The sequence below is a fragment of the Schistocerca piceifrons genome, chromosome 5, assembly GCF_021461385.2.
Source record: "Schistocerca piceifrons isolate TAMUIC-IGC-003096 chromosome 5, iqSchPice1.1, whole genome shotgun sequence".
Lineage (NCBI taxonomy): Eukaryota > Metazoa > Arthropoda > Insecta > Orthoptera > Acrididae > Schistocerca > Schistocerca piceifrons.
The window spans coordinates 373,829,265-373,901,353 of record NC_060142.1 but is presented as its reverse complement, the minus strand read 5'-3'; the positions used below and the strand labels follow the sequence as shown (position 1 = coordinate 373,901,353).

General features: G+C 41.7%; 1 protein-coding gene and 1 non-coding gene across 2 annotated transcripts; one reads left to right on the top strand and one right to left on the bottom strand.

Moving 5' to 3' along the window:
• The first annotated feature begins 19,557 nt into the window (after positions 1 to 19,557).
• On the top strand, positions 19,558 to 19,632 carry Trnas-cga. Its single transcript has one exon. It is a non-coding gene; the product is annotated as a tRNA-Ser (tRNA).
• A 19,438-nt stretch (positions 19,633 to 39,070) lies between these two features.
• On the bottom strand, positions 39,071 to 64,196 carry LOC124798575 (putative beta-carotene-binding protein). The gene is made up of 6 exons (XM_047262037.1): positions 64,039 to 64,196; positions 60,164 to 60,259; positions 55,487 to 55,625; positions 46,991 to 47,127; positions 46,594 to 46,746; positions 39,071 to 39,621 (listed from the first exon to the last, which is right to left on the bottom strand). Exons 1-6 carry the CDS (start codon positions 64,169 to 64,171, stop codon positions 39,395 to 39,397), a joined length of 885 nt encoding a protein of 294 aa, XP_047117993.1. The 5' UTR covers positions 64,172 to 64,196; the 3' UTR covers positions 39,071 to 39,394.
• Between the last annotated feature and the right edge of the window lie 7,893 nt (positions 64,197 to 72,089).

The window sequence follows — 72,089 nt, the reverse complement described above, 5'->3', positions numbered from 1 at the left end:
TTCCCAGAAAACTTTTCTTCGTTAGCTTGTTGTCATTCATTCTGTACATATGACTGTAAATTTTTTTACTCCTCTTTCTTACTGTGTCTGTGATTGTTTCTATTTTTTATATACATCTTTTATAAGTTTTTCTGAGTATTTTCATTTCTACATTTCCCAGTTCTTTTGTTCACCTCTTTTATTCAGTGTTAGGCATTCGGATCCGTAAAGTGCTTCCGGTTTAATTAACATTGCGAAGTGTTTAATTTTTTCCTGTAATGATACTGATCTTTTAATAAATCGGTTTTGGGTGAGATTGTATGCTAATTCCATTTTCTTTGCTCTTTCCTTACTTGTGGTGTTATCTAACCCATTGGATTGTATCCATTCTCCCACATACGTTAACTTATCAATTTTTTTTATGCTTCCGTGTTGTGTTCGTATTTATTTTTCTCTGTCGTTTTTACGTTCAATGAATTCCGTTTTCTCATATGACATTAGTAATCCGGTTTTAGCTGCAGTTTTGTGAAGTATTTCTATCATTACCTTTGCATCTGTTTTGTCCTTAGAAATTACTGCAATGTCGTCAGAAAAAGCGAGACATTTCACCTCAGATCTTCCTCTTCCTTGTCCTACATCGTTCTTCTCTTGTAGTTCTTTATTCCACTCTCTCATCACCTTGTCTAAGACCAGATTGAAGAGAATCGGTGGGAGCTCATCGACCTACCGAACAATTATGTTGATTCTGGAGGGTTCAGAAACTTCCCCTAGAAATTTAATTTTTTAGGTTGTGTCCGCGAGTGTCTGTTCGACTAATTCTCTAGTGGTTTTGTCGATACCTGCTTCTTCCAGAGTTAGGAATACTGTCTGTCTACAAATAGTATGCTTTTTTGAAATCAATGAATGTAACGACTGTGTTAAGTTTCCGGATAGTTGTGATCCTATGGATAGTTTTCAGGTTAAAAATTTGATCTGGGCACGATCTATTTTTTCTGAACCCTGCTCGGTACTCGCCAGTTGCGCGTTCTGCTTGATCGTCTATCTTATTAAATAGAGCTTTGGACGTAATTCTGTAGGTGACTGGCAGTAGAGATATGCCTCGGTAATTGTTGGTGTCGTCCTGTCGCCCTTCTTAAGTAACGGATGGATTGTGGCTTGTTTCCAGTAATCTGGTATTCAATCTTTTCCTCACCCAGCATTCTTTAATAACCTCATTAATGGTTTTAGCTGCCTGCTCCCCTCCCAGTTTTCCACATTTCGGCTAATACGTCGTTTTCACCTGGCGCTCTGTTGTTTTTCAGCTGGCCAATGTATTGTTCAATTTGATGCGGTAATGGTGGTTCTGAAGGTGAATTTTCCTTTTGAGGATGTCTGAAAATTAGACGTTGTGTTGGTTCTTCGCGGTATAGAAAATTTTTGAAGTATTTTACTAATAACTCTCAGTTGTCTTTGACGCTGGTAATCAGTTTACCTATTGAACTTATATGACGTGTACGCTCATCAGCTTGTAACCTGTTATTTCTTCTTTGAAAACTTTGTAGCAGGCCCCAGTCTTGTTCTGTCTGAAATTAATACCTACTTCCTCTAATCGTTGTCTGTTATATTTCCGTTTCTCTGCTCGAATAATTTTTGAGGTCTGTTTTCTGATCTCAGTGAATGTGTTGAAGTTTCTTTCCTTTTTGCGGGAATTCCACATTTCCCATGCAGTTAGGGTATGCTTTGTCACTTCGTCACATGTCTTATTTCACCATCTACGTTTCCTTCTTATTCGCGGTTTTTCTAGTTCTTTCACCGTTTCTATCATTGCTTATCTGACTTCATCCCAGTTTCTCATTTTCTTTTCGTTAAGCTTTTTAACGAATCGGCTCCTGTTTTCTGACAGAAATTTTGTGTCAATTCTATGGACCCTTTTAATTATGGCGTTTGCTGTTTTAGGCTAAAATTTGGCTTTGACTTCTGTTAAAAAGTGGTCCGAATTTATGGCTAGTTCTGTTCTGACTCATACGTTCACGATTTCCCTATTGTTTTGTTTGGTTACTGCCACATGATCCAGCTGATACGAGCCTACAAGTGTATTAGGGGAGGACCAGGTCTTCTGTCTCCTTGGTAATTTCCTGAAAACGGTTGACATTAGATTTAAGTCAGATTGTCTGCAGAAGTTGACGAGCCTTTCTCCATTCTTATTGGTGCGTTTATGTGCAGGAAAATTTCCTACAATTGCCTTGTATTTCTCTTCTCTGCCGATCTGTGCGTTAAAGTCTCCTACGAGTATTACCATTATTATTACCGGCAGTTGTCAGGTGCTAAGCCATGCATTAAGCCTTTCATTTTCTGACAGTAAGGATTCCAGCAATCAACTGATTTACAACAGTAAGTTTAAGTATATTTTAATTTGGTTGATTTTAAATGAGATTGCAGGGTGTGGGTTAAGAAAGTGCTAACAGGGAGAGAACTGGTGCAGAGGAAGTATTTTTTGTAACGAGTGTCTACACTGAATGTAGATCTAAGCTTTCTTTTCTGAGAAGTTGTAGGTAGCACTCGGGGTGCACCTAAAAAATTTCTTCCTTTTTTATTGTAAAGAAATGTTAGGCGCTGATGATGGTGGTGGGAGAAGGTGGGGGGTTCCAGCTAATTTCTGGCTGCACTCAGTGACAATGATGTCAGAAAGGCTGGGAACCACTGTTCTACTAAAACTTCAAAATTGTTTCTTAAGGTGGCTGGATTGCCTCTTGCACCTTGAAGAAGTTGGGAGGCATTCTGTATATCAGCATTAGCTGAATCCAGTAGTTTGAAAACTAGATTAATGTTTTCGAAACTATTACTTTGAAGTACGAGACGAAGGACAAAATCAGGAGTTTCAATATTTTTTATTAAATTAGAAACATCTTCTCTCTCTCCCTCTTCTTACTTTTAAAATGATGCTATATGGGCAATGCAAAATTTGAATAAAATGGTGTTTGATAACAGTTAACAAAATCTGGAAGGCCGTCTAATTATAAACTTTCTCTTCAGAATTGATTTAATACGTCTGTCAGTTGGAAAAGTTTCATTTCTTTGTTGCGGTCGAAGAACAGAAGCCCTGAGGAAAACATAAATGCATTGTGTTTTCTCTCAAAACTATTGCAGTCGCACTATATTGATAACGGGACCATTTAGTAAAGAGCTAAATTACGTGTTGAACAATGTATAAACTGAGCATTTAGGACTTATGCTTTAATTCTTGACTACAAACGTAAGTATTTCCCACTCATAGATGCAGTACCATCGTATCTTTGATCTCTGCCGTTTTTACAACTGTGTTGACCTGCACTTTCAACTTTTAAATCGTCAGGCTTTCCTCAAATTTCGCTGTCGTTACCGATATTAGTTTATATCTGTTCTGGGTTATTAGGTGATCGCTGGAAGGTCGAATATATCTTCGTTGTCTTTTTAACTTCTAAATCTGGGCATGTTTTTATTTTGGTCTTTTGTGCACCACTTAAGTATGATCTGCTTCTATTAACTGAATGCAAACATTTAAGGGCAGTCAAGAGAAAAAAAAAAAACGAGCGATACGTGTTACGTTACTGAAAGCATAACTTAGAAGAAGAAGAAATAAACTGCATTACACAGGTAACTGATGTGCACAGTTGTAATATCCGAGTCGCCTTCTACTTACCATTTACTTGCACTGTAACATTGCGTACATCACAAACATACAAAAAGCTTGAGGGGACTACTAGTAAGAGAGCCTACTGTTGTCAACACAACTGAAGGAAACCCACAACTAAGAAGGTGGCGCATTTTAGAAGGCTAGCTGGCGTACCAGGTACTTGTTGTGTAGGGAAAGAGTACTTGCGTGATCTGTGCTAGGAATGGCGGTTATAGCTGAAACAACCGATTTACGGTTGTACCGATTTTTTCATATCCAATTTAACCCGACGGTTAAAACAGCTCAAAAGACCGGTTCTTTATTGCTATTGTTTCCAGTAATGAACATAAGCTTCAAACAAGGATTGAACGATATCAAACAATGTGAAGAATTAGATCTCAATGAATATGAGGTTGAGGCTGTGGCACAAATCGTTGTCAGTGTCTCAGTAAAGATGTCGAAGGTGAAGGAGATAGGCGCCGTGACGTCGAGAGTGAAAGGTCACGGTTGATTACTCTTCTGCATTATCGCTTTTGAATGGTATCAGTTTTTCATACTAAAGCAACCACAAAATTAGGGGTTTTGTTATTAACCCAAGTTTAAAGAACACTAATAAAACTATAGGTACATCACTCAATTTTGCCTCCTGTTCCAAGGGACTTGTGAATATTTTTTTCTTTTATGATGCCGTAAGTTTGTTCTGGCTCCTCCAGTTTTTAATCTATTAACTAGAGATGGTGTCATTCTGCAGTACTTTGTCTGAGGACGACAGCGAGTAACTACCATGTGGACCAGGTGGGGCAATTCTCACAGACTGCACGCACACAGCAGGTCACACCACATGGCAGCAGGTACGTAAATTATTGTCTCAGCAGTGCTGTACCGATTCTCATGTCATGTTTATTGCTAGTTTCTAACTGAGCAGTGTTACTAGAGCAGCATTTCTCGATTTTCCTTTTTCTTATAATAACGAAATATTTTAAAACAATGGAAACTTTAGGAGCAAACATCACATTTAAAAACCAAAAATTTTAGCACTGCTGCTACAGTGAATTGACACGTCGGTTTTCATCGGGTTTTTAGTAAGACATGAAAAAAAGCCTTTAGTAATCGAGACCAAAGAAATACAGTAAAATATTCAGGACTAAAATATCGGTATCGGTTTTGATTGGTCGTTTTCTTTTTCTATAACCATTTTCTGTGCACTGGACGCAGTTGAAGACAGTTTGTCCTACACCCTCCCCCCCCCCCCCCCCCCGCAACAAGACTTAGTACGCCCCTCTCTCCACCTCCCCCACACACCACCGCTCTGCATTGCGCTGTGTGCGGGATCGTTCTTTACGCCACTGCTTGAACTCACACCTCAAATAATTCACATTACACGCTCGTTGTAACAAACGTAAGCTCAGTTTTGACTTCTTTCTGAATCCGTTGCGTAAACAGGACGAAAAATTTAGTTTCGAGGCACACAAACAGTGTCGAATTTACTTCGCGTCTAATATCGAGCTGCAAGAAAAAAAAAAATATCGCACTACATTCGCAATGCACTTTCGGAAGGCTTTCAGAAAAAAAGGATATTATACTGCATTCTGCACTGTTTTATTGCCTTGAGTGCTGCAGTGAAACACAGGCTTTATTCCAGTTTTGATATTTTTGGAAACATATGTAAATGGTAAGAAATACGCATTTTATTTTGCGGAAAACGTACGTTTATGCATCTATCGACAGATCATAACGTTCATCAGGAAGTCTTCAGAGAAGAAGATAGACAATATCAAGAGCGACAGGCGAGCTGGAACATGACTCAAGAAACCGGTCAACCTTCATCAAAGTGGCTGCAGTGTAAAGCTGTGCGAGACATTCATTGTGGTACATTTACGTTATTCAAGGTGTGCGACGTTAGCACCTGGTAAGTCTTACGGAGCGGCTGGGTTTACCTGTTACTGGACACTGGTGCAGCTGCTGTGAAACCACGCCGCCGCGACGACCTTGCTGTGAGAGAAGTGAAAGAACTCGGCGTTGTACTGCTCTTACATTCGATAAACTCCGGACGAGGCTGGGGACGTTGGAACAAAGAGTATCTAAATATGGAAACTTAGGAGTGGGACACAGCAAGTCTGTGTCCCGACATTCTGTTTCTTAAGATTCTATGTTAAGCTTGTTAAACTCATTGGCGCCACCCACATTATATCTGTTTCTAACTAATTCAGCTGCAAATCAGTTCACAGTTATACTTCCGTCTGCTCCTTAGAGATATGACACTATATAATTTTACTTTTCTCGATAGGGTGTGCAGGGGACGTCCTATACTCAAATATCGAGTTGCTGTGTCACAAAGAGTTGTAGCTTTCCATTACAATTGGTCAGAAGAAGGGTTTCTTCCCATCCCTGTACTATCCGTACTTGTGAGTTATTTCACCTGCGCATTGACCTTTATGGAATGCTCTTCTGGCCGAGCGGTTCTAGGAGCTTCAGTCTGGAACCGCTCGACCTCTACGGCAGCAGATTCGAATCCTGCCTCGGGCATGGATGTGTGTGATGTTCTTAGGTTAGTTAGGTTTAAGTAGTTCTAAGTTCTAGGGGACTGTTGACCTCAGATGTTAAGTCCCATAGTGCTCACAACCATTTGAACCGTTTTTGAATTCTCTTCTCTATCGTTCCATTCTATTATAATCTTTGTTAAGTTATAATGGAAGATATTACACACCAGTTTTCTTAATAATACACATTTCCACTGCTATTTTCTTTCCAAACTGTGCTGGTTGGTAATTACAAAGTGCATGGACTAGAAAATGTTTTATGAAGCAGTTGGAAGGTTGCCTAGTTGCTGAAAATGTTGTCTGGATAGCTACCATGCATATGTGATCAACATCTACATCCACACGAATTCTCTGCTAACCATATTTAAGTGCCTGGTGGAGGGTTCATCGAACAACCTTCACAATTCTCTATTATTCCAATCTCATACAGTGCGCAGAAAGAACGAACACCTATGTCTTTCCGTACGAGCTCTGATTTCCCTTATTTGATAATGGTGATCGTTTCTCCCTACGTAGGTCGGCGTTAACAAAATATTTTCGCATTCGTGATATGATACCTTCGCAACGAAAAACGCCTTTGTTTTAACGATGTCCACCCCAAATTCTGTATCATTTCAGTGAGACGCTCTCCCCTATTTCGCGATTATACATAACGTGCTGCTTTCTTTGAATTTTTTCGATGTTCTCCGTCATTTCTATCTCGTAAGGATCCCACACCGCTCAGCAGCATTCTAAAGGAGGACGGACAAGCGTAGTGTAGGCAGTCTCCTTAGTAGATCTGTTGCATTTCCTAAGTGTCTTACCAATAAAACACAGTCTTCGGTTAGTCATCCCCATAACATTTACTATGTGTTCCTTGCAATTTAAGTTGTTCGTAATTGTAATTCCTAGGGATTTAGTTGAATTTACGGCCTTTAGATTTGACTGATCTATCGTGTATCCGAAGTTCAACGGATTCATTGTAGCACTCATGTGGACGACCTCATGCTTTTCGCTCTTCAATGTCAATTGTCAATTTTCTCACCATTCAGATATCTTTTCTAAATCGTTTTGCAATTTTTTTGATCCTCTGATGACTTTACTAGTTGATAAACGACAGCGTCATTTGCAAACCATCTAAGACGGCTACTCATATTGTCTCCCAAATCCTTCATATAGATAAGGAACAGCAAAGGGCCTACAACACTGCCTTGGCAAACGCCAGAAATCACTTCCGTTTTACTCGATGACTTTCCGTTAGTTACTACGAACTCTGACATCTCTGACAGGAAATCACGAATCCAGCCACATAACTAGGATGATATTCCATAGGCAAGCAGTTTCACTACAAGCCGCTTATGCGGTACAGTGTAAATAGCGTACCGGAAATCCAGAAATACGGAATCAATTTGAAATCCCTAGTCGATAGTACTCAACACTTCGTGCGAGTAAAGAGCTAGTTGTGTTTCACAGGAACCATGTTTTCTAAACCCATATTGACTGTGTGTCAATAGACCGTTTCCTTTGAGGTAATTCATAATGTTCGAACACAATATATGTTCCAAAATCCTGCTGCATATCGACGTTAATGATATGGGCCTGTAATTTAGTGGATTACTCCCACTAATTTTCTTGTATTTTGGTGTGACCTGGGCAACTTTCCAGTCTTTGGGTATGGTTCTTTCGTTGAGTGAACGGTTGTATATGATTAAGTATAGAGCTAATGCATCAGCATACTCTGAGAGGAACCTAATTGGTATACAGTCTGGACCAGAAGACTTGCTTTTATTAAGTGATTTAAGTTGCTTCACTAGTCAGGGGACATTTACTTCTACATTACTCGTGTTGGCAGCTGTTCTTGATTCGAATTCTTGGATATTTACTTTGGAAGGCTGTGTTTAGTAACTCTGCTTTGGAAACACTGTCTTCGATAGTATCTCCATTGCTGTCGTGCTCAGAGAAGGCATTGATTGTGTCTTACCGCTAGCGTACTTCACATACGACCAGAACCTCTTTGGATTTTCTGCCAGGTTTCGAGACAGTTTCGTTGTGGAAACTATTATATGCATCTCGCATTGAAGTTCGCGCTAAATTTCGAGCTTCTGTAAAAGTTTGCCAATCTTGGAGATTTTGGCGTCTGTTTAAATTTGGCATGTTTGTTTCGTTGTTTCTGCAGCAGAGTTCTGACCCGTTTTGTTTACCAAGGAGGATCAGCTTCGTCGTTTGTTAATTTATTTTGTATAAATCTCCCATGTACTGCCGCTTCTATTTCTTTGAATTCAAGCCACATACGGTCTATACTTACATTGTTAATTTGAAAGGAGTGGAGGTTGTCTCTCAGATAGGCATCAAGTGAATTTGTATCTGCTTTCTGCTTTTTTGAATAGGTATGTTTTTCTTTTATTTTTGGAGGATTTGGGGGATACAATATTTCGTCTTGCAACGACAACCTTGTGTTCAGTAATCCCTGTATCCGTTTTGCTGCTCGTTATTAACTCAGGATTATTTGTTGCTAAGAGGTCAAGTGTGTTTTCACAACCGTTTACTATTCGCGTGGACTCACGAACTAAATGCTCGAAATAATTTTCAGAGAATGCGTCTAGCGCAATTTCGGATGATGTTTTATGCGTGTCTCCGGAATTAAACACGTACTTTTGCCAACATATCTAGGGTAAATTAAAGCCCCCACCAACTATAACTGAATGAGTCGGGTATGTGTTTGTAATCAGACTGAAGTTTTCTTTGAACCTTTCCGCAATTGTATCATCTGAAATGGGAGGTCGGTAAAAGGATCTAATTATCATTTTATTCCGGTTGCCAACAATGACCTCTGCCCATACTAACTAACAGGAACTATCTACTTCAATTTCTCGACAGGATAAAGTTCTTCTAACTGCCACCGCCAACTATGTTTAGCCTATCCTTTTGGAATACCGTTAGGTTCTTCGCAAAAATTTGGTTAAACTTATTTCCGGTTTTAGCCAGCTTTCAATGCCTATAGCGATTTGAGCATCAACGCTATTAGCGCTTGGAGCTCTGATACTTCCCCAACACAGCTACGACAATTTACAACTGTTATACCGATGGTTTCTGTATCTACGTTTTTCCTGTTTTCGGCCTGCACCCTTTGTGACTGAAGCCATTTTTGTGTCATTCTGAGGCCCTGTAACCTAAAAAACTGCCCATTCCACGCCACACAGCCCCTGCTATCCTTTTAGCTGCCTTCTGTGTGTAGTGGACTGTGACCTATTCAGCAGAACCTGAAACCCAACCACCCTATGGTGCAAGTCGCGGAATCGGCTACCTACACGGTTGCAGAACTGTCTGAGCCCCTGATTCAGACCTTCCAGTCGGCTCTGTACCAGAGGTCTGCAGCCGGTCCTGTTGACTATGCTCCAAGTGGTCATTTCTGCTTTCATCTCGCAAGCAAGACTCGCAGCCTTTACCACTTCCGTTAGCCGCTCGAAACCAGAGAGAATCTCTTCTAGTCGAAAGTGACACACATCATTGGTATCAACGTGAGCCATCATCTGCAGATGGCTGCACCCTGTGCTCTTCATGGAATCCCGAAGGACCCATTCCACATCTTGAATGACTCCACCAGGTATGCACAGAGTGTACATTGGTTTTCTCCCCCTTCTTGGCGGCCATGTCCCTAAGGGGCTCCCAAGTATCAATAATGCCACCCCCTGTGACTGCCTGGATCTTGCAGCTGGGTGGTTTCCTCTGAAACAGGACAGGCAACGGCATCTTACTGAGTGACAGTGTCAGCCACAGACAGCACCTGGAAACTGTGTGTCAGACTAACTGGGGAGGCCTTACATGCGGCCCCCAGGGAAGTCTTTCATCACCTGCTACGACCTGGGAGACCTCCCATTCGGCCACTGATGAGGACTGATCGGAGGACTTGGACATGCTGGCCATCCGTTGGATCTCCATGGCCGGCCCACAACAGTGGTGCGCACCCACTGCAGCTTGAAGCTGTGTAACCAAAGCCATCACAGCCTGGAGCTGAGAGCGAAGTGTCACCAACTAGGCTTGCATCCATACACAAGTCACAGTCCCTATCCATACTAAAGACCGTGGAAAACTAAACTACCCAGATAACAAACTATCGGCATGTGCTGCAGAACACTACTGTAGACACTGATGAAAACGCAGGAACTGTATTTAAAAAATTAAATTAATAAGCAGAGATGCAAAAACCTAACTACCGAAGCATTCAATGAAACTAAATAATTTGCTCCTGATTAGGAACTTGTAATGTATCACAAAATCGGTTTACTTTCTGATGCAAACGAAAACACGAGAGCTGTGGGTATTAGATATTAAATTAACACGCAGATACTCAAGACACTAAACTAGCACAACACACAGATGAAATTATACAAGTCACAAAATCGGTTACTTCCCTATTTCTGCGTCTGTCTCGGCCATGTGCTGCTGCCTGACTGGCTGGCTGGCATTCCGAGCACCTTGTGAATGACTGGAACTAACTTCGTTCTTAAACATACACACACACACACACACACACACACACACACACACACACTGAGGTGACAAAGGTCATGGGATACTTCCTAAGTCGTGTTGGACATCCTTTTGCCCAGCGTCGTGCAACATCTCGATGAGGCATGGGTTTAACAAGTCTTTGGAAGTTCCCTGTAGAAATACGTGGCCATGTTGCTTCTATGTTGTTGTTGTTGTTGTGATCTTCAGTCCCGAGACCGGTTTGATGCAGCTCTCCATGCTACTCTATCCTGTGCAAGCTTCTGCATCTCCCAGTAGCTACTGCAGCCTACATCCTTCTGAATCTGCTTAGTGTATTCATCTCTTGGTCTCCCTCTACGACTTTTACCCTCCACGCTGCCCTCCAGTACTAATTTGGTGATCCCTTGATGCCCCAGAACATGTCCTACCAACCGATCCCGTCGTCTAGTCAAGTTGTGCCACAAACTTCTCTTCTCCCCAATTCTATTCAATACATCCTCATTAGTTATGTGATCTATCCATCCAATCTTCAGCATTCTTCTGTAGCACTACATTTCGAAAGCTTCTATTCTCTTCTTGTCTAAACTGTTTATCGTCCATGTTTCACTTCCATACATGGCCACACTCCATACAAATACTTTCAGAAACGACTTCCTGACACTTAAATCAATACTCGATGTTAACAAATCTCTCTTCTTCAGAAACGCTTTCCTTGCCATTGCCAGTCTACATTTTATGTCCTCTCTACTACGACCATAATCAGTTATTTTCTACCTAAATAGCAAAACTCCTTTACTACTTTAAGTGTCTCATTTCCTAATCTAATTCCCTCAGCATCACCCGACTTAATTCGACTACATTCCATTATCCTCGTTTTGCTTTTGTTGATGTTCATCTTATACCCTCCTTTCAAGACACTGTCCATCCCGTTCAACTGCTCTTTCAAGTCCTTTGCTGTCTCTGACAGAATTACAATATCATCGGCGAACCTCAAAGTTTTCATTTCTTCTCCATGGGTTTTAATACCTACTCCAAACTTTTCTCTTGTTTCCTTTACTGCTTGCTCATTATACAGATTGAATAGCATTGGGGAGAGGCTACAACCTTGTCTCACTCCCTTCCCAACCGCTGCTTTCCTTTCATGTCCCTCGACTCTTATAACTGGCATCTGGTTTCTGTACAAATTGCAGTAACTTATTAAACTGATAGTTCGGTAATATTCACATCTATCAACACCTGCTTTCTTTGTGACTGGAATTTTTATATTCTTCTTAAAGTCTGAGGGAATTTCGCCTGTCTCATACATCTTGCTCACCAGATGGACTGGCTCTCCTAAGGCCGTCAGTAGTTCTAATGGGATGTTGTCTACTGCCGGGGCCTTGTTTTGACTTAGGTCTTTCAGTGCTCTGTCAAACTCTTCACCCAGTATCATATCTCCCATTTCATCTTCATCTACATTCTCTTCCATTTCCATAATATTGTCCTCAAGAACATCGCCCCTGTATAGAGGCTCTATATACGCCTTCCACCTTTCTGCTTTCCCTTCTTTGCTTAGAACTGGGTTTCCATCTGAGCTCTTGATATTCATACAAGTGGTTCTTTTTTCTCCGTAGGTCTCTTTAATTTTCCTTTAAGCAGTATCTATCTTACCCCTCGTGAGATAAGCCTCTACATCCTTACATTTGTCCTCTAGCCATCCCTGCTTAGCCATTTTGCACTTCCTGTCGATCTCATTTTTAAGACGTTTGTATTCCTGTTTGTCTGCTTCACTTGCTGCATTTTTATATTTTCTCTTTTCATCAATTAAATTCAGTATCTCTTCTGTTAACCAAGGATTTCTACTAGCCCTCGTCTTTTTACCTACTTGATCCTCTGCTGCCTTCACTATTTCATTCCTCAAAGCTACCCATTCTTCTTCTACTGTATTTCTTTCCCCCATTCCTGTCAATTGTCCCCTTATGCTCTCCCTGAAACTCTCTACAACCTCTGGTTCTTTCAGTTTATCCAGGTCCCATCTCCTTAAATTCCCACCTTTTTGCAATTTCTTCAGTTTTAATCTACAGTTCAAAACAAATAGATTGTGGTCAGAATCCACATCTGCCCCTGGAAATGTCTTACAATTTAAACCTGGTTCCTAAATCTCTGTCTTACCATTATATAATCTACCTGAAACCTTCTAGTATCTCCAGGGGTTCTTCCATGTATACAACCTTCTTTTATGATTCCTGAGCCAAGTGTTAGTTATGATTAAGTTATGCTCTGTGCAAAATTCTACCAGGTGGCTTCCTCTTTCATTTCTTAGCCCCACTCCATATTCACCTACTATGTTTCCTTCTCTCCCTTTTCCTACTCTCGAATTCCAGTCACCCATGACTATTAAATTTTCGTCTCCCTTCACTACCTGAATAATTTCTTTTATCTCATCATACATTTCATCAATTTCTTCATCATCTGCAGAGTTAGTTGGCATATAAACTTGTACTACTGTAGTAGGCATGGGCTTCGTGTCTATCTTGGCTACAATAATGCATTCACTATGCTTTTGGTAGTAGCTAACTCCCACTCCTATTTTTTTTATTCATTATTAAACCTACTCCTGCATTACCCCTATTTGATTTTGTATTTATAACCCTGTATTCGCCTGACCAAAAGTCTTGTTCCTCCTGTCACCGAACTTCACTAATTCCCACTATATCTAACTTTAACCTATTAATTTCCCTTTTTAAATTTTCTAACCTACCTGCCCGATTAAGGGATCTGACATTCCATGCTCCGATCCGTAGAACGCCAGTTTTCCTTCTCCTGATAACGACGTCTTCATGCTTCTACAGCTGTCAATAATCACGAAAGTTTTTCCGGTGCAGGATTTTGTGCACGACCTCTCCATTATGTTAAACAAATTTTCGATTGATTCTATAGCGGGCGACCAAGATGACCAATCCATTCGCTCGAATTTCCCACAAAGTTCTGCAACCAGTAGCGAACAACTGGGACCTGGTGACATGGCACATTGTCATACATAAAAATTCCATCTTTGTTCGGGAACATGAAGTCCATGAATGGCTGCAGGTGCTCTCCAAGTAGTCAATGTACGGTTTAGTTGGAATAGAGGACACAATCTATTCCATGAACACAACCCACACCGTTACGGAGCCACCGTCAGCTTCCAAAGAGCCTTGTGGACAACTTGGGTCCATGGCTTCGTGGGGCCTGCGATCCACTCGAACCTTATCAACAATTCTTACCAGCTGAAATCGGGACTCATCCGACCAGACTACTGTTCCCCAGTAGCCTAGGGTCCAATAGATGTGATCACCGGGAGAGGCGCTGTTGACGATGTGCTGTTATCAAAGACACTTGTGTCGGTCGTATGTTCTCAGAGCCCGTTAACCCCAAATTTCGCTACACTGACCTCACGGATACCCTCATCGTACATCCCACATTGATTTGTGTGGTTATTTCATGCATGCTGCTTGTCTGTTAGTACTGACAACTCTACGCAAACTTCGCTGCTCTCAGTCGTTAAGCGAAGGCCGTCGGTCACTGCGCTGTGTATAGTGATAGGTAGTGGTTGAAATTTGATATTCTCAACCCACTGTTGACACTGTGGATGATGGGATATTGAATTCCCTAACGATTTCCGAGATGGAATGTCCCATGTGTCTAGCTCCAACTACCATTCTGCGTTCAAAATCTGTTCATTCCCGTCGTGCGTCAGCAATCACGTCGGAAACCCGTTCACTGGAATCACCTGTGTACAAATGACAGCTCCACCAATACACTATCCTTTTATTCTTTGGGTGCGCGATACTACTGTCATCCATATATGAGCATATCTCTGTGCAATGACTTCTGTCAGCTCAGAGCACAACCGTGGGGCCTATTATACTCTACTGCTGCAGTATAAAGACGTGATTTGCTCTTCTACGCACTCAGTCGATGGTATCCATGGAACTGACATCGGAATATGTTTTGTAATAATTCTTCTCTATGTCATACTGGTTCTGAGAGCAGGTCAGTGTCTTGTACAGTTGTATGTGGCGTTTAGGTATATTTCTCCGTCTGTGACCTTGATCTCGCACTGGCTAAATGAATACTGACACGAAGAAAGGCACTTGGTTTGCACGCCAAGCAACATTTACTAAACAAGATAACGTGTATCTTATTTGGAGACTGATTAAGAAGATGGTCCACTGCACACATTCATTGCACTAGTGCTATCGAAATAGCGGCCTATTGTGGTACCTTAGATGAGCATCTTCATGTTTCCAGGAGGTGAGTATCACGCCACCTTTCCTACGAATGGGTCGGCGACTGAGGTTCTGCCAACTATATTTAATTCCGCTAGATGCAAACTTAAATGTTTTAAAAAACGCTGCATATTTTCTCTTTCACCTTAATCCTCTTTCACAATACTCTTTTGACCACAGAGAATGGTTACGTAGCCCACCTGTGTAACGGAGGCAAAAATAAATTCCTATACTCACAAATGAAAGTCCGGTCCGACGTGTCGAAGCGTATCCTAAACGGGGGAATAAACCAAAAGAAATGAGCTGTTAGAATTTTACTTGCTAAAGCATACTGCAAGCAGTTTTTAAAAATGTTAAAGTTACTCATTTTTGTCGCGTGAAGAACCACTTACAACAGCGGTCTGTAAGCCCTTCCTGCCTAGCGCGAATCGGTGAACAAGCAGACGCTGGCGTGCCAAGAGGACGAAGCGCCGCGTAGCGCTAAGTCCGGAACACACAAAAGCGAATTTTAAGCACTTAAACCATACCAAAAATGTCTCAAATCATTAATTTTTTGAAAACTGACAGTTCATATCGACAGATAAGCTGCTGGAGATGTAATTGTCGCACAAATGACTAGGATAGGAAAGAAAATCATCAGTGCATGATTACAGACGATTTATATCAGTCGAGACTTTAATTTTTTGATATTAAATATTTTATAGCAATTCCTGCAGCACACCTCTTGCGATAATTTTTAAACAATGTACATTTTATTAAGAATGAAGGAGCTCCATGTTTATTCACTGTAGTCACCACAAGAATATGAAGTGTCTAGGATAATGAAAACAAACAGTTTCCTTACAGCAGGCACAACTGATAGAAGAAAAATAAATGCATTCAGGCACTTCACAGAAACTGGTAGTTTTATTTAGACAGAATTGGCATGGGGTAAGAAATGGTCATGGCCATTGTTCTGCACGTTGTACTCAATGCCAGGCACACTTGATCAAATTCATAAAACGTGGAGATGCAAACTGCCAATGCACAGATAACAAAAGTTTAACAATACTGTTCGATAATAAACTTCAGATGACGAAGAGGTAATGATAAACAGCTACGGAAATTATACAGTCTGACAATTTGCTGAAAACTGTTTTACACTGTCGAAATATTTTTATATCGAGAGGCTGAATCACAATATTAACTTCTAGATGAATACGAATTATATTAGCTCTTGTCATCGTCCTTCTATAAATAGGTGTCCAGACCAAGATTCCAAAAAAAAGCAATGAATTATTTTCTGCAACTGGTAAGATGTTTCAGATGAAATACTGACAATTATTCTCTCCCATTTTTCCTCAGTTTGCTATGTCGATTACAGCGTTTTTCCAACTAAACTGTCCTTTGCTAAATTTTTGGTTCTAATTCGCGATGAGGTTCGTGAAGACAGGTATAAAGCTGTGGAAACAGAAATCCACTGGTACTTTTCACTGACCTTGTTGCATATAATTGTGCCATAGGGCTCACTGATTGCTCAAGTGTCTCCTTCAACTTCTTCTATTCCATAGAAGAATTTCTGTTACTGTAACGTGTAAAAGGTAGTGGCAAGAATTAATAATTCACATCTGCAATTAAAAAGAAAGCCTTACATGAGCTCAGCAAATGAAAATATATCAATGTACTGATTTGTCTTTCGCAAGATTTGAAATAATTCTAAGTGCAAATGTGCCTGAACTATGTTTCAAAACGTGCTTTGTCCAATTTAAATTCTCATTTATATCAACACCTACGAATTTTGAAGTTTCCACCTTATTCATTATTTTCTCACCACGTGTTACACTTATCATTAGATGTGCAGATTCGATTATGATGTGTGTTTTCAAAATTGAGGATGAAACCATTCACAGGAAACCAGTGAATGATACTCTTAATAATTTTGTTTAGCATTTCTTCAGTTTCTGTATGTACACTTGGATTTATTACAATACTAGTACCATCTACAAAAATAACTAATTCTGTTTGTTGCATATTAGGCACAAGATCGTTTACATATAAGAGGATCAATGGTGTACCTAAGACTGAGTACAGTTTTCTGCTTGCTTTTGGTTGTGTAAGACATTATCCATTGGTTTACTCTACCATCAATCCATAAAACTTCAGTTTATGTAGGAGAATACTGTGATTCAAACAGTCAAATGCTTTAGGTAGATCGTAGAAATCGCCGAGCGTTGCTGTTTTATTATCTAATGCTTGTAAAATCTGGTGAGTGAACATGTAAATGTCATTTTCAATAGACCAACCCTTCTGAAACCCGACAAATTTAATGTCACATTTGGTGATCGTGACGTAAACGAAGTCGAGGAATTCTTCTATCTTTGAAGCAAAGTATGAGGGATGAATTGAAGAGGAGATAAAAAGTAGACTAGTATAGGCAAGAGGGTATTACTTGCCAAGAGAAATCTACTGGGACCAGGCATAGACCTTAATTTGTGGAAGAAATTTCTGAGAATGCCAACAACCTTGTAGATAGGGCAATCAGATCTATGAGTAATCACATTGGGTGTTAATAAACCACTTTCGCTGTAATTAATCCTTTATTTTTAGATGACTATCGGTTTCACGGCACTAGGATCCTCATCTTCAGGTGAGCATCTGCATAACAATAAATCAAGAAGGAACAATTCCAAAACATTCACTGACATGATAATTTTCTAAAAATATTTTAACATTCGTTGACCATCAAAATAAAACACCACTAGAGGGTAGTAGTTCATTGGTAAAGCAGCCAGATGCATGCATTTCAATCCAACATGGTGGATGGGGCCTAAACAAATTATACCTTAGTGATCTACTGGCAAGGTTAACATATATGAGAAACTATTAATACCTAATATGTGGCAAGCTTGAAGAAACCATGGAATGGTTGAAGAATAATAGAGGTATAGAGGTAACCTGGAGAAAATGTGTCAACCAAAAACATTTTTGACGGAGAAACAGAAAATGAAAAACAGACTTACCGTTTTTTTGGTCTACGTACAATCATGGAACGAGAGATGCGACCACGTACTATCTCTTGCTGATATCATGAATGATCAGTGATCTTCTGGGGGCAGGCATGAATGGTGAATGAGAACAAGGAATATTGGAATATCCAAATACAAAAACTGTTCTTAAAAACGAAATGTAGAATATAATAGTGACAGTTGGAATTTATCTGCACTAATAACATCTGTAAGTTTCGCTAACTTAAAAGAAACTTTTACAAAATCTCTTAAACAAAGGACATTTAATGACAAAAGAGGACCACCGGATGCATATACTACGGCAAAAGAACCGTTCTGCTCACAGCGTCCCATAAATAAACCTTTAAAACTTAAAAAAGAAAAAATTAAAAGTAGTTTTTAAAGAAACTATATACCGTTGAAAGGATCTGCGACTATAGGAAATGTTGGTACTTTATAGTTAAGATTTGTGCTTCACAGTGCACGCACAAACTGTCTATAGGCTAGCTTTCATACCATCAGTAACAGACAGCATGTGGTCACATTGTCGAGTCCTCTGTTCCGCATTTGCGTATAGATCAGAGGATAAATGTGTTTTTCGAGTTCTGTTCTTCACCAAAGAGCTTTTTACGAGCACTTACTGCAATTTGTTTATAGCACAGCATTGTATGGTAGTGAATCATGGACAGTGGAAAAACTGGAACAGAAGAGAATCTAAGCACTTGAGATGTGGTGCTACAGAAGAACTTTGAAAGAAGGTGGACTGATAAGATAAGGAATGAGGAGGTTGTCTGCGGATTTGGTGAAGAAAGGAACATATGGCAAACACTGACAAGAAGAAGGGACAGAATGATTACAGTTCTTAAGACATCAGAGCACCTCCAGGGTAACTAGAGGCAGCTAAAGAGGATAAAAACTGTAAGAGAAGACAGAGGTTGGAATACATCCAGCGAATAACTGAGGATGTAGGGTGCAAATGTTAGTCTGAGATGAAGATGTCGCACAGGGGAGGAATACGTAGCGGTCAAGACTGATGACACCAAAAAAAAGTTTCTGTTTCAGATCTATAGGTCAATATACTGTCGATTAATAAGATTCTCATCGAGTGCAATATAGCAGAAAATGTGTGGTGTATTCAGTTTATGCTTTTTTTCCTGCAGCAGTCAAAGGGTACAAGATAACAGAGGTAATATCTATCGTTATATATCTCCCTATAACCGTTCAAACATTGGACACTCTCGAGTTGAATATTGCAGATCAAAATGGACAACTCATCGACTTTCATGGGTAGGAGATCATTATACGATTACTCCTGCAAAAAGATGATGGGGGAGCGATGTAACACCCATGCATGCACCCAGCCATGTAACACTTCTTTACATAAAGTCACCATGTTAACACAGTTTGGGTAGCTCAGTTGGTAGAGACCTTGCTCGCGAAAGGCAAAAGTCCCGAGTTCGAGTCTCGGTCCGGCACACCGTTTTAATCTGCCAGGAAGTTTCATGTCAGCGCACACTCCACTGTAGAGTGAAAATTTCATTCTAGAAACATCCCCCAGGCTGTGGCTAAGCCATGTATCCGCAATATCCTTTCTTCCAGGAGTGCTAGTTCTGCAAGATTCGCAGGAGAGCTTCTGTGAAGTTTGGAAGATAGGAGACGAGGTACTGGCGGAATTAAAGCTGTGAGGACGGGCCGTGAGTCGTGCTTGGGTAGCTCAGTTGGTAGAGCACTTGCCCGCGAAAGGCAAAGGTCCCGAGTTCGAGTCTCGGTCCGGCGCACCGTTTTAATCTGCTAGGAAGTTTCATCAAAACCGATGTTTTTGAAATTCCCGATTCCTGCTCAATTTGTCTGCTACTGATGTGTGGATTAGCCTAATTGTAGCTAAAACACTTATTTGGGCATCTTCATTTGTTGCAGTTCTTGGTTGAGTCTTCTTCTTTGGCTGAACACTTCCGATGTCTTTAAATACATTAATTATCCCACGAAAGGTTCAGACACTTGCATCCTGTCTGTCAGGATAACGATCAACATACATACCACAAGCCTGTTGGGCATTTTGATCACAATAGCCATAAATAAACACTATATCTACCTTTTCTGCGATTGTTATATGTTCCATTTTAACAAGATTATGTCCTCTGCGTAATTATTATGACTGGACAAGCATATTATCATACGTAATTTAAGTAATGAATTGCGCACAGTACTATCGGCTGCATTGCTACGTTTGTGAGAATATTACAGCGCCATTTATCACAAAACGAAACAAATGTTCCAAATAAAACGTTTCTATTTACTTATGTACCATACGAGTATGTAATAAAATGGGAGTAACTAATTAAAAAATGAAGTTTTTTATCAATTTGATCTATGGCAGCGCCATCTAATGGACAATCTATAGCGCCATCTGTGAACCTATACTATTCCGGACTTCACCTCCTGGTTGGAAGTCGTTGTTGAGTACGCAGCGTTCAGTAATTGAGAGCACTTCTTCTGCCTATACTTACGTTGAGACGTTATCTGAACTCCGTCCTTGTGGTTGGGAGTTCGCGTTTCTCGTCTGTAGAACACAGAGAGCAGAAGACAGTATTAGAGTATATTAGTCAGAGGACCGCCTTCTGCCGTCCTACTGTTTGAAAGAGTTTATTTGTGGCTGGAGTTCTTCCATCGTCGCAGATGAGTACGAGAACCAGCACTTCGACGCACCGGATGCTGAAGGAAAACAATGGATACCTCACACATTATAGAAAAGTTTAGCAATGTCTAAGGCTTGGGATGAAACTGAGTAAAGTGCAGCGCATTATTAAATTAGATCTTTCTCCTTGATTGAAGAAATACAATGACTTAAAAACTAAAGAGAGGGCTTCCGCAAAGGGTTCAATTAAGAAAGATTCTTGAAACTACACTTACACTTACACTATTCAGGAATTTCATACATGATGCGTCTTGTCAATTCTGAACCGACAAATATGTAATATATAATGTATCACGGCTGAGGAGCGTACCATTGCGATATGATGTTAAATGGTTCATTTGTTAGAGTGATACTGAAGCCCTACCATACACTCACTGTTCATCGAAACAATGACGGTATTTGTATGTGAGTGAGTCAATGTGTGTGCGTGCATGTGTATGTGTGTGTGTGTGTGTGTGTGTGTGTGTGTGTGTAATAATTCGGGATAGAGATGAGATGCAGGAAAATGTTTTAGATAAAAGTTGTGGATAGGAAGGAAGGTCACACATTGTTTCTAATAGCCGTGACCTTGAACATGATTTTGAAGGTGATTTGGTGGTTAAAGTGGTTTTTTTTATATGGGGACCCTACTGTGTGGTTTAAGATAGGAAAAGAGCGGCAAATTTTACGTACAAATTGATACATTGTTCAAGATCATGGCAAGTTTCAGTGATGGTCAAATAAGCAAAAATGTTTTTGATTCTAGTAGAGATGGTTGGTATTTCCGACGGATTCCTGAACATCTACAAACCCCGTCTCTGCGTCAGAGGAGACACGACCTTTAGATAGTTACTCGCAATTCTCGGAAGCGGCGATCCCACCTCATAAGCTGAGAACACAAGTGCGTATCTCTGCGACGTGCCTCATTCAGGAATTCCTTGAGTTATCCTGTGGTTTTCAGGTGACAGAAAGTTATATTTGCTACTAGTGAAGGGGTGCACGAATGACCACATCGAGAATCTTATGCAATTGTCGCATGAAATACCTTTTTTGTGAAAATTGACGCTTGAACATTACACTGACACGAATGTAAAAAAAAAGTAGGATGTGCGAAGAGGTGACTGAAACATTTGTAGACGGTATTCCAAATGTTATAAAATGTAAGCTACAAAATTTTAAATAATGTATGAGAATAAAATTCTTCATTTGTGTGACTAAATATTTCATAGTTTCTACATAATGTATTTTATGTCGATCTTTGCAACTACTGTACAAGGAATAACAGTGCTAAACGAGAGAATATCTCATCAACGTGCAAGCGGACGGCGTTTTTTGATGTGATTGAAAATCGCACCTAAAATATCGTAAGGAAAATCAGATTTTGTAGATCTAGAGAGAAAGTCAAATTTTAAACGTGTTTCGTTACAGACCACCGACGATGTTTTATTTCAATAAAACGAAGTGCTTTTCGAGATAAAAGTATGTATTTTCTTGTAGTTGCCAAGGCGAATTTAAAGCACCTTCAATAATTTCAGAAAAACACTCAGAAATGTGTAGGCCTCTTGTAAGAAGATAAGAGGTGGTGATAGGTAATCTACTGTATAAACCAACAATGTGGTGAGTGCCAATAAATATTTTCTTGTACAGTGTTCGTTAGTTCATTACCCATAACTGTGTTATGTCCATTATTTTGCAGGGACTACGAATTGCTTTGCCTCACAAAGAATCAAGAACGCCCTATTCTATTCCTAGCTAACTGAACCTTCACGGACTCAGAGGAATGCCTACGATTCCGAATTAGATGCATAGGCCTAGCTATGTAATGTTACCTTTCCGCATTACATTTTTGACACATTTTGTGCAATATTTCTTTCAAGAGATATATGAGCGCATAGTGTACAAATCGCCAGAGTGTGCCTCAGTTTTTGTCTCACTTTGGTCCGTAGAAAGTTCTTTTCGACAATATAAATTGTTGTGGACTGGCAAGACAGCCAATCCACTATGACGGGAAGCCGAAAGGCACGCGTTTAAGCTAACGCAGGATGGCGTGAGGTCTGGAACAGGTCAGGGATATGAGACTAGCAAAAATAGTACGTATCTGTTGGAATACTTAACTTTAATCCATAATTTGTGAACATCGGTCTGACGGTACATGCATCACAAGATAAATAGCAAATGATAATGGCGCCTTGCTAGGTCGTAGCAAATGACGTAGCTGAAGGCTATGCTAAATATCGTCTCGGCAAATGAGAGCGTAATTTGTCAGTGAACCATCGCTAGCAAAGTCGGCTGTACAACTGGGCGAGTGCTAGGAAGTCTCTCTAGACCTTCCGTGTGGCGGCGCTCGGTCTGCAATCCCTGACAGTGGCGACACGCGGGTCCGACGTATACTAGCGGACCGCGGCCGATTTAAAGGCTACCACCTAGCAAGTGTGGTGTCTGGCGGTGACACCACATAAATGAGTTTCAAAATCAGAAAATGTACTTCGCAACAATCAGATAATGTCCTAAATACGCCTCACTACAAGACGTACTTTCGGCGAGACACGGTAGAAACTTCTGAAATCCGTCGCCAGTGGTCTGTGGCCTGTCTAGCGGGTACCACAGTCCTGGGTCCGCGGACAAATCACGGAAACCTGCTGATTTACGCCACGAACGAAGGGACCTGGACTCTGGCCAGTTCTGACAGACTAGATCCGAAGGGCGGGATCTACAGGCCTGAGATCGGCGGGCCGGATCCGTCAGAAATGTCCATGGAGCTAGCCAGTGATTGTGGCTCATCGCAGAAATCCGCTCGTGTGCGGCCAGCTGCTGTTAGAACAGCTGGCTGGAGCCGGGACTGAGGTGCTCGCTCGACAGGCCAGAGGCCGCCGGTGAGGGGTTTCAAGAGCTCCGATTAAAATGAATGTGGTGCATAATAAGTGTTATCACGCGTTTTATGTTTCTTTTCACTTCTGGCAGGTCACGATGCATATTTGTAGTACTAGATTACCAACACTCTTGGGGACATGCAGGCCATGATGATCTTTTTCATCATACATGCACAGATTGAGAGATTGCCAAGAAGTCTTCGTTTAGGTGATCCGCTGGGTTATCATGTCCAGAGCCATTTCTTAATTTACTAGGACACGCATATGTGTGAATTTCTGCTTGTCCTTCCACCGATTTGAACAGTGATCGTTAAATTGTGGTCCCAGTCAAGCATTCGTTCACGGTTCTCAGCCATATTTTATAATACTAGCGAACCCAGCAATTCTTCGCAGCTGCTTGGGAACTGCTTATACATTCTAAATTCATTGCCGCCCTCTCTCTGCCCGTCTTCTCATTCTCCCTGTCTCTCCGTACATCTCCTCGTCCCCCATCTCTCTGAGCATAACATCCTCCCCCTCTCTCTGACCATCTCCTCGTTTACCCCTCCATGTGCCTATTTCCGTCTGAATGTTCAATAGCTACATACATCTTCCGTGCCCCCATCTCTCTGCGCATATCATCCTCCCATCTCTCTCTGACCAATTCCTCCTCCCCCCCCCCCCCCCCTCCTCGTGCCCATTTCCGTCTGAATGTTCAGTAGAGTATCATGAAAAATTTGAGGTAAATCAGTCAACATCTTTTCAAGATTTTTGGTAACAACGTTTCCCCTTTATGTGTCACGTATTTACACACGTAATATTTTACAAAAATGTATAGTTTATACCCGTCCGAATGTTCATTAGAGCATCGTGTAAAATTGGAAGTAAATTGGTCAAAAACTTTTCGAGATTTGTGGTAACAATGCTTCTGCCTATGTCCCTTCTAATGTTAGAGTATCATGTGAAAATTAAAGTAAATCGGCCAAGAACTTTCTGACATTTGTGATAATTACTCTTCCTCTTTATGTATTACACACATATGTATATACAACGAAATAATATAACCTGTTCCGTCCGAACGTTCATTAGAGTGTCGTGAAAAAATTTCTAGTAAATCGGTTTATAACGTTTCGACAGTTTCGGTAATAACTTTTCCCCTACATATAACACACATGTATTTATATATTTTATACATAACTTTCAATCTCATTTTTAGTTATGAAAACATGTGAAAGCAGAATTGTCAAACGGAACGCAATTTTTTTAAAATTTTCTCTTTCATGTCACAATTACGAATACAACAAAAATAAATCAATCAAATAGATCAAATCGTTGTTTAGTGATGATCTTTCACAATTCCTTTTACTTTTCGGCTTTTCTGGTGTATTTTTCAAAAATTTTCTTTCATACAAACCTTGCGCTGACGATTATGAACACCAAATCTGTCGAGCCTTCTTAATTGATGATATTTCATACATGTGGCAATTGCTGTTAAATTCTGACTTTTCAGTTGGATTTCCTAAAAGATTTTTGTCATAAAAAACTTTGCCATGACAATCACGAAAAAAAAAAGAATCGATCAAACTGTGCTCAGGTGATAGATCTTCCATACGTGCGACAATTGATTTTTATTTGTATGGGAGGTAGGTGCATCTAGCAGCAACAATCCACGAACGTCAACTAACATTAATAATTTCTTAACAGAATAGTTTTGCTGCTCAGTAATAAACAAAAATACACTCCTGGAAATTGAAATAAGAACACCGTGAATTCATTGTCCCAGGAAGGGGAAACTTTATTGACACATTCCTGGGGTCAGATACATCACATGATCACACTGACAGAACCACAGGCACATAGACACAGGCAACAGAGCATGCACAATGTCGGCACTAGTACAGTGTATATCCACCTTTCGCAGCAATGCAGGCTGCTATTCTCCCATGGAGACGATCGTAGAGATGCTGGATGTAGTCCTGTGGAACGGCTTGCCATGCCATTTCCACCTGGCGCCTCAGTTGGACCAGCGTTCATGCTGGACGTGCAGACCGCGTGAGACGACGCTTCATCCAGTCCCAAACATGCTCAATGGGGGACAGATCCGGAGATCTTGCTGGCCAGGGTAGTTGACTTACACCTTCTAGAGCACGTTGGGTGGCACGGGATACATGCGGACGTGCATTGTCCTGTTGGAACAGCAAGTTCCCTTGCCGGTCTAGGAATGGTAGAACGATGGGTTCGATGACGGTTTGGATGTACCGTGCACTATTCAGTGTCCCCTCGACGATCACCAGTGGTGTACGGCCAGTGTAGGAGATCGCTCCCCACACCATGATGCCGGATGTTGGCCCTGTATGCCTCGGTCGTATGCAATCCTGATTGTGGCGCTCACCTGCACGGCGCCAAACACGCATACGACCATCATTGGCACCAAGGCAGAAGCGACTCTCATCGCTGAAGACGACACGTTTCCATTCGTTCCTCCATTCACGCCTGTCGCGACACCACTGGAGGCGGGCTGCACGATGTTGGGGCGTGAGCAGAAGACGGCCTAACGGTGTGCGGGACCGTAGCCCAGCTTCATGGAGACGGTTGCGAATGGTCCTCGCCGATACCCCAGGAGCAACAGTGTCCCTAATTTGCTGGGAAGTGGCGGTGCGGTCCCCTACGGCACTGCGTAGGATCCTACGGTCTTGGCGTGCATCCGTGCGTCGCTGCGGTCCGGTCCCAGGTCGACGGGCACGTGCACCTTCCGCCGACCACTGGCGACAACATCGATGTACTGTGGAGACCTCACGCCCCACGTGTTGAGCAATTCGGCGGTACGTCCACCCGGCCTCCCGCATGCCCACTATACGCCCTCGCTCAAAGTCCGTCAACTGCACATACGGTTCACGTCCACGCTGTTGCGGCATGCTACCAGTGTTAAAGACTGCGATGGAGCTCCGTATGCCACGGCAAACTGGCTGACACTGACGGCGGCGGTACACAAATGCTGCGCAGCTAGCGCCATTCGACGGCCAATACCGCGGTTCCTGGTGTGTCCGCTGTGCCGTGCGTGTGATCATTGCTTGTAAAGCAATCTCGCAGTGTCCGGAGCAAGTATGGTGGGTCTGACACACCGGTGTCAATGTGTTCTTTTTTCCATTTCCAGGAGTGTATTTACAGAGACAACGGTATTTTAAAATGTGCTTTATTTTAACTGCCTTTTGTGAATTTGGCCATGAGCTAAGTAAAGTTGGCCGCTACCGCCTGGGGCAGGTGGTATGCTGCGCGGGAACTGCGAGGTTAGAGGATGTGGGAGAGGGAATATTTTGTTGTTTGTTTTCCAGTACTGACAACAAACGGACGTATGCGACTCGTATCGATCAGCTCCTGTGGTGTAAATTTGGTTCAGAAGTAACCTGGATTCATGACTCACATTACAGTGACGATCATCTTCAAATGTGGCATTTATTTGTAAACAGAAACACGAAATTAATTAAGGCTGTTGTAATACAACGCAGCTGGTAGGAGAAATCTGGTATTTAAATCATTTATCAAACTTTTGTAATTGTGTGTCATATTCAATAGCGCATATAAATATAAGTGTTATTATTGTTATTAGTCAGTTACTAGTTCACACAGATAACATGACAAAACCTCGGCAGGTAATCAGAGTGTCATAACTTTGGAGTAGCTCTGAGTGGCAACAATCGGCAACAAGGAACAGTCGCCACAATGTGTTCCGAATGGTGCGGACTATTAACGATCAGTACTCGGGGGCGGACAGCCAACTTATCGCACCCTTACTGTAGCTAGTCTGTTGGCGGCTTGTAACGTTCTAATTCTCGTAAGTAGGTTACCAATTAATAATAAGATGGGCACATATATTTCTTGCCCGATGTACCGCCCCACAATGTCAGTATTGGCTCTTGAGAAAAAACCTTGATGATCAGTGGATTACAATCACTGAGTATCCAACTTAAGGCCAATGCAGCATCTATACACGTCACTGCGGGAGTAATGTCGTACCCTGTAACTGTGCACAAATAATTTAATAACCGTGCTCCCACGAGTGCTTGTAAACTGTTCGAGATATGGCAGTGTTATCTCATTGACAGGTGCAAGCCTTTTTTTGCTACAGGCTAAGTGAATCATTGTATTGCCATGTAAAACACTGAGTATGAACAGTGTTGCCGTCATACGAAGGCGAGAAAAGGAAGTTAAAGAGGACACATACTGTTCCAGATCGTTGGGTAGCAATTCATTCTAGTCAGTTCCTCTACTCCAAGTTTCCCGGACTGATAGTCTCATCACGATTTACTCGACAGAAAGTAATACTACGGTCTATAACAGATGTTTTGATAGTATGTCCATCACATAATTTTTCTATAACATCATCCACGTTGATGTAGACGAAAGTTCAATAATTTTATGAGGGCCGTTAGTTCACACAGGGTGCGGTCAGTAGGACTGATTTTCTGTAGACCAGACAAATCGACAGTGGGGAGGTCGACCGGCTGGGCGTGGTGGTGGTCGTAGTGGGAGGGGGGAGGGTTCTTCACGAGCGAAGCGCGACCCTAAGCAGTAGCGTGCGGCCCTGTTGAGGATGAGCACACTGTTTCTCGTGAATAGCTCTGAAGTAGTTAGTGATATATAGCAATAGCCTCATTGACGTTATCTGCACTGAACGCGAACTCATTCATGAAAATAATGTTGGCTAGTACCTGTGTGGTGATGGGCAATGCGGTCTCAAGTGTTCCTTCAGCTTTGCTGAACGCAAGAATGTACTACATGTCAAATCTAACGCAAATTTAGTGAAACGGTTAAGTCGTTATTTCGTTCGAGGTATGGTAGTTTTCGTGAGTATACTGAAAATCGTTGTGCCACAGAAGTCTTGTCAAATCTATGTCGTCTTCGTGTAAGACGAGTTGCAGAAATGCTTGCTTAAGGTCGCTGATAATGGTCACGGGATGTAATCGGAGCCGTAATAGAGCAGCAACTTTTTCTGGCAGAAGATTTAGTCCTGTCACTAACGCGTTGTTGTCAGAGAGGGCGCGTTTCTCTTTCTTCCAGACACCCACGGTAAAACATGGTGTTACTTCGGTTTTCAGGAGCCATACATGGTTCTTTGTAATGTTGACAAACATAAGACGGTGGTATGTGTGCCATATTCTCAATATCATGTGGAACTCTGGAATGGGGCTTGAACCATTGCATTGCCGAAAGTCTTAGAATGAGTCCAGACCCTAACTTCGAAACTGAGAAGGCCGCACCATCACGAGAGACTAGTATGAAATTCGTGCAAAAATTAAATGGTCGTCGATCAGAAGTTGACAGTATCAAAACTTCTGTTAATGACTTATGAAGCGTGCTTGGCTTTCGTTGTCTAGCATACACAGAATAAGTATTCTTAATCCTGTTGGTCCTACTATGCAAACCTGATATGTTTGCGAAAATGTGAAGCTTGGCGTAGCTGCGTCCATTTTGCTAACAGATGTGACTTGCTCTCTGCTGCTGAGATCTCACACTTCGTACCTCCCACGCATATCGGCTTGGAATTCGATTTTTTAAGGTTAGCACAAAATGCCCTACCACTCTTCCCACAATTTGACACTTCGTATCCACTGTTTTGCCGTAAGAAACACCGATTAGTATTCGTTCTTCTCAATTTGTTATATATTTTCAGGAGATAGTGCCCCACAGTTCTTATAAATTAGAAACATATTACATTAGCGTCTTGAGCTGCAGATATAATATTTTATTGATATAACCAGTTTCAGTTGTCCAGTCATCATCAGGTTGGTAAAAGTATTCACAGCATCATGTCAGATGAAATATAAAATACTTATCAGGCGATAAAACCATAGGATAGCACACTGTTATCATATCGTAATATAAATTGCGTCGTCAATCTACAAAAAACTGTGGTAGGGAGCATACACATCTGTGTAATGGTTGGTTGGTTGGTTTGGGGAAGGAGACTAGACAGCGAGGTCATCGGTCTCATCGGTTGAGGGAAGGACGGGGAAGGAAGTCGGCCCTGCCCTTTGAAAGGAACCATCCCGGCATTTGCCTGGAGCGATTTAGGGAAATCACGGAAAACCTAAATCAGGATGGCCGGACACGGGATTGAACCGTCGTCCTCCCGAATGCGAGTGCAGTGTCTAACCACTGCGCCACCTCGCTCGGTGATCTGTGTAATCACCTCACGGTAACGACATTATATTTTACCCGACATGAAACAGTGAACATATCTATGAACGTGATAATGGTCAGGCGATTGAAACGGTTGTATAAACAAAGCGTTTTGAAATATTTTACCAGCAACTCAAGGCGATAATGTGACATTCTTTTCAATTTCTGTGTTCGTTCAGTGACGTCAGTAACTTTATTACATTTTTGGACCCAATGCCCACGTGCTTCACAAAAAGACGAGAAATGGAACCAAACTTTGGTCACCTTTGGGGTAATGTTTGTTTCTGATTAGCATGGACACGAAGAGCTGCTGCCATGGGAATGTAAGTCGACATTTATTGTCACAGCAATCTTCTGCTATGTAAGTGCTGCATCTATTCACGCTCCTGGAAATTCCATCAACTGAGGTATATTCCAATCTGAAAGATCAGTTTGCGTTACCTGAATAAGTCTGAGTCGGCGAACAGCGTCAGAAAAAGTTCAGAGAATTTTTGGTGCTATGTACACGATTTTAACCATGAATGTCCTCGCCGAGCATGCGTAAAGCTCGGCTGCGACGGTTAAAACCTGTAATTGCAAAATTAAATATTCCGGATTTGGCAAGTGTCTGGTCTTAATAGATTCCAAGTAATGCAGGTGAGTTTGTATAATTCTATTTTTATGGCCATAGCGTGCTGTGAGAATTCTGTCGTTTTCATCAGATGTGTCGGATCACTGATATCTTCAAGTAAATGATTTGGTTCCCCTTCTAAGCCCCCTGTCAAAGATAGGTGTTTGTGAATGGCGAATATCATGGGAATCAATCGATTCGGGAACTATTCTCAGAAACGAGTCGAGATCTCAACATCTCTATAAAGCATCTCAAGTTTTGTAGTTGGCAGTCTGCTACTAGAGCTGGTGGAACACCCGAAGTGACGAACGTAGCAAGATGTTTATCACTAACAGGCATGTGATCCATGAAGTTCATCAGTTTACCTTCTATTTCCCGTGACGTGCATATATTAGTGCGCGTCTATACATTCATCACAATTGGACGCGTCTGCAGCGTAAACAGCGTCATCGAGAAAATCGTGGATTTTGTCATCAGGTCTTTTAGTGTACACAGTAATTCCTGTAGTTATTCTTTGGACCATTCTTAACCTTCAGTGGGGCTGTGTCGTTAAATGTGCATTCAAAATGCGTTACATATTAGCTCTTGCTCTCGTCTGTACCCTTTCCAGGCGCTGTTACTGGTTGTTGCTATCGGCGTTTTCTGTGTCAGACATCGTGAGGCGATATGTTATTGTCTGACTTGTGAGTGGGTCAAGGCAGTACGTAGTTTGGTAAACAACTAAATATGGCAGCACGTTATAAACAAGCGACAGGTGTAGTGTAACAATCTGATTATTATAAACCTTTAACGGATCAACAGAGCAGCTGCGATGACAGATTAGCACATAATAATGAATTCCAGCTACATTTACAAATGGAAACTACAAAGAAGGTACGTGAATATGCGGACTTTCGTGTATGCTTTCGGTCGTCGTCGAAAGAGGTTGTTGCCTGGCGTAACAAACCACTGCACTGAGTTCTCCTGGCATTGCTTCGTGAAGTACATACAAAATTCGTGATGTCTCAGAAGCTATCGTGGAAAAGTCCCGAGTGTTGGCATCAGTTCCTCGTCGTGATGTCAGAAGTAGGCACTGATTCCAACACAACGTACTCCTTACTTAAAGACAGAGAACTTATATTAACAGAAGTTTTACAATAAGACAAATCATAGATATCAGCATTAAATCAAATCAAAATTATATATTTCTTTGTTTGCGTGAATTCCCAGCAAGAGGCAATGGCTAGATTAAATGCTGACAGGAAATTCCCACTCTCCAACTGTGATTCGGTTTCCAGCCAACAGCGCTTTATCGCAAGATCACCACGCCCTACGATTAGAAATGAAAGACCTAAGAAGAAAATCATGCTGGGTGTGAGGAACCTTCTTACATGCATTATTGAGAGCGTATCTCTCTTTCATTATTGAGTCACAATAACGTGATTCGTCGGTTAGACTCGGCACCTGCTCAAACATGATCGTAAGGCGACAGCTGTACCAAGAAAAGTTAATACATGAAATCCATCGCGAAAGACTTTGGGATTCAGGGCGGGCAAAATAAATCTGGTCTGGAAAATACGAGGACGTGCTGAAAGGTAATGCCTTCGAAAGTCTTTAAACCTTTATAAAAAAAAACAAACGTTGTTAACATTCTGCATTTTTATTCTTCATATCTACATATTTGCAACCTTCTGCCGCTGAAGGGTCCCTAATTGCAGCGGGTTCAAAATGGTTCACATGGCTCTGAGCTCTATGGGACTTAACTGCTGAGGTCATCAGTCCCCTAGAACTTAGAACAACTTAAACTAACCCCAGGACATCACACACATCCATGCCCGAGGCAGGATTCGAACCTGCGACCGTAGCGGTTTATTTTGTTTGATTTCCTCCATTATGATGCAACGATCATCTCTGAAGTGTACTGTTCAGCCTTCAGTAAATAGAAGAAACGACTTCAGCATGTTCGTCGCCACAAAAATGGAAACGAACTTCTCTTCTCTATTACAACGCAAGGCCTCACACAAGTCTGCGCACTCGAGAAGTACATACTAAACCTCATTTAACTGTTCTTCCTCATCCACCATACAACCCGAATCTCCCACCTTCCGGCTTCCATCAGTTTCGCCCAATGAAGGGTGCACTCAGCGGGAAACAGTACGTAGATGATGGGGTGGTTATTGATGCAGCAAGACGTTGCCGTCGACGTGGACCATTAGGGTGGTACCAAGCAGATATACAAGCCTTGCCAGAAATGTGGCGCAAGGCCGTCACATGGAACGGAGATTATGGTGAAAAACAGGGTTTTGTAGCCACAGAGTGGGAGATAATATGGTGTATCGAAATCATGGATGAAACCAACCTACTTTAAGAAAAAATGTGTTTCAATACCTATGGAACGCCCCTCCTATATTAACAGACCGCACAGACCTAGTTTTATTCTGAACTTTTTGTATCTCCCATTGTTTATGAGATTGATACATCTAGCAGCACTTCCTCTAGCAGCACGAGTAGCGATCGCGCGGTTCCAGACTGTAGCGCCTAGAACCGCTCGGCCACTCCGGCCGGCTGTAGTGGGAAACATGGCGGGGTGTAACGTAAGCATGTCAGTGCATGAGAAAGAGCACGTTATAATCGAGTTTCGAATTGCAAGAGTTCGTCTACACATGCAGGGCCATCTCCTTCAGCATGATAATGCTAGACCACACTCGAATGCTGGGACGTCTGCAACAATCGAGCGCCTTGGGTTCGCTGTCATCGAGCATCCTCCACACAGTGACGACTTGCCCCCCCCCCCCCACCCCACGATTTTCATCTCTTTCCTAAACTTAAAGAACACGTTCGAGGACTTCACTCTGATAATGATGATGCAGTGTAAGGAGAGGTGAAGTTGTGACTGCATGAACAGAGTCAAACATTTTAGTGACGCTATCAACAAACTGTCTCTCGTTGGGAGTAATGTGTCCATCGTCAAGGTGACTACATTGACAAATAAATGTGCGACATAAATAGAGAAGTAGAATGTTAATAATGCTTGTTTTATTTAAAAGTATTTAGAGTTTTCATAGAAAAACTCGGAGGCATTGCTTTTCATCACGTCCTCATAATTACAAAGTGACTGATGCCTGCCTGACACTTGTTAATGAACGTCACAAAAGATGCTGGAAATGGCCAGCCGGCCGCTGTGGCAGAGCGGTTCTAGGCGCTTCAGTTCGCAACCGAGCTGTTGCTACGGTCTCATGTTCGAATCCTGCCTCGGGCGTGGATGTGTGTGGTTTCCTTAGGTTAGTTAGGTTTACGTATTTCTAAGTGTAGGAGACTGCTGACCTCAGACGTTAAGTCCCATAGTGCTTAGAACCATTTGAACCATTTGCAAATGGCCACCGTTTCGGGTCATTTTCTGAGTAAAATTTGCATTGCAGGCTTTTTTAGAGGTTTTGTCAAAAATTTCGGGTCGTGAACTATTGCACAAATACTTCCGCACACGCTTCCACGAACTGTGCTTCGGGTTGACACTCGAAAACGATTGTGAACACCATTTCGTGTTGCATTTAACTGGTCACTAAACACGTGTGCTCCTCTCAATTCACTCAAGCATAATGACATAACGAAATAGTTTGGAGAGAGCACGGGAGAGATTTGTATACACAGAAATGTGTCAGTAACCGATTGGTGCATCAAAATCATGGTTTCCAGAGTTCTCTGTGATGGGGAGCTCTGCTGTACATTAACAAGGGTCAGTTCCGCATCAGTTTTACAAATATTTTCCGAGCCAGTTTTATTTTGCCAACTCTGTACAACAGGACCGGCCACGGCGTTCCAAACTTCACGAGGGCATATGGTGTGCGAACCGGGTGGGGGCCGAGACCAGCCCGGTCAGCGTCGCTCGTAACATCTCGGAAATACTCTGTACAGCGCGACATACACTACTGGCCATTAAAATTGCTACACCAAGAAGAAATGCAGATGATAAACGGGTATTCATTGGGAACTGACATGTGACTGCATATCACGCAATTTGGGTGCACAGATCCTGAGAAATCAGTACCCAGAACAACCACCTCTGGCCGTAATAACGGCCTTGGTACGTCTGAGCACTGAGTCAAACAGAGCTTGGATGGGTGTACAGGTACAGCTGCCCATGCAGCTTCAATATTTCATCAAGAGTAGTAACTGGCGTATTGTGACGAGCCAGTTGCTCGGCCACCATTGACCACACGTTTTCAGTTGGTGAGAGATCTGGAGAATGTGCTGGCCAGGGCAGCAGTCGATTATTTTCTGTACCTAGAAAGGCCCTTACAGGACCTGCAACTTGAGTTCGTACATTATCCTGCAGAAATGTAGGGTTTCGCAGGGATCGAATGAAGCGTAGAGCCACGGGTCGTAACACATCTGAAATGTAACGTCCACTATTCATAATCCCGTCAATGCGAACAAGAGGTGACCGAGATGTGTAACCAATGGCACCCCATACCATCACGCCTGGTGATACGCGAGTATGGCGATGACGAATACACGCTTCCAATGTGCTTTCACAGCGATGTCGCCAAACACGGATGCGACCATCACGATGCTGTAAACAGAACCTGGATTCATCCGAAAAAATGACGTTTTGCCATTGGTGCACCCAGGTTCGTCGTTGAGTACACAATCGCAGGCGCTCCTGTCTGTGATGCAGCGTCAAGGGTAACCGCAGCCATGGTCTCCGAGCTGATAGTCGATGCTGCTGCAAACGTCGTCGAACTGTTCGTGCAGATGGTTGTTGTCTTGCAAATGTCCCCATCTGTTGACTCAGGGATCGAGACGTGGCTGCACGATCCGTTACAGCCATGCGGATAAGATGCCTGTCATCTCGACTGCTAGTGATACGAGGCCATTGGGATCCAGCACGGCGTTCCGTATTAGCCTCCTGAACCCACCGATTCCATATTCTGGTAACAGTCATTGGATCTCGACCAACGCGAGCAGCAATGTCGTGATACGATAAACCGCAATCGCGATAAGCTAGAGGCTACAATCCGACCTTTACCAAAGTCGGAACGCATTTCTCCTACTTACACGAGGCATCACAACAACATTTCACCGGCCGGCCGAAGTGGCCGTGCGGTTAAAGGCGCTGCAGTCTGGAACCGCAAGACCGCTACGGTCGCAGGTTCGAATCCTGCCTCGGGCATGGATGTTTGTGATGTCCTTAGGTTAGTTAGGTTTAACTAGTTCTAAGTTCTAGGGGACTAATGATCTCAGCAGTTGAGTCCCATAGTGCTCAGAGCCATTTTTGAGCCAACATTTCACCAGACAACGCCGGTCATCTGCTGTTTGTGTGTGAGAAATCGGTTGGAAAATTTCCTCATGTCAGCACGTTGTAAATCGTTTTGCAATTCCGTTTGGTCATCTGGTGACTTTGCAAGACGGTAAATGACGCATCATCTACAAATAATCTAATAGGGATACTCAGATTGTCTCCCATGTCATTAATACAGAACAGGAACAATAAAGGGCCGATAACACTTCCTTGGGGAACGCCGGATATTACTTCTGTTTTAGTCGATGACTTTCCATCTATTATTACGAACTGTGACCTTTCTGACAAGAAGTCACGAATCGAGTTGCACAACTGAGGCGATATTCCATAGGCACGCAGTTTGGTTAGAAGACACTTGTGAGGAACGGTGTCGAAAGCCTTCTGAAAATCTAAAAATATGGAATCAATTTGACACCCCCGTCGATAGCACTCATTACTTCATGAGTATAAAGAGCTAGTTGTGTTTCACAAGAGCGATGTTTTCTGAATTCGTGCTGACTATGTGTCAATAAATCGTTTTCTTCGAGGTAACTCATAATGTTCGAATACAGTATACGTTCCAAAACACTACTGCAAATCGACGTTAGTGATGTGGGCCTGTAATTCAGCGGATTACTCCTACTTCCCTTTTTTGGTATTGGTGTGACTTCAACAATTTTCCAGTCTTTAGGTACGGAACTTTCTATGAGCGAGCGGTTGTATATAATTGCTAATTATGGAGCTATTGTATCAGCATACTCTGAAAGGAACCTGACTGGTATACAATCTGGACCGCAGGCCTCGGCTTTATTAAGTGATTTAAGCTGCTTTGCTGCACCGACGATATCTACTTCTATGTTTCTCATCTTGGCAGTTGTTCTTTATTGGAATTCAGAAATATTTACTTCGCCTTCTTTGGTGAAGGAGTTTCCGAAAATCGTGTTAAATTACTCTGCTTTAGTGGCATTGTCATCAGTGACAGTGAAGGTATTGATTGCGCCTTGCCACTGGTGTGTTTTATGTATAACCAAAATCTCTTTGGTTTTTCTGCCAGATTCCGAGACAGAGTTTCATTGTAGAAATTATTGAAAGCATCTCGCATTGAAGTACGCGCTATATTTCGAACTTCTGCAAAACTTTGCCAATATTGGGAATTTTTAACTCTGGCATACTTTTTTCGTTGCTTCTGCAGCAGCGATACGAACCGTTTTGTGTGCCACTGGGGATCAGTACCATCACTTGATAATTTATGTGGTATATATCTCTCAATTGCCGTCGATACTATCTCCTTGAAATCATTCTACATCTTTTCTACACTTACATGATCAGATCGGACGGAGTGGAGACTGTCTCTTTGAAAGGTTGTAAGAGCATTTTTATCAGCTTTCATGAATAGATGTACTTTGCGTTTCTTTTTGATGATTTTGGGTGTTACGGTATTCATCCTAGCAGTAACTGCCTTGACCTCGCTAATACTGTATTCGCCATGATACTCCTTATTTGTCCAGTATAATTTGTTGCTAAGAGGTCAAGAATGCTTTCGCAACTATTTACGTTTCGATTGGGCTCATGAACGAATTGTTCAAAATAATTTTCTGAGAAAGTATTCAGTACAATTTCGGATGACGTTTTATGCCTGCCTCCGGCTTTAAACGTATAATTTTTCCAGCATATCGAGGGTAGCTTGAAGTCACAACCGATTATAATTGTATGAATGGGGTACCCATTTGAAATGAGACCCAAGTTTTCTTTGAACTGTTCAGCAACTATATCTTCTGAGTCGGGGGGTCGGTAAAACGATCCAATTAGTAATTTAGTCCGATTGTCAAGTATAACCTCTACTCATACTATTTCACAGGAAGTATCTACTTCAATTTCAGTACAAGGTAAACGAATTCTGACAGCAATAAATACTCCATCACCAACTGTATTTAATCTATCCTTTCTGAACACTGTTAGGTCGTTTGAAAAAATTTCGGATGAACTTATTTCTGGCTTTAGCCAGCTTTCCGTGCCTATAACTATTTGAGCTTCAGTGCTTTCTATTAGGGCTTGGAGCTGTGTTTCTTTTCCAACACAGCTACGACAATTTACAGCTACAATACCGTTCGTTTCTACAACTAACGTACAGTGTTTTACCTGCCTCCTTTTATACAGACACCCATTCTGTTTTTTCCTGAGACCCTCTAAGAAAACCGCCCAGTCCCTTCCACACAGCCCCGCCAGTCGTGTAGCCGTTTCCTGTGAACAATGGGCTCCTGTGCTATTAAGCGGAACCCGGAAACCCACCACTCCATGGTGAAAGTCAAGGTATCTGCAGCCTACACTGTCACACAACCGCCTGAGCCTATGATTCAGACTCTCCACTCGGCTCTGCACCAAAGGACCACAGTCGGTTCTATCGACGATGCTGCAGATGGTGAGCTCCATCTTAATCTCCCAAGCAATACTGGCAGTCTTTACCATTTCCGCAAACCACTCGAAACCAGAAAGAATCTCCTCTGCTCCAAAGTGACACACGTCGTTGGTACCTGCAGTTGGCTGCACCCTGTACTCTTCATGGCACCCAGAAGCACCCTTTCCACATCCAGAATGACTCCCCCCGGTATGCACGTGGATTGCACACTGGCTTCCTTCCCCTCCTTGTTAGCCGTGTTCCTAAAGGGCCCCATTATGCGCATAATGTTGGAGCTGCCATGTACGAGCAAACCCAGCCTCTGTGAATGCCCAGACCTTGCGAGCCGAGAAGCTTCTTGTGGAACAGGGTGGACGACTGCATCTGGCTCAGAGACATCGTCAACCACAGATAACGCCCGAAACCTGTTCTTCAAACGAACCAGTGAGGTCCTGCGATCAGTCCCTCGGAAAGCCAGACTTTGGAATGATTTCCCGCTCGACCATGGGTGAGGTATCAACCGCAGTGCAGGCAGTACCAGGGTCGGCCACAGCAGTGGACCAATCAGGGGACACGTGGGACATGCTCGACGTCCCTCGCATACCCGCATCCGATTCCCGACAGCGATGCCCCTCGGCAGCAGCCTCAAGCCTGTGACAGAAGCCAGCACAGCCTGGAGCTGTGAGCGAAGGGTCAACAACTCAACTCACATTTGCACACAGCAATCACAGGTTGCAAAAGAGCTACAACATTTCGATCAACATATCTGTGTAAAAGACCTTTTTTCGATTACAAAACTAAATAAATCACGATTACGTGCTAACATGAGTGCGAAAATCTCTGAAATTGTCTGTGCCTGTCAGTATGCTGACAGTTTGTACTAGACGAAAATTATATTATGCCTTCAGCGCGCCAAAAATAATCAAATAACACTCAAAATTTGTTTGTTTGTGACCTGTGTTGTTGAGAAATGTGAAATATAAAACCAAGTCATATGCAGTGCAACTGTATTGCCATTTCAATGTGGCGCATTAGTAGTTTTCGTTTCTTACCCCTCCTCGTGCTCAAAGAGCGTTGAAGGCAATATGCAAAGAGGGTCAACGCTGTGACACTCGTGCCTGGCATGACCCACGAGCCAAAATATTGGCTACTACACAACTTTTATATCATTAAAAACATGATACTGTATTATTTTTCTGTTGGAGGTAAGGAGATTTAGGGTATGTAGAAAAACTCGGTTTCTGACGTTAAATCATTTATTTAGTGGTGGCAACTAAAAATTACACAGCTGAACTAGATACATTAGACACAAATGGCAAAAGAATATGAATACACACTCATATAGCCAAGGCATTGTCTTTGAAGTTGCACTCTATTACGAAACATTATTCGGCGTAATGTTTTTTGTATAGAGTTTTTTTATTGTGATGTTGAAGTGTTAGTTCGAAAGAATCGACGTCGTTTACAGAAACGTAGAGCACTCTCAATGAGTGGGTGCTATCTGTCAGTCTGCCACGTGTGTAGCACTGCTGCCCGCCCGGCAGCTGTGGAGACGTGGTGGGTGGGGCCCGGCGCCTACTTGTAGTAGCGGGGCACCAGCGGCAGTGGCAGCGACGGGAAGGCCCTGAACAGACCTGCGACGGCGGGCGTGCGACCCGGGAAGAGCGTGTCGTAGGGCACCGTGCTGAAGACCGCCTGGGCGCGCTGCAGCATGATGCCGGCCAGCCACTTCTCCAGGCTCGGGCGCAGCTCCTCAAGCACTGGTCCAGCCACGCTGTTGGCGAACGCATTAGCCGCTCTCTCTGTAAAAACACAACCATAATTATGCACTGAGGTGACAAAAGTAAAGTGACAGCGATATACACATATACAGATGGCGGCAGTATCGCATACACAAGGTATAAAAGGGCAGTACATTCTGTGAGCTGTCGTTTGTACACAGGTGATTCATGTGAAAATGTTTCCTACGTGATTATGGCTGCACGACGGGAATTAACAGACTTTGAACGTAGAATGGTAGTTGAAGCTAGATACGTGGGACTTCTATTTCGGAAATCGCTAGGGAATCCAATATTCCGTGGCCTGTGTCAAGAGTGTGCTGAGAACACCACATTTCAGCAGACATCACCTCTCACCATGGGCATTGCAGAGGCCAGCAGCCTTCACTTAGCGACCAGGCTCAGCTGCGTTTACATAGAGTTGTCAGTGCCAATAGACAAGCAACACTGCGTGAAAACCGCAGAAACCAATGTGGGACGTACTGCTAACATAGCAGTTAGAATAGTGCGACAAAATGTGTAGTTAATGGGCTGTGGCCGCAGACGACCAACGTAAGTGTCTTTGCTAACAGCACGACATCGCCTCGTGGCCACATTGGTTGGACCTTGGACGATTGGAAAACTGTGACTTGATCAGATGAGTCCCGATTTCAGTTGGTATGAGCAGATGGTGGGGTTCGAGTGTGGCGCAGTTCCTACAAAGCCATGGACCCAAGCTGTCAACAAGACATTGTACAAGCTAGTGGGCCCAGTGTGGTGCGCCCAATGTAGATTGCAAGGCCACAATGCACCAGATCCAGAGTCAGCATCAGTTAAATGTTACACATGTCGCAGGTATGGCCGTTATGTGAGACAGTATACCGAGTGAAAATGGCTCATAATTATTTGTAACGATTGGAAGTAATGTTTTAATATTGTAGGTGGCTATATTGTTGTTGTTGTTTCTGTTTTCCTATTGTATTTATGGATACAGAGTCCACAATGTCAGAGTTAGAAAGGCAGGAGAGAACCACACAAAAGATGGTGCAATCTTTGGTATTAGAGCTAGCTCAGTTGAAAGGCGATTATATGGAAATGTTTGATTGATGGGATTTTGTAACAGAGGATGGGGCCTCATCCAGCTTCATCTCTCCCTTATTAGATTCTGTTACTGTTAGTTCGGTTAGTCCCTTTTCAGATAAGGCAGTGAATGACGTGTTAGCGTTTGCAGATGAATATTGTCAGCTGCAAGGTTGGATTTCAGGTTGGACGCACAGTTGTTAAGATATCCATGTTGCACTTAGTGGAGAAAGCAAAGACATGTCATGTGTGACGAACAATTAAGAAATGCGCTTTCATCTGAGCGGTCAGGATTCTCAGAGGACTTAAGTGGGACACAGAATTCGAAGAGGCACGATGAAAAAAGTACAGGATAAAAAGAATGTCTCCTCTACCGATGTTCAGGTGAAATTCAGAAGGAAGGGAAAATGTGGAGTCCTTGGACACCAAGAGTAAGAAGCAAAATGGAGAGGGAGACAGTATAGGTAATTAGACATCAATGGGAGCTCCAAATCCGCCAGACAGTGTTCTCAATACGTTTAGATGAAGCAAAGACGTATGCAGAGGCAGTGTGTTGCTTAACTGATGTAACAGGTGGTAAAAGCATAAGTTACTATTAGACACAGGGGCTCATGCGTCTGTGGCGAGTCTGGACCTTTTGGTGAAGAGATAGTTGAACTCCTACGTTTTATATAATATGTGGGGTAAGGAATGGTGATGTAGGATTATAGTGCCATGAGTTGGCACATTTTTGGTGCAAAGTGATCTGTGTTGTACACTAGCGCCACGCCGCAGTGGTGACGAAAAGCAAGCTCATCAGCAGCTCGAGCAGTCAGCATCACCGAGCAGTGTGAGATGGACAGAAGGAACTTCTAGTGATGGAGTTGTCAGCTGGTTGTCAGGCGGATTTGGGTACGTCAGATGAATGGAACTAATGTGGGTTCTGCTGGTTAATACCGCTTCCTGTGGTTTGGAAAGGAAAGCTATTCAGTTTGTGCTCGCTGGTGACATTCGGTTGATACATGCTTGTGGGACTGCATGAATGAGTGATGCAGTCGGACGCTGTGGGGAAACGATAAGTGCATTCTGTTAAATAGACTTTAGCACAAGAGAACGTATCTTCCATTAGTTTTCTGTTTTATGGTGAGTAGAATCCACCCTCAGTTTATGTACAGTGCAGACAAGGGCACTTGCCTAATGGGGCTTCAATTACTAAGTATTGTGGTCTGTTGCTGTGATAAGAGGGTTTTATCAGTGTGATGTTTGAGGCCGCACAACTGTTGTGCTCTGTAGGCATGGGAACACCGTTTGTATACTGTTACTCTACCTTGCATGGCTCTTGGAGTCGTATCAAGTTACAGTGAGCTCTTCTGACGTTTCAGTTTGTACTGTGCATGAGATTGTGTTTGTGTGTGTATGTGTGTGTGTGTGTGTGTGTGTGTGTGTGTGTGTGTGTGTTTTAGCCTAGTGTAAATGCAATATAGTAATAAAAGCTGAAACAAGTTTAGATTTTATTTGGAGCACACTCACTATCACTGTCGTTTAGAGACTGACAGTCAAGTTCTGAGTTGGGTACCGGGAAAACCATGAAAAACTGGGCCATTTCCACGTGGGATATTAGCGTTTAACTTCGAGATAGCTAATATTAGAGGAAATGATAATATAATTACCGATACTTAGAGTATGTTTTTCGAAACAGACATGGGAATTGCCACACACTATTAACCTGTTTCTCAGAGCTATTCAAAGGACCTGACCCCACTTTTTTGAGCAGTGTGTGCCGACTCACCATATCTTTGGTGTGAAGCGATCTGTGCTGGACACTAGCGCCACACCAAGACAGTGACGAAAAATGCGCTGGCAGCGGGTTGGGAAGTAATCAGCACCTAGCAGTGTGAGAGCGATGGAAGGATTTCTAGCAAAGGAGTCATCAGATGGATCTGGGTATGCCAGCAGAGGGGAACTACTGTGAGTTCTGCTGTATAATTCTGCTTACTTGGGTTCGGAAGGAAAAGCTGCCCAGTTTGTGCTCAGTGGCGACATACCGATGGTATATGTTTGTGGCACTGCATGAAGGACTGATTCAGCTCAATTGAATGATGCAGTTGTACACTGTGGAATCGGTTCGTGAACTGTTAAGTAGACTTTAGTGCAGGAGAGCGTACCTTCCAATAGTTTCCTGTTTTATGCAGGGTGGCATCCACTGTGTGTTTACGTTTGGTATTTACAGGGGCACAGGTCGCTACAAACGATTCAGAACTTGAACAAATGGTTCAAATGGCTCTGAGCACTATGGGACTTAACATCTGAGGTCATCAGTCCCCTAGAACTTAGAACTACTTAAACCTAACTAACCTAAGGACGTCACAAACATCCATGCCCGAGGCAGGATTCGAACCTGCGACCGTAGCGATCGCGCGGTTCCAGACTGAAGCGTCTAGAACCGCTCGGTCACATCGGCCGGCGGCACGTGACTAATGGAGCTTAAATTAATATGCACTGTGCTATGTTGCTGCGATAAGAGACTGTATGGTGACAGAGGCCGCGCAATTGTTGTGCTCTGCATGTGGGGGAACGCTCTTCATGCACCATTACTGAATCTTGCATGGCTCTCGCGGTTGATACACTGAGCTCGTTCGACGTTACAGTTTGTGTCTTCGTGGTATAGATTAAACCTTGAAAAGGAGACGTTACATACTTCCGATGTTATCTGTATAGGAGATAGTGTGTTTTCATTAAAGTATCGAGTGCTGTAAATGCGTTTTTCACTAACCTGGCCATCATTTTTCAAAGATTGTATTGACAATATATGAGGAAGAGATTTCTGGTAAAAGATGTAGCAACTTTCTGTAAAGTTTTGTCAAAATGTCAGTTGGGTGAAAACAATGATAGCACTTAATTCTGAAAAACTCAAGGAACTGCACTACGCAAAATGATAATTGACTACATGATTATCTAATGGAAATAGGAGCCGATCGTGTTATACAAAATACCTGACATTAATAATGCATCAGAATATGGAGGCTAAGTCGTAGGCAGGTTACTGTCATATTGGAGTGTGGCTGTGAATGAGATTTCTTTCAAAATACTTTCATGGCAATTTTCGAAATACTACTCAAGAGTTTGTAATTCCTTCTAAATTCAGTCAAAATGTTTATAGAGGTTTTACAACGAAGAACAACGTGAAAAGTTATTGTATCCTGGCAACAATGTGTAATGTCACACGAAAAATCGGATTAAAACTTTCCAAATAAGAGTAACTGTTTAATATTGAGCAGGACAGTTAGTCATAGCAGAGATCCTCTACTGGATACTCACCAAACTTATTTCAGTATTTGTGAGTCACTATGAGTCATATTATCATTATACCAAATACTCATAGCACTTTAATCTAGTAATGAACATACATGCCCAATCCCACATGGCAACGTTCTGACAGGTCGATCGCAGCTTTCGGAAATTAATTCGAATTAAGTTCACTTGACAGAACATTAGACATCCCCTTGAAAGAGCACACTGTTTGCTTCTGATCGCTGAAGATGGTGTAGAACTGGTTCCTCGACAGACGGCGTAGTTCACGGTAGTGAAGTAGTGTTTATATGAAAGTCGGTTGTATGGAAACAGTGCACTGGGATGGCTTGACATGAGGACATAACGGAATGCCTTAAAGAAGCCATCGTATTTGGAGGTGCCCTTGATCACACTATGAATGAAGTTAAGCCATTTGTTGATTAGCAATGAAGGCAATCCAACATGGCTAAGAGGAATTTTGTACCACTCGCAGCCATGTCACAATCTTTGAGAACACATATAATAAAAAGATTATCATAAAAAGATCCTAAGCGGCAGTGAATTAAGTGTCAGTGAATTCAGGTCACTTCAACCAGTTCTCAAGCAATGAATATCTGGAGTCGGGCATCTTGCGGGACGCCATTGTTCACAGCGGCACATTCAGGCCCAAGTATTCGATGGGGCATAAATCTCGCTGAAACTGGACAGCAACTGACTAGGGACATGCAGTAAACTTGCAACGTGACACGATTTCGCCCTTTTTCAAATGATGCTCTGCATCGAATGCACCAACAGGCCAATGAAACATTTAACCCACACTGTATGCAAGGTGAGTTCAGACTTGAGATGACGCTGTATTTGTGTGTGTGTGTGTGTGTGGGGGGGGGGGGGGGTGCGAGGGGGGGGGGGGAGGTTGTACTGTAACTTGGGTCCATTCATTCAGGTTATCGTGAACATGAATCAGAATGTTTACTTCAACACTCTTGCTACCCAAATATGTGGTTTCTCCTACGTCTTACTGATGAACATGCTGTGGAGATTCCTTTGCTCATATAGCTGAACGTGCACGCCCTTAGTTCAGTGAACACTCAGACACTTCATCGCTTCTCGGCAGGCCCACTAAACGTCCATATATACTATGTGATCAAAAGCATCCGGACACCCCCCAAAACATACGTTTTTCAAATTAGGTGCATTGTGCTGACACACACTGCCAGGTAGTCTATATCAACAACCTCAGTAGTCAATAGACATCATGAGGGAGCAGAATGTGGCGTTCCGCGGAACTCACGGACTTCGAACGTGGTCAGGTGATGCGGTGTCACTTGTGCCATGCGTCTGTACGCGAGATTGCCACGCTCCTAAACATTCTTTGGTACACTGTTTCAGATGTGATAGTGAAGTGGAAACGTGAAGGGACACGTACTGCACAAAAGCATACAGGCCGACCTCGTCTGTTGACTGACAGAGACCGCCGACAGTTGAAACGGGTCTCAATGTGTAATAGGCAGACATCTATCCAAGCCATCACACAGGAATTCCAAACTGCGTCAGGATCCACTGCAAGTGCTATGATAGTTAGGCGGAAGGTGAGAAAACTTGGATTTCATGGTCGAGCGGCTGCTCATAAGCCACTCATAAGGCAGTTAAATACCAATCGACACCTCTCTTGGTATAAGGAGCATAAACATTGGGCGACTGAACAGTGGAAAAACGTTGTGTGGAGAGACGAATCACGGTATACGATGTGGCAATCCGATGGCAGAGTGTGGGTATGGCGAATGCCTGGTGAACGTCATCTGCCAGCTCATGTAGTGCCAACAGTAAAATTTGCATGCGGTGGTGTTGTGGTGTGGTCGTGTTTTTCATGGAGGGTGCTTGCACCCTTTATTGTTTTGCGTGGCACAATCAGAGCACAGGGCCTACACTGATGTTTCAACCACTTCTTGATTCCCACGGTTGAAGAGCAATTCGGGGATGGCGATTGCATTTTTCAACACGATCGAGCACCTGTTCAAAATGCACGGCCTAAGACAAAATGGTTACACGACAATAACATCCCAGTAGTGTACTGGCCTGCACAGAGTCCTGACCTGAATCCTATAGAACACCTTTGGGATGTTTTGGAACGCCTACTTCGTGTCAGGCCTCACCAACTGACATCGATACCTCTCCTCAGAGCAGCACTCCGTGAGGAATGGGCTGCCATTCCCAAGAAAACTTCGAGCACCTGACTGAACGTATGCCTGTTAGAGTGGAAGCTGTCATCAAGGCTAAAGGGTGGGCCAACACCGTACTGAATTCCAGCGTTACCGATAGAGGGCGCCACGAACTTGTAAGTCATTTTCAGCCAGGTGTCGGGATACTTATGATCACATGGCGTATTTACCGCATAGGAACTGTCTGGGACTATTTGGAACAGTGAGTGGGATGTAGCAGTAAGCATCTCCGCAGTTTGGCAGCTCTACCGAATCCAATCATCAATGAGTGTAGTCGGCTGGATATGCAAGCCTGAAGGCATTGTAGATTCTCTTCCTTGGCGAATTGATGGCATTATCAAAGCAAGAGGCCACCTGGGAGTGGCCAAGGTGTTGCCCAACGTGCTTGTCGTCGACTTTGGAACTGCAAGTAACGTGACAGCAGTTTTTAAATCATGCAGGTTCTTACCGAGCGGCGGGAACTGGCCGAAGAGTCCGGCCACTTCGATGGAGAGGGTGCCGGGCTCCAGGTGCGCCTCTGATGAGCTGAGCTGCAGGTAGGTCTGGCCGTCAGGACCCACGGACGGCGCTCCGCGCAGAGTCAGGTCCAGCGTCGGTCGGACTGCAACGTGGGAAGTGGCGCTACACTCTCTTCACTATTAAATATCCTTACTTAATTACCGTTACTACATTTTATGGGCTCGAAGGAAACGACATATTCCGTCTTGAACATATGCCACAGAACCATATGGAGTGATAAGTGGTCCTTGCTACGTGACAGGAGCTGAATAAGAAATTAAAATTCTGAGGGACGTTATTAGACATGTAATTGGATCTGAAGTAATGACCGTTCCTGCGTTACTTACCAATAGTGACCTTGAAGGGCCCACTTCCCCTCAGTGGGATTCCCATGATTTCAGCGTCTGTCGTCTGGACTCCAGTGCCTACGAGCTGGGAAGGGAACGTAGACTCGATACGGATGGTATTTGTTGTCAGATCCACACTGCAAACACACATTGTAGTCGATTCAGTTAGCTCTTCCATCCAGTGTGGTAGCAGTAAAAAAAATCTAACAATTCGAACTGGAGTGTGCTAAAATAAAATTTTGTAGTAGATTTAGTTATACAAAGCACTACATTACGTCGAGGAGACTACAGCATTATGCATATTATTTTGAGCCGTGGTCGCCTCGAATCGATCTTTCAACATCGAAGGTATCTGAATAGGGCTCAATGCGCTCACCGCGTGACGGCAGTGAGGTGGTCGGGAGAAACTAAGGCGCCTTGCCGCGAGTGCGCAAAAGAGAGTGTTCGACCATCCAGTATTGTGTTCTGAGAGTCAGGACGCGAATGGCTCGACACGATAACGCATGGGTGGCCACTGGTCGCTTAGTGTGGCCAGTATTTTGGCTGTGGAGTTCTGCAAACAAAATTTACTGCTGAAGACGCCCCTGAGAGTCTTGGAGTCTGTCCTGTAGTCTGCATAAGAGCGCTGCTAAACCAGAGGCTTGGAACAGTGCCGGTGAACTGCACTACGGTCACTATTTCTTTAAAGCTCATAACGATGTCGGCCGATTATTCGCAGTTAACTGATAGTCGTTGTCGCATTATCATGACATAACTACTGGCGTTAGTGATTAAAATTCTTCTGGGTATTATGTCGCGTCATTACTAAAAACTAACAACAATAATAAACAGGGCCCTGAGGAAAGCCGTTGCAATTCGGCCGAAACGTCAGTTTTAGTTCATTAATGTTGTTAGTTTTTAGCAATGAGTCGGCACAGTACCCAGAAGAATTTTAATCACTATGACACCGCCCTCGGAAGCCTACGTTCTTATACTACCGTTAATGTTTGCTAATCTGCTCCGTGTCTCTGTGAGCCGTTTTGATTAGTGGTTAACTTGAAGCAAACTTAAACTGCTTCTGTGGACGCTAAACTCATATTTATTTGGCAATGGACTGCGATCCATTGAAGAACGTTTAAATTTTTGTCCGGGTTTGACAGAGTTGTGCTTGATTGTACTTACTAGTTTTCAAGGTTCTAGTTAAAGTGTTATTGGAGGTTATCTTATTAAATTCAGTTGGTATGTTACAGAGATCTGTTCATCGTGTGATATAATTGGATTTTTGGTGTGTCTTAGCACTAAGGACCGTTAATGTCATTATCACTGTCAAACTGCTGTTCCCTTTAACTGAGACACGGCGGTTTATGTGGTACCAGCGAGAAGCATCTGTCATTGTATTCTGTAGAAACTGATTCTGCCTTCTGTTGTTCTTTTTCCTTTAAGTTAGTCAAACCACAGAATTTTGGTACAGCAAAACATATATCTAACCTTGTCAGTTTTTAAGTCATTAGGGGTTAGCTTGGTTCCGTTTTTATAGCGACTTAATTTAACGTAGAGATTAAGATCTGGTATGAGCGCCGTTTTTTGAAACTTGCTACTTCATAGATGCTGTAACAAATTTTCGCTTAAAATTAAATCCTCGCAAAGCGTCAGGTCGTTCAGGATTTTTAAATTCTGTGCCTGTAAATTCGAAATACGAGGGTTGTCCAGAAAGTAAGTTCCGATCGGTCACGAAATGGACACCACAGTGAAAACCCGATGAAGCTTTGCACATATGTGTTGGGTAGTGGCTCTAGTATGACTGTAGATCGCATCAAGATGCTCTTTTCAGTTGTGAACGCACTGCGATCGAGTAAAGGTGCCTAGAACAACGATGTCTCCCGCCAAGTAGGAGGGCCCGCTGAGAGGCTTCGCCTTAATGAATGCAGCCCACCTTCCTTCTTCATGGCATTTCTCAGCTGCACTCTGCAGGTGCAGAGGCTCCTGCAGCCTTTTGATAGGAAGTGTTCGATCACCCACAAGACAGCCCTAATTGGCTCGTCCTGAGTATCATCTCTGTTCACATGAAACGCTGGATACGAAGACAACACTAGGGTGCAGGCTACGCGCTACAGACAAGCTTAGAGAATTATCGGAAAGCACAGGCGACTGCTTTTTATGACGATGGTGTTGGAAATTTGGTATAACGCTCCAACAAATGTCTAATTCGGAGTGGCGACTATGTAGAGAAGTATCTGGAAAGTGTAGCTAACTCTTGAAAATAAAATGTTTCTGATTTTTCACTGTGGTTTCCGTTTAGCGACCGATCGGAACTTACTTTCTGGACAATCCACGTAGTATCGTTTTGAGCCATATTTCATCTTTAAAGCTTATGTAGTTGCAGTGCATCTGATTCAAAAGAAAAAAAGTTGCCTATAACTTTTGTTTTTCAATTTTAGTGGTGTTAAAGTGCCAAGTATCTTTCTACTACGTCTCTGGATTAAAATAAATGTTTTATAAATATTAAAGATTTTATTCTGGGTAACCAGACTTTACCACTTCCAAGTAACCTATATTTTGCTTCACTTGCCATAAATAAGCAGTTAAAAGGCCTCATATTTATTGTCCTTATTTATCGTGCTTATTTATAATAAGGTACTTGTAGTGCTTGTACTGTGATTATGTCAGGCTGTAGGAAAAATGAGTTTAAAAAAATGTTCAAATGTATGTGAATTCCTAAGGGACCAAACTGCTGAGTTCATTGGTCCCTAGACTTACACACCACTTAAACTAACTTATGTTAAGAACAACACGCACACACACACCCATGCCCAAGGGAGGACTCGAACCAGCGGCGGGAGGGGTTTAAAAAAATTACACTGTGTAACAGACCGTGCCTTTGTCTTGTCATTTCATCAGACATCCCGGAAGGCTGAACTGAGAGTGATGCTAGTGTAAGCCATTTTGAACATCATATTTTCGTTCAAAGATGTGAAACATTGGAACAAAATTTCAACAGTCAAGATCGCTAATTAAAATTTTATTTGTTTGGTCACTAGTTTCGGGAAAACTAGGTTGCCCTCATCCGTTCTGTAAAGCATATGGATTGCAAATTACAATCATAACAAGGACAGAAAAGTCAGCATCTACCGTAATATGATTTGTGTTTTTTATTGCAGATCTAGATTTCAGTTAACAGTGCAGCTGTCATCAGTGTTACAAATATAAATAAAACAAGAACCAGATATAGAAACAGCATATTGATCAAAAGCCATGTCACAGTTGTACATGATTAAAATTCCATAATTGCATACCGTTAAAGGTAGTCATGTGGACTCAGCGTAATTATAACAACACACAATTCAATATAACTTAGACATTTGCAAGCGTTAGTCCAACTGAGCTTACTGTTTACAGCTCCATACAGCTAACTTCCGTTTACATTATACTAGATAGCCAGCACCTATTTAAATATATTTGGATCTGTAAACAGTAGCCTCTGTTGCATTAATGCGAATTGTGTACAACTACGACACGGCTTTTGATCAGCATGCTCTTTCAATTTCTGATCCTTGTATTACATGCATTTATAGCTCTAATGATAGCTGCACTGTTAGCTGAAATCTAGGTCCGCAATAGAAAAGGCAAAAGCTATTAAGACCTACACTGACCTTCTTTTCCTGGATTACATCACGGTCTTGGGGCACAATCTTTCCCACGGAATCGAACATGATGAATCATAATCAGGTGAGATACAATAAGGTAGGGTACATATTTCCGCAAAAGGATACACACAAAATATCTTATGCAGATACATCTCCATCGCGATTACAATATATCGTCTCAAATCATGACACGTCATTCCAGGAACATGCAGAATGTAATGCACGTTTATAATAAAACAAGATTTACATAAAATATCACTATTACTGCACCGACCGCACAAGTTCATGTTCACACAACAGATGAAAGGAGACTGAAGATCACAAGTCTAAGCAAAGATATTACGAATTAGGAGCAGGTGCACTGTAGTAATAAGCATACAGAAATACGATCATAATTTTTAAGCTTAAGGAAGTAGTTACATCCAAGTAGTCGACCAAAGGATGCAATATGTACATTTTAGCATGAAATTATATAACACAAGTAATCAAAACTAGAGCGTATTCGAATCCTAATTAAAAAAAACAATATAAAACCCGTCTATGTGTTTACAAATAGTCATTAACCAGAGTACTATCCAAAACACTTGACCCTACCTTTCTGTTACCAACAGAATGGGAGGCAGGAGGCCCAGAAGAATCCAGTTTTTACGCGCGGCGTTTTGGAACGTATTAGGCAGCGCATGCTGTCGCATGCGTACTGATAGCAAAATTCCTTGTTTAAAAAGTTCTTAAAATTTTTAAAAAAATTAAAATACTTATAAAATTACAAAAGAACGTATTGTATATCAACTGTACTACCTATTGCCTATATAGTCACATTAGTTATTTCAAGCGTAATGTGGAAAATACGTCTCCATCGGATAAGACTACAGATCACTTGCATGTCTAGGTGATAAGAATACAGAAACAATGCGTGAAGTACATGTCATAATGTATATTGGTAACAAAGGGAACTACTAAAATATTGCATTCTAAAAATTTCATACAAATCACTGAACTATTGGCCAACACCAATATAGCTTACCGACTAGGTGATAACATAACGTGGTACTCGAAGTCTTGCAACTAGTGCAAGATTAGAAATTAGTTAACAAATAAGTGAATACAAATAATTTGTAATGTAGTGATATAAGTACAGTATTAAAGTAACTGCGATTACATTCTATACAGATGTCGCAAAACACCATAAAAGACCATGTTAGCACGAGGTCTTGTGGCCCTTGTTACCCACATGCTTGTACCTCATGCATTGCGTTTGCACTCTTATCACCAACACTTAGAGCGACCATATGTAGGCTTATTCACAGACGATATATTTTCCACATTGTACTTGCCTTATATCTACTTGACTATATAGACAGTAGGTAGTACAATTGATACACGTTTCAGAATTTTTAAAGAACTTTTAATTAAAAAATGTTTAAGAATTTTTTATGAAAAAATTAAAAACGGAATTTTGTTATTCCAATGTACCCTTGTTTGCACTACTTGTGCTATGTAATTACACACTGAAATGTATAAACGGCATTCTTTGTTCGACTCCTTGGATGTAACTCTTCCCTTATGCTTAAAATTTGTGATCGTATTTCTTTATGTTTACGAGTACGGTGCCACCTGCTGGTAGTTCGTTACATCTTTGCTTTGACTTGTAATCCTCAGTCTGCTTTCATCTGTTGTGTGAACAAGAGCTTGTGCCGTTGGTGCGATATGCTTGATATTTTATGTAAATCTAGTTTTATTATTGACTTGCAGTTGCATCACTTCACTGTTCCTGAAATGACGTGAGTTGGCACCACCTTTCACGACTTGTAACGACTTGTCACGATATATTATACGTATGATGGAGATGTGCTGAGATACATTTGCGTAAGGTATTTTGTGTATATCTATTTTGTGACAATATGTACCCCACCTAATTGTATCTGACCTGATTATGATTGTAATTTGGGACCTATATGCTTTACAGATCTGATAATGAGAACCTAGATTTACTGAAACCGTTAAAAATAAAAAATAAAATAAAAAACTATAATCAACTATCTTGGCTGTTGACATTTTTAATTCTATATTTCACGTTACTGTAGATCGCCCTCACATTTGAACTATATCAAACATATGTAATTCAAGTGCCGGCCAGTGTGACCGAGCGGTTGTAGGCGCTTCAGTCTGGAACCGCGCGACCGCTACGGTCGCAGGTTCGAATCCTGCCTCGGGCATGGATGTGTATGATGTCCTTAGGTTAGTTAGGTTTAAGTAGTTCTAAGTTCTAGGGGACTGATGACCTCCGATGTTAAGTCACATAGTGATCAGAGCCATTTGAACCATTTGTTCAAGTTCTGAATCGTTTGTAGCGACCTGATGAAGGCTTTGTGGTGCACGAATGTATGACACAAAACTCCGTAACTGCAGACAGCCCATACAGCTTCAATTTTATATGCTTACAGCTTCTCAGAGAGAAAGAAGAGAGAATAAGCAATTTAGCATTTTTATACTCACTGTAGTTCATAGGTGATTATTGGTGAGTGAAAGCTTCTGCATGCATAGTAACGGATCTAACAAGTATCCCATTAAGGGATAGAATAAAGAAAGGAAATTCGCAAATTAATAAAGTTTATTCGATGTTGTTTTAAATGTTCTTTTGTTTGTAGAAGCATCATTTGGTCAGGGCTCTAAACTGTAACTAACGTTTATTTATCCATAACTGCTGAGAGCTCCGATTACGAAAGCGCATATGACCAAAATTTAACTTTCAGCTTTTATATTACCAATTTTTTGCCTTTGAAATAAACTCAGCTAATCACCGAGATTTCACGGTTTGATCTTTGGATAAGTGAATCGAACTCATTAATCGTAACAAACGATTGAAAAGTAATCTTCGCTTTAGCAGAATATTAGCAGCAGCCACAGAAAATGTACCTAATGCTTAGTTGCTAGGTACAATTCTATCAACAAATAATTTTTAAACGTAATACCGAGGTGCTCTTCTGTTTACCACTAAGCGTAAAATCTCATTTGCAGTAGCAAGCTACCCATGAATATGAAATAACTTCGATATTTATGTTTTTCATGTATGCGACCTAAACATGAGAATTGTAACGTGGCCTCTGACAATATAGACGTAGCTTAACAGACGCTTCATTGGTAAAACAAAGCACTTGAGATAGAGAAATAAGATTATTCAGTAAGCTAAGTGGGAATGAGATAATATTATAACGACATAAATTATCTTGAATATGACTCTGTGGAGGTGTAAGGGCAATATGGCACAGTAAATAAAGTGTTCAGTATTGTAGATTAAATCTGTGAACAAAAATATTAAAAGTAAGAATTATGGCACAGTAAATAAAGTGATCAGTATTGTAGATTAAATATGTGCACAAAAATATTAAAAGTAAGAATTCACTGCGAACTAGCGATACGGGTAATTTCTCAGTGTAAAACTACGAGAGGCATTCAATAAGTAATGCTACACATTTTTTTCTGAACGCAGGTCTGTTTTATTCAGGATTCCAATACACCATATTATTCCCCACTCTTTTGGCTACGAAACCCTATTTTTCAACATAATTTCCGTTCAGTACGACAGCCCTACGCATCCTTGCTTGGAGGGCCTGTAGGCACGCATGGTATCACTTTACTGGTCGACGTTGGAGGCAACGTCCTGCTACACAAGTAACCTCTTCATTATTCATGCAGTGCTGCTCGTGGAGTGCGCCCTCCATTGGGCCAAACAGAAGGAAGTCTGAAAGTGCGAGATCCGGACTTTATGGTGGATGAGGAAGAACAGACCAATGAGGTTTTGTAAGCTTCTCTCGTGTGTGCAGACTTCTGTGAGACCTTGCTTCATAATGGAGAAGGAGAGGTTCGATTGCATTTTTGTGACGACGAACACTCTGAAGTCGTTTCTTCATTTTCCTGAGGGTGACACAATAGACTTCAGAACTGATCGTTGCACCACGAGGGAGGACATCGAACAGAATACCTCCTTCAGAGTCCTAAGAGATTGTCGCCATGACTTTATCGCTGAGGGTGGTTCTTCGAACTTTTTCTTCGGAGAAGAGGTGCTGTGGCACCACACCATGGATTAGCGTTTCGTTTCCACTTCGAAGTAATGACCCCATCGTCTGTGACGACGTTCGACAAAAAAATATCACGATCAGCTTCGTAACGAGCAAGCAATTCTGCACAGATGGTCCATGGTTGTTCTTTATGGTCTTCTGTTACCCCTGAAATCCAGCGGCACACACCTGGCGAACGAGTGTGTCAGACTACCAAAACAGACGTCCATCTGTGCAAGGAGGCGTTAGATTGCGATCCGTCGATCACCTCGAATGAATGTGTCCGCATTTTCCAACACTGTAAGAGTCGCAGCTGTATGTAGCCGGCCGGCTCGCTGGGGATCGGACAGGTTTGCGCGATATTTTTACGATGGCTGACGCCTCGCCCAACTATTCACCGTGCATTTATTCACTGCCAGGTCTCCGCAGACATTCTGCAAACGCCTATGTGTATCTGCGATGCTCTGGTTTTGCTCAAAAAGAAACTCAATGAGAGCTCTCTGCTTGGAACGCATCTCCGTTGGAAACACCATTTTGAAGGCTACGTATAGCGCTGCCACCTAGAGGAACTCCATGAAACTATAGAAGCCGAAGAGGGAATATTCCATGATGTCTCTTAACAAATTCTTAATTTTTTCGACCGAAACTGGCCGAGAAAAAATGTGTTGTATTATTTATCGAACTCCCTTCGTACATTCAAAATCGAGTGATGTACTTAGTTATCAAGAATTACGGTAACAGTGTGGAGCTCGTGCCGCAATCGCACAGGAATGCTTCGTGAGAGTAAGAGATGCTGAGGGTTGGTGTCTACTTACTGCATGTCTTTGACGATGACACTGGAGAGTCCACTGAGGGAAACATCGTCGAGCTGCGTCTTGAGGCTGGGGGAGCTGTGGATGAGGCTGGGCAGGTCCCGCAGCGGCTCTATGGGTTCAGCGCCGATGTTGGGCAGGCCTGCAAAGCAAGAGGATTTGGACGGTTACTACAGTCTTCAGGTGCTTGGTCGACCAGAAGGCGTGCATTACAAGTTAGCAGTAGTTTAGAGCAATGTTTTTTTTGTTTTTACTTCGGTATATTATTGTTCACTCAGTCATTAACCATAAAAATGAGATGCTGCAGCTCTCCCTTGCGTCATCATCGATCTGACTTATGCATAGACCTGTCCTCGGGATTCTTTCCTCTCATCACCTCTACAACTAGAATCTTTTCCCACGACTTAAGTCCCAGTCATTCTGTCTATTCGACTCATCATGTTTTTTAGGCATACTTTTTATAGTATATTACTTACTCGAACAATCTTCAGTAGCCTACAGGTCAGTACACTTGAAGGGCTTCTAATCGTTCCAGTTCTGTCTTCCCTATTGTCCCCGTTTCGTACTAATACAGAGAACAGAGATACGCTCCAAATATTTTCTTCCATGTACATTTATATTTTGGGATGTTAGCAGGTGTTTGTTTTATAGAAGCTCCATTGGGCAGTGCAGTCTTTGCTGCTGTGCCCTCCTCTCATCTTCCTTCTTTATCTATTATTCGAATCTACTTTCAAGACATAAAAAATCATCCACGTCTTCATTAAACACACGTCTCATCTCGTATGTAGTTTCGGTGACCATTGCTATGTCATCCCCTAATAGTACCATGCTGATTTTCTGTCCGTGACAAACTTCTCACATCTGGACATTTCAACCCTTTCACAGGGCCCAAGCCGACTGTTGTGACTGTGAAATGGAACCGAGACCATGCAGACCTCGTTTATTGAAGAACAGGGACGATCGAACATTGCGGAGGATACACATAAAATACCGCATGAGATGAGCGCGCAAGGAATCACTCGTGAGTTCATAAGTGTCACGAGCGGTCAAGCTAGCACAATAAGTGTGCAGTGGTTGAGCAGCTCCTCATGAGGCACATATTTCTGTATTCCATGTTAAGCGCCACATGAGGTGAGGTGGAGGGCAGTGACTGGAAATGAGTGATTTGGAGTGATCCGTTATGCTATACTTTGTGACAATATGATGGAAAGATTTTGGATTTGGAGAATACCTCGAGAAAGTTACCTGTCGTCAATTGTAGTGGTAACAGCAAAGTAGTAGTGCCAACAGTGAAGTGAGGAGAAGATGGTGTAACGGTATGTGGGTGTTTTCCGTGGTTAGGTTGTGGTTGCCTTATTGCACTTAACACCAAACGCGGAAGGATATGAACACATGTTGCGGTGTAAAGTGGAAGAACAATTGGGAGACGATGACTGTTCAGTGCAGCCTGTCACAAAGCAACATCTGTGAGGCAATTATTTATGGCTAATAACATTTCTGAAACCCCAAGAGACCCAATCTGAATCTAATACAACACATTGGATTGAGTTAGAACGTCGACTTCACTCTAGACTTCGGCGGCCAACATCTGTACATTCTCTGGCTTCGGCTGTTGATGAAGAAAGTTCTGTCATCCTACAACGGACATTCAGATATCTCACTGAGGAAGACCCCCAGTAGAGGTCAAGCCGCCGAAAACTAGAAGGGTGAAGACATCCCATTAATGTCTACTAATAGGTGTCTGGATATCTTTGATCAGTTAGTATATATGTTACATACGTTTTACTCTATTCATTCTTGGTTCCAGCAATATGTTGTTATTCTTAGGACTTGTATATCTATCTTCATAATTGTCTTATCATATTTTGGTTTTCCTGAAGTCGAGATGAGTTGAGAACAGGGATATTATACATATCTTTTCAAGCTCTCAACGATACTATATAGCCAGTACCTTTTCATGTTACATTTGAAGAGACATTGCAAAGAAAACAAATAATGTTATTTTTTCAAGAGAGAAATCCAAAACCTAAAAGAGGGACGTAGTTGTGGACAAAAGGAAAAGTAAAGCAAAAGGAAAATTAATTCAACCACAATAATCACGAACTGAAAGATGTCAATGTGATTTTCACATACAGAGAAGATCACTGGGAAGGTTTAAAAACCATCTGAAAAGATGATATTGATTCCCTGATACACTGCTGCTCTAAGCAGTATTTTGAGCTTCCTAGCGCTGGAAAATTCTTAAGTAAAGGTCCCGTGAACATGAAAGATGGTTTGAATACCACAGTGCTTTAATAGGCTAGTTGAGTCCGGATGTCCCATGACATCTCCCTAATTCCACTGATGAAAACTTCACTTTTTTTTTAATATAGAGTGTGACTGATAGACACGCTGAGATATCGTGCCGGCTCGTCTGAGCCTCTGAAATTGTTTTATGTTGGTTTATGAGTACGATGGTGATGTAATAGAAGCTCCTACGTCTTTAAATAGGTGGATTTTAGTGTCATATAGACATTACATTAGTACCAGACTATGAACCCAGAGGCCCTGGGCCAGTCAGCCCTTCCACTGTATGAATGACTGGTATATGTGAAAAATGCCTAGTTTCTCTGTGCTTAAAAGTTCACCGATTAGCAAGAGCTATACGACTCCATCCTCAGGAAACTAGTAGAGGTGCACGGTGTAATCGATATCCACAAAATAGACTTCTTCAGTTTATCCAGAACCTAAACATACACGTTCATCGGATTCTTATTTGTAATACATGCAAACGCTCCAGAAGGATTTAGATTGTGTTGGTTGACAATCATGCTTTAATAATATGTGAAGGTTCGCGTAATTTTTGTAACTGAATTGTTTTACTTTGTGTTTCTCAACTTTTTGAAGACAAATAACAGACTTACTGAAACAGAAGTTCACTTCACCCATCCGATGTTTGACAAGACAAATATTCGCCAAAAGCGGATCATTAATTTTGACGGAGACTCACCAATAGGTCCAACAATAACTTCATATGTGTCTCAGAAGTGCACGGATACATCAACAGTAAGTGAGGTATGACTACATGACCAAACCTCAACTAAGGGTGGTAATACCATGAAGAAACAGTGTTGCTTAAATGGCACGGCCATATATGTTCAGCTTCTGACAAAGCAAAAGTCAAACTTCGTTTCTACTATTTCACAAGCCGCCTTAAGGTGTATGGTGAATGGATTACATGGACGTGATGGAATATTTGTAATACTTTGTATGGAGAAGAATATGTCCTGTCACATTATTCGTTTTTGTGGAACCTAATTTAGAGTGTATCCGTGGTAATGGGCATGTCTGCGCAAACACGTATATCATAGGTGTTCGAGTTTTGCTCAGATAACTTCACGGTGTTAGATAAATATTGAATCACCAGTATTGGCATCTGATCACGGAAAGACTTAGTTTCTGTTTCGCTGTGATTAATTTATGGTCATAGAAAAATTGTGTATATACGAGGCGTGTATTTTAAGTAAGTACCGTTTTGAATTTAAAAAAAAAGACGTGCTAAGATATCTCAATAATTTTATTTTTACATGACAACCTGTACCTTAATCTACGCACTGACACCATTACAGTCTGATTCGTCATTGTTTACGTTGTGTACTGAGTGTTTAAGATGCCTCCGATTATCGTGAGTCTCGCCGACTGTGAAGTACGGGCTGTTATAAGATTTATTAGTGCTAAAGGCCTAAAAGCGATCGATATTCATCGTGAGATCTGTGCAGTTTACGGAGAAAACATTATGAGTGATGGAATGGTAAGAAAGTGGGTGAGAGAATTTGAAGATGGCAGCACAAATGTGCATGATGAATAACCGAGTGGGCGTCTTTTGGTCGTTAATGAAATTTTGATGCACGAAGTGGACAATAAGGTGAGAGAAAACAGATGCTTTACGATTTAATCCTTGGTCTTCAAGACGATGACGAAGCCAAAACAGTGGTGACGCAGTGGTTAACAAGTCAGGTGGCAGACTTCTATGAGGAGGGTATTCAGAAACTGGTACAGCGTTATGACAAGTGCCTCAATATTGACGGAAATTATGTAGAAAAGTAGATTAAGGTACAGGCTTTCATGTAAAAATAAAATTATTGAGATATTTAGCACGTCTTTTTTTTGATTTCAAAACGGTACTTACTTAAAAAAAACACGCTTCGCATTTTGAGATAACAAAGGATCTAATCTTCAAAAGCTCATGGTACTACACTTAGAATTGTCTGGACATTCTCAAAAAACATATGGATACATAGTGATATGTCTCCCAAGAGGAATTAAAGTTGATAGGATCATCTTGTCACCATAGGGTCACCTGTTAATATAACCTAGTAGTATGTGTACCATTGGAAGTGCCTACTTTTATTTGCTAGAACGCGACCAATCTGTCGGTTTGCTATGACAAGTGTCTGTTGTACAGTAACTACTACAGCTGGGCAACTTCAGCATACAGTCAGTGAGGTCGCTGTAAACGACAGTGTGTAAGAAAGTTAAAGAACTGACAGGAAACTTAAATCATGAAGCATACAGAAACAATGCATAATCTGATATTTAGGCATAAAGCTTTGTAAAACTATGATTTGAGTGGTAAAATCCATAAAGTCTGACTCTATAGGAAAAACAAGAGGGAAGTGTAGAGTGGCGTCGTGCACTCACCATTGGCCAGTTGTGGAATCAGATGTTGCAGGTTGGCGCGCACGCACTCCTGGAAGTCGGGTGCCCCAGCATTGCACGGGTGATGGCCGGCCAATACTGCAAGCAGAGCATTGCAAAACTATGACATTCATGAATTATTTAAGTATGAATCATTATCATCATTTCTTGTGCTGTAAGGTGCAAACGCAATCCAGATAAGACTGTAAGAAGCTGTGAGTTTATCATATGGAAACGCAAATCGAAAGTGTAGAAAATTAAAGAATGTCACTGAAAGAAGTATTTATCAGCAGCAAAATCAGTACAATCAAAAGATATGGCCATTTATATCACATACTTAGATAGTTGCAAACTCATTCATCAAAAACTGTAGGGTACTTCCCTTTGACCTAGAATCATGAAATTTTGCAAGCAGCAAGCTTTCACAGTGAAAGTAAAGGCAAAAACCGAAACTTCTTAATTTGTAATTACATCACACGAAAAATAATTTTTTGTCCTTCGTTACCCGACTGTCTGTCTCTCCGTTTGTTAGGACCTCTTCTTCTCAATAAGGGTAGACGTATTACGTTGAAATTTACGTCTCCTACTAAGGTCTATGGTCCCTTGACGGTGTAAAAAATTTAAGCTTATAAGCCAATGCAATCAAAATATACGGCTATTTGTGTCATATATATTTTGATACTCGTAAACTCATTCATTAGAACTTATCGTGTTAACCTAAAATCATCAAATTTGGCAATAAGCAAGGTTTCACAGTACAAGTAAAGGAAAAAAATCCAAAAATTGTTAATTTTTAATTATATCACTCGAAAGAAATATTTCTTTTGTCATTTGTTATTCGACTTCAAACTTAAAACATTCTCGAAAGTACTGGGATTCCCAGGACCGATATCTTGCCTGTATCAATGTTGTTAACAGGCAAAAGTCGCCGAGATTCCCGTCTCCCGATATGGATGAACAGCCATACACAGCCTCAGAGCACGAGTCTTACTAGCACCTGGCCAGTTTTTAAAAATTTAACGGTACTGTCTTCTTAATGCTTAGCTGTAGTAAATGGAGTATGGAGGGTCATTAAACACATGCAAATTGTACGTAACAAAATATGTTCGGGTAATTTGCGAACGGAATAATGAGCTGTCCAGCTTCAAGTCTGAAATAATTGTATCTACGTATGTCAAATTTAAAAAAGAACGCCATATCGACTTGGCTAACCACGTGTTGAAAGGGCGCCAGAAGTTACATAAGCGAAGGTAACTGCTGAAAATCTGTTAGTTAACGGCTGTTGGGGTCAGGAAGCACAGTATTCTGAATTACGGAAAAAGTATCGAAGTATATGTGATGTTAAAAAGAAAAGTATGAAACACAATTTCGACAGAAACTTTTCAATCTAACCTGCTACGCAGTATGAAAGGGTTCTAAGTAAGTGAGTTGACAGCTTGCAGGCTTTCCCTGAATAAAAAAATATGATTTATTAACTATTTCTGGAGGCTTACGAAGGACAAATAGAGAAACGTTAGCAGTTCTTTATTATAATTCTACAACACTGGGGAACTGTCAAGGTTGGCAGCTCCAATCCAACTCTGCAGACGAAGAAATGAAACCCGAGTTACTTACTTACTGGGTTATTATTACCGGTGTCTGCGATTAAAGTAGTATTATAATTCTACAACACTGGGGAGCTTGGCAGATCCTATCTGCCCTGCCGAAGAAGATATCAATGCCAGTCTCTTACTTACATATTTGGGATCTTACTATCAGTGGCTGCGATCAAAGAGAGTCCTTTTGCAATCGTCTTTTTTCCCAAGAAATGCAGATACCTGTTTCTTTCCAAGAAATGCAGCTGCCGGTAGAATGCGCATGCTTCCAAATGAGGTGACATATGAGGCCTAAATTCTCCAATAACTTTCTACATTAGATGAACATTTTCGTGTTCTCTGTAACACTATGGGTTAGGAGGGGTAAACTGTATCAGTGGGAAAGACTTCGCTTTTATTTTCCCGTTGCTCGATATCTTCATTTTAAATTACAGAATAACGTATTTGAATCGTCACTATAAGGTCTCTATTGCTCATTTAATGATTTCAAAATATATTTTGACTGAGGATGTTGAACGAAAATGCAGCAATCCGTGAAAGTTGTGTATTTATTTTCGGACTATTTGATCAGTTGTAAGACTCAGATATCTGGCTGATCCTGTCTTCACTGTATCCTCCAATTAGAATATTGATGGAGTTCCTACATAGTGTTTCTTATTAGAGGCAGGTCATGCGAACTGCCGATGCACCTCTTAAATTTGCTTTTATTATGCTTGTCGGAGACTAATTACATGGCTTTCTGGGCCCTTAACAGATTCATTACGTTGCTACCTTGCAGACGTGAAAGGTAAGTTTTGGTAAGTACTGACGGACATCGGTTAGTGCTCAGTTCACGTAAACCGTGTCAGCACTTTCGAAACTGACACGTAAAAGCATTTCATTGTCGGAGTGAATGGTTAGAATGTTTGGTATCTTACAAAGGTCTATGTTTATATGCTACGTGGCTACACAGAAATACTAACTTCGTTGTGAAGAAAGCCTGAACATCGTGTCGGTAAGAGCTAGTGAAGATACTTCTGCAATTAGCAGCTGTAATTAGCATTTACTGGGTATTATTAACTATATATGTAAGATAGCCTATTCGTAGATAAGCGCTGAATGTGCTGAAAATTCCGCTTACGTAACTTGATCGAAGCATTTATTTAGATGTAAAATGGTTTCTTAGTCTTCCTGAGACATCTCCGGTAACACATAAAAACTATTGTGCAATAAAGGGAGCAAAGAAGAAATAAAATAACGAGGATAAGAATGCAAAGATGTAAATGAGAATACATACGACATAAAAATAAACATTGACGCTTTGTGGAGGTCAAAACTGAAATTAGTTACATTGCTCTAATGGCTCCAGTCAAAGACACCGCATTAGTATGGCGCAGGATACATTTCAAGAATTAGTGAGACCTGACGCTATACGCAGAAAGTTGATTTGCTAACGCTGAATTCTAATGAAACATCGCTACGAAAAAGTGGCAGCTACTGTCACAAATCATTCGAATTTAACGAGACCACCTAGCTGATGATACGAATGCGGTTCATTAAAGATCTTGTGACCGATTAAAACTCATAAAATACATTAACAATCAAAAGCCTCGCTGTTAACAGACAAGCAGAATGTGGGTAGTTTTTTCCGGTCCATTTTTCTGTTGTTCCGTATGACTATCACTGTTGAGTAACAGGAGACAAAAATGAAATCATTAAATCCTACATTAACTCAGAAACGAAATTACGTCTTTGATACCGCAGTACCATTGATACAAACAAGTTCACAGTCTACCAAAGTTACAGACTTGGATACTGACCGAATTCCTGCAGACGACTTTTCAAGCAAGTATTGATGATAGTAACTTATGCAGAGAATTTGTTCTGTCGCAAAAATAATAATAATCGATTGATGAGAACAATATCGGATGCAGACTGAAAGAGATCAAGAAAAGGATATGAAATCTCTAAATTTTGATTACCCTTCTCAATTAGGGTGTTAGGCAGAAAATACTGCTCGCTAATTACTTAGGAACATAATATGTCTAGCAGCGACGAACTGCAAAAATTAAAACTTCGTAAACGCGTTAAGAATTAATCGCACAACGGACAGCTTTGGTGTAGAAATTAGAGCTATATCTCTGGTTGTCATCATATATTTGGATCTGAAGGGCTATACTTGATATACCTTCTACAGCGTGCCATATGTCAAGCTCACGATGCGTGACTTGCCAACTCGGCGTATTACACATCACATTGATCTCTTGTACATTGTACTAATCATGAGAAAATTTCGACACTCACCGTGGCTGACAGAAAATACTGCGATGATAGCCAACAGTTCAATTCCAAGTGAGTTCATCGTGTTGAACCAGCCGGTCGTGCGTATCTCGGAGGATCGGAAGACACTGTAACGAAGACGACGTCCGGCGGCCATATATACCCCCGTGGAAGGCCGAGCGAAATTGGCGAATAGCAGCAGGCGTAGCGCCACGTTACGTACGCTACCATTTCGCCGTCCATTGAATAAGCAGCGCCCCCACCTTTTCGGCTGTCAAGAACGCCTGGACCCGTAGAGGCACTGGTTGACCGCCTCCTCTCCCCCCCCCCCCCCCCCCCCCCCCAACCCGCTGTAGCCTCGCTAGCTGCCACGCAACCCAACACCTATATGTGTCGCCAAGTGGCTGCCCCCGAGTTATGCCTACAGTTTGGATTTCACACGTGGCTTCCGTTGTGACCTACTTCACGTACTGGACGCTAGCTTTATGGCAGCCGTCCCTGTGCCATTCTTGAGTCACTATTTAGAATCTATAAATTTTTCAGGAGAGTGTACTTGTACACCTGTGTCCATTAAATTGGTCATTTCTGACGGTTATGATCTTGTACTTGCTAAGTGTACGTAGCGCCGCAGAAACAAAAAACTAGCGAATGTAAGACTGAAGCTATACATGGTACTGAAAGGCACGTGCTACCTTCTCTTTTAGACAACTTTCCATCACAATCTGTCAAGACTGATCCAACGTTTCACCTTTCTGCGAGAGTTATTGGCGTGGGAATGATTATATTTATCATGTTTTAAAATGACACACAGCGGGTTACGAGAATTGCAGTGATGTTCATCCCCGTCGAAAAGTGGCTGGCAGTTGTGAGACTATTGGACAAACTGCTGTGAACGCACTGACGCCATGAGTGTAGATGGAAGTGGTAATGGGCACATATTACTCAGTCTGCAATGTTTCGGTATTTATTTCGTCTAGGACGGTTTAATGAACTGCGCCGTGTTAAGGTGGCTCTGTCAAGTTCCTTGTGAGTATGATGAGGCAGATGGTTCGCTGTTGTGAATAAATGTAGGAGTACGACAATGCTACTGCTGAAAAGCTTGAGTTCCATATCGAGTATTAGTACCATTTCAATACATATTTAAATTCGTGAAATTACATCTTTTTCGCACTCGAAGCTATTGTGTCATTATCTATCGGCAACAGTTTGCTTTTCACTGATTGTTCCAATCGATAGAACTAAAAAGAGATCGACTTTTCAAAAGTCTATAAACAAGCTAAGTTCTGTGCAATATGAAACAGGATTTCTGAAACAATAATCAGAAACAGATTGCTATTTATTTTTGGAAGAAATATAATTCGTAAATATCTGGATTACATCAAATGAATGTTCCTGGAAAAGCCTTTTGCCGAAATTAACGCTCCGTGCATGTTCCCAGGCTTAGGCTCACATGGAATTTAGTGACGTCAGTAGTGTTAGCGTTCTTGTAAGTAGTACTAATTAGTATACTGTGACCTCTATATGGCAAAATTTAAATACTGTGAAATTCGTAATGCTGTAACAATTGATTTTTATTTTAATACTGTAATGTATGTAATTTTTACTTTATGTGCACTGCATTCAAAATAAAACGTCAAAACAAATTTTATTCTTTTGACTATCAAGCTGTTAAAAGAATAAAGCCCGAATATTTACCAATATCTTGTTTTGTGCATTTAAAAATTGTTTTTTAGAAGCCTTCTAATAATTTGAGAACATATGACATGCCCCCGCTTAAAATATTTAGTACATTGTTGAATGATCTGGTTCATTGTGCAGGCAAGCTCTGTACTATTATTCATGTAAAATTTTGTTTTTCTAACTTTATTACCGGATGGGATAATTATACCTAACTAAACAAAAACGTTGATTACCGGAGACTCAAAACAAAGATTTGCATGTCATTTTCTTCTCAAACAGAATATATCAAAACATGCCAGCTCAATATCTTGTTGGTTCTGAGTTTCCTTTTCGTCTTCTTTAGACTTCTTCCTTTTCCTTGTTATTTTGGCATTCTTTATCGTGCTTCAAGCAATTTCTTCAGTTTCAGCAATACGTTGCTCGTTCACTCGTAGAAACCCCTTTTTCATTTTCACCCCCCCCCCCCCCCCCCAGTTTTAATGCCTGGTCTGCTCATCGTTTTTAATCTTCTTGTTACTCCGTCGTTAAAACATATTACGGAATCCATCACACCACTCTAAAAAGCTGACATACCAACAAAAACAGATTTCAGCAAGCACTCCCAAATTAAACTATTGAAAATTTCATTTGGATTCTACGTTTTGTCACGTAAATATTTTCCCAGGAGTTTAGGATCTGAAGGATTTCTACTTACTGGCTTTAGTTCTACCATAACTATCACCATGAAATATTTACTTTTAGGCAGAGTACACGCTGTGTATGCTCATCAGTATATATTCTGTGAAACAAAGTTGTCTAAATAGCTTTTTTCATATTACTGATATGTTGTCCTGATGGCTAGACCATAACATTCTGTGAGGTTTTCTATTTCTGTTTTGGTGAGTCTGCCTTGTCCACCAACTGCTTTCCCTTAAGAGTGCGTTTCTCCCGTCATGTCATGCAGAGTTTCCTAATCCTTGCCCTCCATTTTTTTATGCACATGTAATACCAATAATTTTTTTTAATTTTCTGTTTCACCTTAATTGCTTAGCAACCCGACACTACTGAAGCCTTTAAGTTACCAAGGTATTGAGTGTATTCTACACCACGTCTGGCAATTGTCTTATTAAAAACAGAGACTGCCCCCTTGCTTTCAATACCATCACTGAAACCTTGAAAGTTTTTATGACATTCGTGTTCATTTACCTTATGGGACAACGTCAGCAGTTTTTTGTCACACATTCATAGTCCTTTACCTCTCCTCTATCTACAGAGGTAATTGCGACCCTCTATCTACAGAGGTAATTGTGACAACTCCATTCAGAGATGTATGGCCTCCCTTCTGGCAGGAACTGTACAGAAAAGAATGGGTGCAAGACTTAGGAAATTCTTCAAGTACACGACAGGAATAAAACTCTGTGAAGGGAAAGCAATATTTGTAGACTGACAAATATTTACAGTTTCGTTTGCTGCCCTCTGCATAGATGGTTCACTGACTTCTGTTGGGGCATTGTGCGAAAGTTCACAATACCCCTAACATTTGACAATTGGTGGTGGCAGATTATAGCACAGGACATCCAGGGTATTTTTCTTCCCGTCCCGATACATCACATGCATCAGCAAGCCAAATATTCACTTCACAATATTTTGTGCATGTTGCCGGAGAAGGCATTGTACTTTTCGTAAATTTACTCACTTGGAATTCCGTTACAATTTTTGCTAGGTAGGTAGGCTTCTTCTCTTAGTTATATCCTTACTAAACATAAGGGATTTTTCACTATTACAGTATTTACATTTCGCAATAGACAAAAGTAATCCTGAAAGCTTGCACTTACTAACTTATAACCGTTATTTTCACTGTTTACAATACCAACACCTCATTCATTTTCGGAAACATGTTTCAGCTTCCGTTTTGAAGCACAGCCTGGAGAACATTTTGACCTAAACTCATTTCGCTGCGGTGTAACAAGTTCTTCATTCTTAATGCGATTTCCAACTACACACTTGCATTGGTTACCGTAAAATGTACGGCTCTAATTAACCTCCCTAGTTTTTGGCATTCTGTGATGCAAAATCTTTGAAATAAGTCTAAAACAATCACAACAACAAGTTTACGACACAAACGCGCGCTGAAACCAAAAATAAATTAAAATAAACTATTTTCATAGACAGAAAGATCGATTGCAATAAATCCCTCCTTGTAGTATAGCCGCTATGTTCTTCAGAAATATTGCACAAACGAGTTGCTACGTAAATACCGGCGCCAAAAGTAAATAACGAGACATTTTAGGCAACATTTTGTGTATGGTGATAGTGTGACCGGTAGCCATTTATAAAAACATGAGCCGTGTTTGCTCTGAAAACGCATTTAAACACGAAACTGCTGACGCTCTACGTAAACCACATATTTTTAGGCTCAGGAAGAATCACTGGATTTTATTAAATTCAAAAGAAATTTTCCTGAGCTTTGATGTCTAGGTTATCCTAAGAGGAGCCTAAAGGATACTTTGCTGACTAACTCCTACTCCATTGATGAATTTCTTCGTAGAACCAACTGATGTGTATATGTTACTAATAATAACAAATAATCCATTAGTACAAACGGTCTTCTGTTCCAGTTCAGTCCTGTAATGCGATCATTGTAAACAAGCTCTGTAAAATAATCTTCCTATTTGATGGCGCATAAGCATCCTCATCCGCATCTCAGTGCATTGAATATTTACATGTTTTGTGACAAGTCTTTTATTACCTTTCTTTTTTTACTTATTCCACGTCCATGGACGTCACATTTCACTTGGGATCTGTGAGAGGTACATTAGCATATTCAGTTTTTTGTGTAAATATTTGTTATGTGGCCTAAGCTTGTTTACCTGACATGTTCTACATTCTAAGGTTATCATCACTACGGATCCATGGGGACGATAAGTACGTCTAATATAACATAATCTATGTCGCAAGTGCACAGTAGCTAGTAGATAGCTCAATAAGAGGTAGTTACTTGCAGTCGCCAGCGAGAGAATGCTTCTGTAATGCTGTCAATGTGAGACCACCAGTTCCCCAACAGAAGCAAAACGACCTCGAAAATTTGCAAATAACTGCTCTGACATTATTTTCGATAAGATATACTAACTGCTACTTTGAATGGTTAACGTGAAGCTCATTCAATAAGTTATTCCCCTCAAAATTTTCTCAGGACATATTTGTTCTTAAGATTAAAGATTTACCGACAACGCAAATCAGTCAAGAACTGTTTTTCTACATAATCTGTATCACATTCTACTTATTAACACTTTACACCATAATTGTTCAAGAGCACGTATTCCCTGTTGGTAAAAGCTCTTGTCCTGTAAAATTTGGACTGTCATGGCCGGAAATATCACAATTAATAAAATGTTCCCGGATATTAAGCCGCAGTCCAATGGATTTCACCTCAAAACCCGGTTTCGTCCCCATCTGTGGAGGACATTTTCAAGAGGTAGCATAATTTCCTTGAATGTCCGATTCATACAATGGCTCACTACTGACTACAGAATAATTCCGCTTCCGCGTGCTTCCGCGTGCTTCCGCGCAGTGGCGTGACTTCACGTGTTTTGCACAAGCGCAATGGGCTCTACCTTCCTATTGAAGTTCCAGGGTTGTTTTACAATCTCTACGGTTCTCTGTATAATCTTTCATGGTATTCGCTGGTGGGCGCTAGTAACTGAGTCCTATCAAAATGAATGTGGTGGTCTTCTGGGAGCAAAACATGTTCCGCAACAGCTGATCTGTCAGTCTCCCCTCTTCTGCAATTGTGTTTTTGCTCTTCCAGTCGTTCTTTGACCGTTCTTTTTCTGGTAACCACTTACACCTCCCCACAACTACACGGAATCCTATAAATTTCTGCTTTTTACAGTGGTTGGCGACCATCCTTGGCCGAACTTAGATGATTTTGTATCTTCCGGGCCGGCCGCGGTGGTCTTGCGGTTCTAGGCGCTCCAGTCCAGAACCGCGGGACTGCTACGGTCGCAGGTTCGAATCCTGCCTCGGGCATGGATGTGTGCGATGTCCTTAGGTTAGTTAGGTTTAAGTAGTTCTAAGTTCTAGGGGACTGATGACCTAAGATGTTAAGTCCCATAGCGCTCAGAGCCATTTTTGTATCTTCCGGGTGGGTTTGCAGATTTCCGCGATGTTTCGCTTTTTTAAGATTTTTCTCATGCTGTCAGTAACGACCCAAATTAAAGGCAGAAAAACTTTCGATTTCACCGGCGCTTGAGCATAGCTGTGATTTCTACGGGATAGTCTTAACGCTCTTTTCAACTCAGCGAACGAATTTGCATTCCTGGGCAATGAATTGGTGAGATGTTTTAGTTCTGCGCCAAGCAGTTGTGGCTCGCAGAATTTCCTTGCTCTATCCGCCAACATTTTCATGATGCCTCGCTTTTGTTGTGGGTAGTGGCTCTAATCCCGGTGTAGGTAACGGTGCGTGTTCTTGAAAACTAGTACCTCAAGAAAATTCAATATTACGCCTGCTTTCTCCTCCATGCTAAACTGAATCTTCGGACTGATCCCTTGAGATGTTTGTGAAAACGACCCAGTTCCTCCCAGCCATACCACTACAGAACAATAATATCATATACGTACTGGAACCAAACATTCGGTCTCTTGTTCGCAATTTCCAATGCCTGCTCTCGAACTTATTTATGGAAAAGTTCGAGAGCAGACACTGGAAAGTTCGCTGTAACTGGGTTTAAGGGGCTCTCCGTAGTGACACCATCCGTATGTTCATAGAACTCATCGTTCCATTCGAAATACGTGGTTACTAGGCAATATTTATACAGTTTTGCAACACCGGGAAGAAAAGTCTGCTCCAGTGTTGCAGCATTTCATTGAGCGGTACCATAGTGAATAGGATACCACATCAAAACTAATTAATATGTTCCTAGGCTGTACCCATAGTCAGTTTAATTTACTGATAAAATATGCCGAATTATTGACATACGAATCCGACCGGCCCACATACGGTCGTGACAACGTTGTCAAGAACTTGCCAATAGAATAGTTGAGCGAATCTATAGCACCCACTATAAGCCTTAGAGGAACATGTTTTTTGTGCATCTTCGGCAGTCCATAAGGCCTTGGTGCTAGCACAAATGAACAGACTTTTCTAAACGCTCTGTTTGGTTTATCAACCACGCAGCATTTCTAAGAACTTGAAGATAGTGAGATTAACGATTTACTAGATCCGTAGTCATATACGAAACTGAGTAAAGACCCCACTGATAAAGTTCTTAAAACATCCCAGGAATTTCAGTGGGAAAGAGGAAGGCGTGAAATTGAATGACATCTGGAGTCTGGTACTCCAGAAGATGTATACCAGTTTTCCACCGTGGAGTGTTAGCAACAGCGGACTACGATAGTCGACAACGGCTCTTTGCGCATGTAACGTCACGCAACTTCGCGGAAACATGTGGAAGCGGAATTTTGCATTAGTCAGTTGTGAGCCAGAGTGTGATTCGGACATTCAAAGAAGCTACGATCCCCCCCTGAAAATGTCCTCTGCAGATGGGGACGAAACGTTGGGGTTTGGGGTGAAATCTATTTGATCACGGTATAATAGCCCAGAACATTTTATTAATTGTAGTTCTTGTCCTGTTCTCGTAGCCAAGTTTTCAATGCATGTATTACAGAAAGGCAAGTCCATTGGTCTCAAACTGCTCCAAAAGTTCAGATGAAGTGATTTTTGTTTGAATCTTGTAGTCTGTCGTATGACGTTTGAATGTCGAAGAGTCTCAGTTACTGCACACGCATTTCTAAGGTTTACCGACAGCTGTAGAGCAACAAGGCGAATTGTGATACTCCGGGATGTACGAATAATGACACTAGTGTGGCTCACCATGTCGAGAGCAATGGCCGTGACGGGGCGTCCCGAACGTGGTTGATCACGGAGAACACAGGACAAAAATCTTTAAAGATGTTCACCGTGGTTTCTTTTTCCACAACCAAGAATTTAGTTACAACACGCTGGTTGTAACGAATGTGTTGCGTATATGCCATTATGAAAGTTCTCTACGGCTCTGCAGTCTGGATCTTGAGAAATTGGCAGAAGAAGCACCAAACATGAAGTACTTAAAGTACCTAAAGGCAGTTAGACAACAATATGGCGCATTATTTATTGAACGACGGTGGTATATTACTATTTCTAATCCATCTTCTCCCTTCATAATACTATAAAAATACTAATTATTGTGTATTTCTAGAACAGAAATTGGAAACGATTTCTGTTTGAATCACGAAAAGCACACGCTAGCTGATGAAATGGTGATTATATAAATCAGTTTGACTGGTGCCAGAATTACCAAATTTCTGCAAAGCTCGAAATATTCAGGATTTGCAGTCTGCAAAGATTTTAGTAAGTTCGACATTTTTCGGACAGCTTC

Excerpts from the sequence above, each read along its gene's own strand:
- LOC124798575 (XM_047262037.1), bottom strand. The coding sequence starts at position 64,171 with ATGGCCGCCGGACGTCGTCTTCGTTACAGTGTCTTCCGATCCTCCGAG. Across the intron at positions 60,260-64,038 it reads AGTATTTTCTGTCAGCCACG|TATTGGCCGGCCATCACCCG; the intron begins GTGAGTGTCGAA and ends CTCTGCTTGCAG. Across the intron at positions 55,626-60,163 it reads GATTCCACAACTGGCCAATG|GCCTGCCCAACATCGGCGCT; the intron begins GTGAGTGCACGA and ends CTTGCTTTGCAG.